Source organism: Mauremys mutica, chromosome 1, assembly GCF_020497125.1.
Source record: "Mauremys mutica isolate MM-2020 ecotype Southern chromosome 1, ASM2049712v1, whole genome shotgun sequence".
NCBI lineage: Eukaryota > Metazoa > Chordata > Testudines > Geoemydidae > Mauremys > Mauremys mutica.
Window position 1 is genome coordinate 76,576,572 of NC_059072.1, and position 72,089 is coordinate 76,648,660.

The window sequence follows — 72,089 nt, forward strand, 5'->3', positions numbered from 1 at the left end:
GAACTTATGATGGGAAAATAATATTCATGTCCATTTCAGCAACACATTCACCAACCATGACTTTCATAGGTTAGTGTATGTGAAGCTGCGGTTGTCTTTAATGTCCCCCAGGGTGGAGTGGTGGGGTAGTGAAGCACCCCGTGATGCTATATGGAATGTTGAGGAGGAGGAGGTATCATTTGAATGGTCACTGACATTGTTCACTTACAAGATTGGACGTCTCCCAAGGTCTGTGGATCTCTTGTGTGGACTGGTCCAGGCTTAGGTTGATAGTGTGGTGGAAACCATTGAACTTCTTAGACACTACAGTACTAATAAGCGATGGTCACATAAACAACACCCTATACCAGAAACCTTCTGACCACTATACTTACCTACTTGCCTCCAGCTTTCATCCAGACCACATCACATGATCCATTATCTACAGCCAAGCTCTAAGATACAACCACATTTGCTCCAATCCCTCAGACAGAGACAAACACAAACACCTACAGGATCTCTATCAAGTGGTCTTAAAACTACAGTACCCACCTGATGAAGTTAAGAAACAGATTGACAGAGCCAGAAGGGTACCCGGAAGTCACCCACTGCAAGACAGGCCCAACAAAGAAAGTAACAGAACGCCACTAACCATCACCTACAGCCCCCAATTAAAACCTCTCCAGTGCATCATCAGGAATCTACAACCTATCCTGAAGGACGACCCCTTATTCTCACAGACCTTGGGAGACAGGCCAGTCCTTGCTTACAGACAGCCCCCCAACCTGAAGCAAATACTCACCAGCAACTACACACCACACAACAAAAACACTAACCCGGGAACCAAACCCTGCAACAAACCCCGGTGCCAACTCTGTCCTCATATCTATTCAAGAAACACCATCATAGGACTTAACCACATCAACCACACCATCAGGGGCTCATTCATCTGCACATCTACCAAGGTGATATATGCCATCATGTGCCAGCAATGCCCCTCTGCCATGTACATTGGCCAAACCGAAAAAATCTCTACACAAAAGAATAAATGGACACAAATCTGACATCAGGAATTACAACATTCAAAAACCAGTAGGAGAATACTTCAGCCTCCCTGGTCACTCAATAACAGACTTAAAAGTGGCAATTCTTCAACAAAAAAACTTCAAAAACAGACTCCAATGTGAAACTGCAGAACTGGAATTCATTTGCAAACTGGACACCATCAAATTAGGCCTGAATAAAGACTGGGAGTGGATGGGTCATCACAAAACCTAATTTCCCCATACTAATTTCCCCCTACTGTTACTCACACCTTCTTGTCAACTGTTTGAAATGGGCCACCCTCATTACCACTACAAAAGTGATTTTTCCTCCCTTGGTATTCTACTGTTAATTGAATTGTCTCATTAGACTGACCCTCCACTTGGTAAGACAATTCCCATTTTTCATGCACTATGTATATATACCTACTACTATATTTTCCACTCCATGCATTTCATGAAGTGGGTTCTAGCCCATGAAAGCTTATGCCCAAATAAATTTGTTAGTCTCTAAGGTGCCACAAGGACTCCTCGCTGTTTTTTCTCTCTGCACTGGCTTCCTATAATCTTTTGATTCAAGTTCAAGGCCTTGGTGCTTATGTTCAAGGCATTCTATGGCCTTTACCCAAAATAACTAAAAGATCACCTAATGCTCTGTGGTGGTTGACAGTTAGGCCTGGTCTACACTAGGGGGGTGGGGGGAGGGGTCAATGTAAGATATGCAACTTCAGCTACGGGAATAGCATAGCTGAAGTCAACATATCTTATTTCAACTTACCTCCCATACTCGTGGCGCGGGATCGATGGCCCCAGCTCCCCCGTCGACTCCACTTCCGCCTCTCACCCTGGTGGAGTTCCGGAGTTGACGGGAGTGTGTTCGGGGATCGATCGCTCCCCACCTATCCGTCAGGCAGTATGGACGTACCCTTACTCTCCTCTGACACAATAGAACTCTCCACAATAAGGATTAACCTCATCAGTCTAGGAGACAGAACTTTCTTGGGGGCTGGTCTGAAACTGTGGAATGAACTTCTCCAGGAACTAAAGACCACCACAAACTTCATACCACCTTCTGCTCCAAGTGCAAAGTGCATTTCTTTGACCTTGTCTTCTCTAATATAAATGTACAGCGACTTGTATATTAAAAAACAAAAACAAACAAAAGACTTTGCTAATCCAATACATAAATTAAATCTAAATCTAAAGATCCCATGGCATTTTTCCCAAGTGTAGCCTGGGTATCTTGACCTAACTCTTGTTTGGGGGTGGGGGGTTGGGTTGGTTTTTTTCTTTGGACAATTACTTTCTGCTACCTCATTTCCCCCTGAACTTTCAATAGGCTTCAATATTCTTTTCTATTTCATATTAGTGTTTTGAGTTCCCAGGTGGTATTCAGTAGTTGCCACAGATGGTCTGAGAGATAGCTGCACACAAGTGGTGAGTAAAGTGATTGCTAGGGTTTATAAAGGTTTACTCAGGGAAAAGACCTAGAATCAAGGAAGGAGAATGGTGCTATACAAATGAAAAATGATTATACTATGGTTAACCTAAGTAATATCATAAATAAGATACACAAATCTTTTCTCCCTCTTTTGCATAACCAGGAGTACTCCGAAAAAAGATTTGTTACAACTGTAATACAGACACAATGAAAAACTTCACTGGATGATAAATGAAGGTTTAAGTGGCATTCCATTTCTGATGTCTGTTTCTTATTACTATCCTCATTTCTTGTCAGGTTTTTATAGTTTTATCTATCCATGTCTTTGCAGTATCAAAAACATCTGTTTTATATATTTAAAGTAACACCAAAAATTGCTCTTAATTTTCTTTTATTGCAGATTCAGGTCAAGGCCATCATGCCTGGTCTACTATTTTCTGACATTTCAGTCTAATGTATTGCCATGTGGTTGTCTAGTCAAATTAATCATCATCATGTTTCATCTGAAAAGGGTATTTTATCAAACAACCTGTCTATTAATCCAGTGTCAACAAAAGAAACATCCAGATCAGAGAATTCAAATTGAGAATCTATTATAGATAGACACCTGCTGATAATCTTACATGATGTGATTTAAAATACACATGTTCCTATCCAGATTTGGAATGTATTTGATTCGTGATACCCAGAGATAAGATTTAATGTGTGGTGAAGACTGAAGATATGGCAAACTATATGTATAGTAGTGAACATCGTGGTCTGAAAAGATTGCAGTGAACTTGACCAAATACGCATATGACCTAACTTGAATTGGCTACCACACCATAAATTTACCATGAAAACATTTGAATTCATGCATGATTTATTTCTTGAAGTTTTTTCTTCTAAGTTCTGTTAAAGGTGTTGGTTATGATCTTTAAATCCTTGAAACTTCTAAGACCTAACATTGTTGGGAAACTGCTTAACAGCTAGTCTACATGATATAATTATACTGGAAAAAATTTCCATGACATTCCAGTATAAGAGTTATGTTTATATCACTTTTTAAGGATTTAAGCTAAATGGAAAAAAGTGATATGGAATAAGACTCCATATTGGGAGTTATACAGGCATCACCAATGAAACTTTCCCAAGAAGACAAACCTTAAGTCTCCCCCCGTGACTCATCATAATAATTGATTTTATCTAGAGTGTACTTGCCAAACATATCCTGTGCTGGCAGCAGAATATGCTCACTATAAGCAGTGAGGAGTATTTGTCATCTCTCCCCTTCTGACAATTCACCATAGTCTAGGTTTGGCATCCTTTGGAATATGGCATAGAAAGAACTTATTTAGGCAAACATTTTGATGACTATAGAGATGGACATGATAGTGATTAGTTAATCAATACCACTAGAGGTGGCTTTTATAGCTTCCAGATGGATAGTTTATGTATTTATTTAAAAGTGTCCAGAATCCTTGGTAGTGAGCAGAATTTGGGTTTCATTGAATACCATCAAGTATTCTGTGAAATTATGCTAAAATACAAAGGACATTAATATTCCTTTGAATGAATATAAGAATTTTTAAAATAGCACAAGAACTATTAAAAATGTGGTTTAGAATTTATTTGAAAATTGCATTTCCCAAGTTTTGGCAAATTGGAGACCTTAATGAGTTGTCTGACAGGGGTGTCCATATGAAAAAAAGGAAAATGTTAGAATACATCTCACGAAAACTGCAAGGTCAAATCCTGATATCCATACTGAGGCAAAATTCTTATTGACTGCAAGATTGACTTAAGTGTTGAATTTGTGCAACTCTTCAGAATAACTACAATTACTTTAATTCAGCCCTGCCTACTGTATATTAAGCACAAGAAACCATGTTTGTTTGTTTTTTTTCAGAACAAATAATGCTGATCTTACATTTTGCTTGCTAAAAGAAGAGGAGTTTATGTTTCTGGAAATAAAAAGTCCTAGCCTTCTGCTCTAGCACTGATAGTCATTGATATCTAAACTCCAGGGATATTATTTCCAATTTATCTCATATTTCTGCACTTTAGACTTTTCTGTAAATGCTCCACTATGAGGGATGTTAATTTGTAGAAAAGTTACAAAAATATTCTCTCAAAGAATTATCTTTGAAGGAAGCTATTCCCTGCCATCACTCTTGCTCTTTGCAGTATCCAGTGATTTTATTTTGGTATTAGTATTTTTAAAAAAATGACTAGCTCCACTATGAGGGATGTTAATTTGTAGAAAAGTTACAAAAATATTCTCTCAAAGAATTATCTTTGAAGGAAGCTATTCCCTGCCATCACTCTTGCCCTTTGCAGTATCCAGTGATTTTATTTTGGTATTAGTATTTTTAAAAAAATGACTACATGAAAGTGACTTTAATTCACTAAAATATCTTTACTCTCTGATTGTATTTATCCTTTCACAAATGAGATGGAATGTGCCAAAGTAATACTCAGTTTTGCTATTTTTAGAACCGATTCTTAAAGTATTTGTTCCACAAAAATGACTGAATTAGATTAGAGCAAGATTCAACACAGATGTGTTGATAGCTCCCTATTGTAAACATGTGTGGGGAATCTGCCCCTTGTCCTATTAGTGTCATTCTTACAATGGAGGACATAAATTAAGAGTCTCCTCTCTGAATATCATGTTTCATGGTAATACATCCACTGACTTCAGAAAGCTCTTGAAAACCAAACAGATAGTGAACTGAGAGAGATTTTTAATGGTGAAATTTGTTTCTATAATGTGCAGGTCTGTCACTGGAACCAACTTACTGTAACAAAAATAAAGCACAGGTCAATGGTATTTTCCTTTTTTATAATAAATCTTTTATAAAGGTTATGCCTTTCTTAATATGAAGTGCAGCCTACAAAATCTCCAAGTTAAGGTAATAACAAATATTAGAAGTTTTCTCAGACCTTGCTAAACTGTAATCCACTTAAACCGGGGTGTATTAAAGGAGTATCCATGCCAAGAGCATGTGTTAATATAAAAGCCAAAACTTTTGATTTTAGCATCATAGAAAGTCAATATACCTTTCAATGAGAACAGTAGCATAATATGGACAAAAAAATTGGCAAGCAATAAGAATTTGCATATAATAGAGAAGGTATGGATGTACTGTTAAGTGTTATATGCTGCATGTAATTTAAGTTTAGGGCTATGGTTTCACACAAGGTTAATGACTGGCCATTTTGCTAAAATACAATGACCATATTTCCTTTGAGGTATTAATCACAACTTGGATATAGCTCAGGTAGAATTTCTGTTTTCCCTCTCAATGTTTTTCAAGTCTTCCATTATTTATGTTTCCTTTGTTTTTGCTTTACTTTGAGTATGACATGCTTCCAAATATACAATGAGCCAAAATGCCCAGGATTCTTAAATACCATAATTGCAATAGTAGCTTTTTCACATTAAAGGTGTAACTTTTTCAATTGAGTACTAAAGCATAAATGAAAATTTGAAGAAAACCTATATTTATTATAAATTGGTTGACAAATAACTGAAGAAAATCCAAAGAAATAGCTATATGAACCTGGTCTTTGCTATCAATAAGAGCAGAATGATGGGAAGTTGCTGTTCAGAAGTTAAACTTTATAAATTGTAAGAATTATCATGTTTGATGGATTGTTTCTCTTAAATCTGCATAATTTAAATGTCATCTGCCATCTACTGGATTTATTTTATCTCCAAGAAAAAAATGGCTATAGCATATACAACACACACAGCCTCACATTATAAAAGACTGGGATGAAATTTGTACTGAATTCAATAGTTTAAGTAGCTGATGCTCAATGGATTGCAAAAATGACTATGGCAAGATGGATGTCACCAAGAAGTGTAAATATTCTGCAGTGACTTTATCATCTTGGAGTAAATGTACCAGATGAGTTTTCAAAAAAGGCTGGACATGCATAACAAGATAGTTAAGAAAGGGCTTATTTTCATAATCTCATCCAAAGAGAAAACAGCCAGTTGAACATGCATGCAACTTTATAGTAAGCAATTGAGGATAGTGCATGCATACTTTTGTGTGTGGCCTATAGTAGGTATGGAGGATAAAGCCTTGTAAACCATTGGCCTACCTATGAAATTGTCTTCTGTAACAACTAAGAATTATGACATCATCACTTGCAGGAGGAATTATGATGCCACTGGTTCAACATACTCTTTCCAGGATAACTTTGTACCTGAGAGGGAGGGAGAACTTTTGGAGACAATGTAAGACCATATTGGCTTTGTATAGTTTGCTTGATAAGGAACTGACTGACAATAGAAAACTGTATGCATACTCCTCAGACTTGTGCAGAATCCAGCCACAAAACCTCACATTGCTAGACAATACCTGAAATGAGGATAAAGTTCAGCTTCTCCTGGGGAAACTTTTACCTAGTCTCCTAGTCAATGTTACATATGAGCACCAAGTTTTATTCTTCTTGTAGGAGAAACAGCCTGTATTCCATCTCGAGGAAGCTGTGGAAAGAGAAAAAAACAGAAAAAAAGATTAGTGCTAAGGCCTCCCATTTCTGAGAGATGGAGATCCTTAACCATAGTTCGTCAGAACTAACGTGTGGGCGAGTACAATTGCTGGAAGAGCTCAGGGAAAGGTTCCAGCAAGTAAGTCCAGATAGGTCTTTCCTTAAATGCTCAGGTCAAAGACCATAATGAGAACATTAACCCAGAAATCTTCCAACAAATTCAGGGCAATAATCATGTGCACTATACAGGAGAGTAGATTGTGACGAGGAATCAAACAGGCAAGATGAGTGTGTGTATAATGAAGCACAAGTACTAACTACAGTGGTATCAAACCAGGAAAGATCAAATAAGGGGCATAATTTCACAAAGCAAGGTGATGCAAATAATAGCATAAACACTCTCGCTGTAATAGCATTTGACAGAACTTATAACCTATCAGTTAAGAGACCAAATCATGCAATACAGTACAGTGGAGGAGGTCAGGCTAGATGATCATAATGGTCCCCTTCTGGCCTTGAAATCCATGAATCTATGAAAAAAAATGTTAGTTTTTTTTTTTCAAATGGGAACAATAGAAATGAATACTTTAAAGTTGACGAGAAGAGAAATTATATAGAAAACAAAAACTGAAGAATATTTCTGGAAGGACTCCTGTAAAGTATGTAACAAAGGAAGATACATAAATAGTAGTTAATGATATTTGGTTTCTAAATGGCCTTAGGGATTTTCACAATGCTGCTGAGACCATTATCTGACAAAAAATTGTACTCTATCTTTTGAAATGCATTATGTACCTATAGTATTTTTAGCCTTGGGACCTGTCATACATTTTGAAATGATACTTTGTAGTCCTATCCAGTGCGTGAGAGCTGTGTGTGGGAATGACACCTTTAAAAGCTATACATTATATGCCTTTAACAAAAGCCTTTCTTTGTTTAAAACTAAAATTTTATTTTAAACTATCAGAACTAGTACAAAAGGGAATTAATGAACATTATAAGACATGGGAGAAAATATGAGTCTATTTAACTTTCATAGCTCCAAAATTTAATTATGTAATAATATAATTCTGGATGTTTTAAGACCTGGGAGGAATGTACTTTATATTTACCGCAGGACCAAATTGGCAGGATAATACTACCCCCCAAAAAATAAACCAAATGTATGGCCTTCATTCTGGTGCCACTTGTAAATCAGAGTACTTACAATAATACTGGTGTAAAAATTAGAATTAGAATCTAGCCAGAATCAGCATTTCTAAAGTGCCTGTCACCATAGTAGCTCTGAAGACCAGTGCAATTAACCCAAAATTTAGAATTTTGTTGTAACAATTTAACATTTGAACATTATCTGTCATTACACTTTATATATCCAAGGAGTATATATTTTTTAAGCAAACTGTATTCCTAATAGGAAGAACTACTCTTTATATTTTGCAGATTTCAGTCCAGGAAACACACCATCACTAACAATCACTTTATTCTCAAATATTATATATGCTCACCATGCTGCTGTTGTGATGAAGATAGCACGGGAGGTATCAGTTTGAAAACCACACTAGCAATGTGTCTGGAATTGGTAGGAAAAGAACTTGATCAGAAAGGGAACCTGGCAACAAGAAATAGATTGCCTGAGGTTAAGAAATTAAACAGATCACAAGAGAGGAAATGTTGTGAAGTAGGAAAAAAGGAAGAAAGAGAAGGGAAGAACAATCATAGAAATGAGCGATGGAAATTATTTAATCATCTAGACTACTTCCCCACTACTACAAGTTTATTCCATACAGCATATGTGGTCCCAATATTAAAATGGCCCAAGTGGTTGGACTTCTGCAACTTCCCTTAGGAAGTTGTCACATGGACTGACATATCTCAGTCAGGAAGTTTTCAGGAAGTTATTCAACCTAAATTTCCTCTCAGTTATTTCCCATTTCTCCTAGTTATGGCTTCTTGTGCCATCCTAAACAATTCCTCTCCATGTTTGTTGTTCAGAGCCTTAGAAATATGTATACACTTCTGTTCTCTAACTAATTGATTATCCTCCATAAAGCACTCTAGGACCTGGTTACCTCAGAGAGTGCCTCTACTCCTGAATCCTGTCATAGTATCTGGAAGCAATGGAGCACTTCAGATGTTGGACTTCAGAATGGTGGACCGTGTGGGGGCAGTTTGCAAATCCTTAGCTCCTATGTGTAGTCACTTTGAGCTGGTGGCTAACCAAGTTAAGACATGATGAAGGTACTTCTCCTGGGTCAGACTATGGATGTTAATATCCCCTTTATGAGTGATGTCTTGAAGTGACATTCCTGTTTTAATTGGCTTCCCCCCCGCCCTTTTATTAGTCACAGTTTATTGGAAGATGCAGGTGAAGCTGAGTGTGTATCTCAAGGTTTGCACGAAATATGGTGTTTTAAATATGCAGCTACTGCCCAGACATTGCAATGATGGCTGGCTGATAAATTCATAATTAGCTCATTTTAGTATTTTAAAAGAGACACTCATATCCAAATTGATCTAATGTTTCAGTCCAGTGATGTTGGATTTCCCTTAGTAGGATATGTGTCATGCTTGATTTCCCATAGCTTATAGCTGAAACTTACCAGCTGGAGAGTCCATGTAGATACTGAACACACACAAGATATTACAAGAGTAAGATGTACATGGCAAGAAATAACATCTGTGGTTTTTTTTTCCAGTCTTTGATATTTCAGCCTCCAAAGATGTCCTGGAGATATTTTTTTGGTTTCTTTTTTACCTATACCAAATTCAGATCTGATCTGAATTTGCATAAAAAAAGATTTTCTAATTGTTTTCCAAACCTAGGTAGAATCAGTTGCCCAAACTTGTCCTTTGTTTAACTCCTGTGTTTATACTATTAGATGGAGGGCAGTTAGAAATTCGAAATGTTCTAATTCTAATTGGATGAGACATGAAATACACGTTAACAGTATTGGAGTGTGTGTCTACCCCATTGGATAGAAAATTGAAAATGTTCTCATTATATATAACTAATAACTGTGAAAATATGGTAAAGAAATATTGTCATGTGACACAAAAACAGATGAACAATCAATGCAGTGAGTGAAAAAATCAGTACGCAGAGGAAAGAACCGGAGCAAAGAATATATCAAATATAACTATAGCAAATTCAGAAAAGAGTTAAATGAGGTCCCTAGCATAAATATCTGTCTAATTTTATCTGCATAGTAAGGATAGTTTCTTTAATGATGAGAATGAGGCAATAAATCCAATCTGATTAGTATATGTAGTACAGGATTTCCAATATAAGGCAGACAATATCTGGGTTGGATGCATATGGCCAGGACCTAGTTCCGTTCAACAAATCCAAGCATACTTGGGAATATTAATAAAGTAATTGGTGCTTAAAGTGATCTGAAAAAAATGGGGGAGTCAATCATAATCTGGAAGTAGTAGCTTAAAGTGTGCCCTTCAGCGACTCAGCTTGATTTTAAAAAATTATCTGGTCTGTGACCTGTTGCATCACCCCCACCCACACCACCCCCTTAAACCTTGAGAGTAATGTTGTTTAAGAGAATACAGTTACTGATTCTTTGGATGGATTGCTCCGCAGCACAGTAAAGTAATACACAGTCTCTAGGGCCCAGATCTACAGACACAAGCTTCTTCCAGGGGTCCTCAACCCCACCCTCTGCCCCAGGCCCTGCCACCACCCAACACCTTCCCCCAATCCCCCACCCATGCCCTGCCACTTCCCATCCCCACTCTGCCCCAGTCCCCACCCCAATCCCTTCTCCCAAGCCCCCATTCCCACCTCTTCCCTCCCCTGCTCCCTCCCACCCCATCTCTTCCCTCCCAGTAACTCCCTCTGCCCTGGGCGTGCTATATTCCTGCTTCTCCATCTCCCCCTCAACACCAGCTGATCACAGTGGGAGGGAGGGGGAGGAGTTGATCAGTGGGGCCAGCAGCATATGGAAGGCACTGGGGCGGGGAGCTGGCTGCCAGTGGTTGCTGAGCATCCACTATTATTATGGAGCACCCAAAAAGTTAGTGCCTATGCCCAGATCCGCTAAGGGATGTAGGCATTTCAATGCTCGACCTAACATTTCATCATCTAGAACAGGGGTCGGCAACCGGTGGCTCGCGGCTCGCCAGGGTAAGCACCCTGGCGGGCCGGCCCAGTTTGTTTATCTGCCGCGTCGGCAAGTTCGTCCGATCGCGGCTCCCACTGGCCGCGGTTCGTGGTCCCAGGCCAATGCGGGAGGCAGGAAGCCGCGGCCAGAACATCCCTCGGCTCGCGCCGCTTCCTGCCTCCCGCATTGGCCTGGGACCGCGAACCGCGGCCAGTGGGAGCCACGATCAGCCGAACTTGCCGACGCGGCAGATAAACAAACCGGGCCGGCCCGCGAGGGTGCTTACCCTGGCGAGCCGCGAGCCACCGGTTGCCGACCCCTGATCTAGAAAATCAATGGATCAGCAATGGGAACCACAAAGCCAGAGTTAGGCACCTTAGCTGCCTGTACAATGCACAGGGAAAGATAGGTGCATAAGAATGGGATCCACAAAAGCCAATGTGCTATGCAGGGAGCCACCTAAGGCCTGGTCTACACTGCGAGGGGATCAATCTAAGATACACAACTTCAGCTACGAGAATAGCGTAGCTGAAGTCAATGTACCTTAGATCAAATTAAAATTACTTACTTTGCATCCTCGCACCACTGGATTGATGGCTGTGGCTCCCCCGTCGACTTTGCTTCCACCTCTCGCACTGCTGGAGTTCAGCAGTCGACGGGTGAGAGATTGGGGATCGATTTATCCTGTCTAAACTATGCGCGATAAATCGATCCCTGATAGATTGATTGCTACCCACCAATCCAGTGGGTAGTGTAGACGTACCCTTAGATAGCTAATGGGGGATGCCAATAAGAAGAATGTAGCCTATGTCCTGTCCCTTCTTACAGTTAGGCACCTAAATGCACACTGCAGGGAGGATCCTATATCTGCTTGTGTTCTACAAGAAGGAACGCCTCTCTTAGGGTACGTCTACACTACGGGACTATTCCGAATTTGCATAAACCGGTTTTGTAAAACAGATTGTATAAAATCGAGTGCGCGCGGCCACACTAAACACATTAAATCGGTGGTGTGCGTCCACGGTCCGAGGCTAGCATCGACTTCTGGAGCGTTGCACTGTGGGTAGCTATTCCGTAGCTATCCCATAGTTCCCGCAGCCTCCCCTGCCCCTTGGAATTTCCGGGTTGAGATCCCAGTGCCTGATCGGGCAAAAATCATTGTCGCGGGTGGTTCCGAATTTCGCGCCTTTTTTCCCTGGATTGCCCTGGCAGATGCCATAGCATGGCAATCATGGAGCCTGTTTTGCCTTTTGTGACTGTCACCGTATGTGTACTAGATGCCGCTGACAGAGGCGATTCAGCAGCGCTACACAGCAGCATGCTTTTGCTTTTGCATGACAGCAGAGATGGTTACCAGCCATACTGCACCATCTACCAATCCATAAATTGGTAAAAAGATGATCATGGCTACCAGTCGTTTTGCACCATTTGCTGCTGTCATAAGTGCCCCTGGCTGCTCTTAGCCAGGGGCGCAAAAGCCAAAATTGGGAATGACTCCCTGAGTCAATCCCTCCTTTTTGGTATCTAAAAATAGAATCAGTCCTCCCTAGAATATGGGCAAGTGTATTAGAGAACCGCTGTATCAGAGAGCACAGCTGCTCTGTGTCAGATCCTGCAGAAATTATGAGCTGTATGCTATTCACAGGAGATGCTCCTGCAACAACCCCACCTGTTGATTCCGTTCTTCCCCAGCCTTCCTGGGCTACCGTAGCATTGTCCCCCCACTTGTGTGATGAAGTAATAAAGAATGCAGGAATAAGACACACTGACTTGTTAGTGAGAAATGAGTGGAAGGCAGCCTCCAGCTGCTATGATAGTCCAGACAGGACAGTAAGGAGTGTGGAGGAGAGGAGCCCAGCATCCCTCTGCTAGTCCAGGGGCAATTGAATCTTTTTTTTACACATGAAGGGTGGGGGCTGACGGAGCTCAGCCCCCTGTTGCTATGATGACGATGGTTATCAGCCATACTGTACCATCTACCAGGAAAAATTAGGGCCAGGCGCCCTTGATCGACCTGACGGATGCTAGTCAGCATGGTTACCAGCACTTTTGCACTGCCCCATGTGCCAATAGTCTGATGATGAGGACGGGTACCAGTCGTTTTGTACCATCAGCCACCCATGGCGGGGGGGGGGGAGCAAGGATGTTGGTGTTCAGTGCTGCAGCATCGTGTCTATCTGCAGCATTCAGTAAAGATAGGGTGACATGTAAAAGAGTCAAGAGAGGATTGTTTTCCCTTTCACTTCCGGGGGTGGGTGGGGGGGGTGCGTAAATTACCGAGCTATGCCCTGACCCACTGCGGACACTGTGTTTGACCCTAGAAGCATTTGGAGCTCAGCCAAGAATGCAAATGCTTTTCAGAGAGACTGCAGGAACTGTGGGATAGCTTGAGTCCTCCAGTCCATGAGCGTCCATTTGATTCCTTGGCTTTCCGTTATGCTTGTCATGCAGCAGTGCGCTGAGTCCCTGCTATGGCGTCTGTCTGGAGATTTTTTAAAAATGTTTTTTAATTCGTCTTCTGTAACGGAGCGCTGATAGAACAGATTTGCCTGCCCTTACAGCGATCACGTCCGCATGGTCCATGCGGGAGCTCTTTCTTTCTTTTGATTTTTAACTGCATCGCCACACGTGCTGATCGGAGCTCCACGCTGGGCAAACAGGAAATATTCAAAAGTTCGCGGGGCTTTTCCTGTCTACCTGGCCACTGCATCCGAGTTCAGATTGCTGTCCAGAGCGGTCAGTGGTGCACTGTGGGATACCGCCCGGAGGCCAATACCGTCGATCTGCGGCCACTCTAACCCTAATCCGATATGATAATACCGATATTAGCGCTACTCCTCTCGTTAGGGAGGAGTACAGAAACCGGTTTAAAGAGCCCTTTATACCGATATAAAGGGCCTCTTAGTGTGGACGGGTGTGGCGTTAAATCGGTTTAATGCTCCTAAAACCGGTTTAAACGCGTAGTGTAGACCAGGCCTCAGAGGCTGTCAGCTTTGGTATCTATGTCATTTCTTGCAAAAATAAGTTAGGTCAGTGGTTCTTAACCTTTATTGCAGCCTGCAACCCTTTGGTTCTCAAAATATGTTCTCGCACTCCTTAAGCCTAGATATATTTTTGTTTGTATATTACAGTAATCATTAAAAATATTTAATGTTAATAAATACATAGGTTTGATGAAAGAAAGTAGTTGTACTTATGTGCCTGTGCTTAATTTGTGTTTTCAATGATTTACCTTAAAAAAAAAACGGGCATGTCTTGCACCCCCAGAAAGGGCATCTCGCACCTCCAGGAGGTGTGTGCACCCCAGGTTAACAACCACTGAGTTAGGTGCTTGCCTCACTCCACATAAAATGGCTGGAGGAGGAGGAGCCTACCTGATAACTTTTACCCAGTGGTTAGAGCACTCCCCCAGGAGGTCACTTGCTGGAGGATTCTCTGCAGCTTGAGGTCTTCAAACCACAATTTGAGTATTTCAATAATTCAGACATAGGTTAGGGGTTTGTTATAGAAGTGGATGGGTGAGATTGTGTGGCCTGCATTGTGCAGGTGGTCAAACTACTAGATTATCATAATGGTCCCTTCTGACCTTAAAGTCTATGAGTCTATGAGGTGCAGAATTGAGGTTTGTTTCCCATCTTGGCCTGATGGTGAGCAAGTATTTCAATGGGGACCTCTGACACCTATCCAGGACAGTGCCCCAACCAATGAGTTATGGGATATTCTGACGTAGGAGTCCCTCAATCTCTCCTGTTGAAGCTGTTCCACTTTGGCTAAATCCATTTGGCCAGAGAGAGAAAAAGAGAGAATGACTGTGTAGCCTGATAGTTAGAAATCCCATCTGGCAGGAGGGAGACCCAGTGCCCAATCCCCTGGATCCAGTGTTTATTAATTAATCATACAAAGTATAATGGCTTCAACAAGAGAGATTGAGGAAGCTCATATCAGAATATTGCATGGTCCAGTGGTTAGAGGTGTCTTGTGACGTGTGGGAGACCTCTGTTCAAATCAGGGGATTTGAACCTGGGTTTTCCACATCCCAGGAAATTGCTTTAAACAGCGGGCTAAAAATTATAAGGTATGCACATATCTTCCTCCTCTAGCCAGATTTTGCATAGGTGCTCTCAGAACATGCATAGTGGATGGGTATCACAAACAAATTAGTTCTTCTCTGCCCATCTTCCCCTGGTTTATGTATTCCACTGGAGCTAAGGTGGGAGGTAGGTGCCTGAATGTCTACAGTGAGGCAGCAGTGAGTGTGCCCCCTAGCAGAAACTTAGGCAGGTAGGGAACTTTTATTCTAAAAATTTAGGGGCCAAGTGAATTTAAGCACCTACAGTGTTAGTCAGCAGCCAAGTGGGAGTTTTGTGGGTTGCAGGGGAGCTTAAAACTGGGACACAGGAACCTAAATCTGAGGTTTAAGTGTCTTTGTGGATCTGGGCCTACATGACTAGTTGAAAGCAAGATAAAAGCATTACCACATAAAGGAAATCTGGGAGCTTATGAAAGAGGAAATTGTGGTTGGTCCTAGTTTTGGTACATCAGTGTCCACATAATAAAAAAACAAAACAAAACACCACCTCCAAAGATGGTACTAATTTGAGAATAAAATAATTGGCCCATGATCGTAGTTCTGGAAGAGACGCTAAGGACAGGAAAAGGAACTATGACTCAAATGCTGCATCATACACATGTAGGTGGACTTCTATGCCCAGTAGAATTCATTACATTTAGTTGGGCTCTGCTAAAGCATAGGTCCAAACCATGCATTGCACTGGTTAGTGTATATTACAGTCCACGCGGAGGATCTGAGTATGTCCTAGATCTTGACTGGAGCGTCTGGCTCAAGCTTTTAGCAGTGGAGATCCCTGGTTAAGTCTTAAGAGTTGGCAAAGATGGTGGTAGTAAAACAAAATCCAGACCATGAACTAACTACTAGTATAGAAGAATAGAAAAGCTTATAATACTGCTGTTTTGCTTTCCTATTCTGTGGCTAATCAGGGCCAGATTCTCAGATGGAGTTGAAGGCAAGGAAGTTACACTGCTTTACATCTGCTGAGAATCTGGACCTCAGTGTCTTGGCCTGTCACTCTGATATCATTCACAAACATTACATTTGTTTACAAAAAATCATTGCAGCAGAATTATTCTATTTTAGTAATTTAAGAAAGAGATTTAATTTGTACTAAGTATTTTACCTTAGATTTGCCTCAAGACTAGAACTGATTCACTAGGGCCTTGTTACCGCTGTTATAGGCTGCACCTGTGGGGACAGGTGTCCACCCTGATTGGCATGAGACTATAAAAATGAGTCACAAGCCCTTATTCAGGGAACCTCATACTGACAAAGGGAATCTTAGATAGCCTGATAGAAAAAGTACTGAATAGAGCAGTAGTTATCAGGGAGCCTTAAAAGCCCAAACAGAGAACCCTCTGCATTGAAGAAGGAGCTAGGTGGGAACTCAGGTTGCAAAATCCTTGTATTGAGAGAGAACAATTAGGGTAGTTGAAGCAGAAAGAGCTGTGCGCACAAAGGAATGTTAATGGAGTCCTGGCCTTAAAAGCTGTTAGAGTTCTTAGCATAATATCAAGCTTGGGAAAGATATATAGGAATATCTTCACTTGCTTCAGAGGCAATTTATATTCTTGCTAAGATTATTTAAGATTTGGATGATACTGTTTGTAGGATCCTCTTCTAACCACCACCTTCCCAAGTGGAAATATTCAAACTCTTCTTATGTCTTAAGCTCTCTGTTGGCAAGTGTCATTAGCGAGGCTCAGACTAACAAGTTACAGAAAACACTACCTCCCCCAAACAATATGACCATTATATTTCTTAGGTTTTGAATCAGTCAATTAAATAGAATTTCTGTTGGCATATCAGCTCACTGTCCAACTGACAATGATTCCTTGATGAAATTTAAAATAAAGGAAAAACTAATTTCAAACTAATATGCTAATTTAATAATTGTATTATTAACAATGTACAGTGGGATTTTCAAAAGCATTTACAATATAGAGCCTTTCAAAAGCTCCTAAGTGACTTTTAAGGGACTTGCAATCCTAAATCACTTAGGTGTTTTGGAATATCTCATCTATAATCCTTTTCATTATCCAGTTTGTATTGCTTTTTCACTTTTGAAACTAGTTACAGGTTTCACAAGTTGCATTTTGATTTGATTTCACATAGATTAAAATTTAACATAATAGTAATTGCATTAATAGACCAAGATTCTGCCCTCGAGAATAATCTTCCGCTTCTAAAAACACTCTTTTCCTCTATGCATTTATTTAATGGATTCCATTAGAATAATTGATTAAAGAAAATTACTGCAACTGCAATTGTTGTAAGAAAAAACACATAAGAGTGTACTTCTCTTGTAATCTTTTCCAGAAAGCAAAGTAAGTAGAAGAAAAATGAGCTTTATGCATATTTACTTGATTATCATGGGCTGATGACCCAAAAATGTGTTAATTTCAATAGCATAGATTTGGTTGTAGAATATTCGATGAGCTCCTATCTTACCCTTATGTCCTTCAGTTGTATTTGTCAATTTGATTTTGTCATTTTTTATGGGAAACCTCTCATGTAAATGGAACATTGCACTCTACTAAAGCCAGAACAAGTGCTTAACTCATATGATGAAAATAATTAACTCAGAATGCTTATTTCTTGAGCATTCCCAGATACTTTTAAGCCTCCACTGGGACATCACTTGAAAATTATATATATATATATATATATATATATATATAAAACATTCTAATTCTTGGTGATGAATGAACAGAAGTCACATAGTCATACCAGTTTATTCACAATTACCTGTAATCCATATTAACACATTTATTGACACTTCATGATCTTTTTATTTAACTAATTTAGGGTTATCTATTGTAATTTTCAGCATCCAACAAATACATATCATAAGATTGGGGATTGCCCAAATTTATTTTAAGGACTACGTTTTCTACCTAAATGGCCCTAGTTGTTTTTTTTAACAGAAGAAATTACCCAAAGCTAACATCCTTCTAATAATACCAAATGGTTTTTGACTCAAGAGAATTTCTTTCTACACCTACTATTAACTTGTGCAAGGATATGACTCAGCAGCAAATGGGAGGACATGCATGTCCCTAGACCTTCAGATTGAATTTCTGTAGACTCTTCATACAAGATTAATGAAAAAATGGATGTATATGAGAAGAGAATAAACTCAAAAGATTAGACATCCTGGTCAGTTATAAAAGATATTGTATTACCCCTGTGCTGACCTTTATTACTCTTAGTTCTATATTAACATGTAAAAAATAGTAATGTGAGATCATTAGAAAACACATGGTCTTTATAAACCTTTATTGTGTCTTCAGCAATTATGATCAAAAGTACTTTACAATATGTTTAAGATTAGATGGCCTGCAACACATCTGGATAGATATGTTGATAACTGTTCTAATAAATATAAAAACTTAGGGAACAAGGAATCATCCTTTTGAGAAAGCACTTATCTCCAGATAATTTGGTTTCTTTAGTATTATTCTGATTTATAAATGAGTGTTTTCAATTGATGTGATTCTTTATTCTGTTTCAAAAAGAGTGATAGAAAAAGATGAATTCACAAATGGATGCCTACATTAGTAAGCTAGTCACAAGGTAATTAGGGCAGCCATTATAATATCAATATGCAAGTCTGCTGAGAGGAATATCTATTTGATTCATAAAGTGAGCTCCATGTAACATGTCTTAGGGTGTCCCTGAATATAACTAGTCTTGATTGTCTACAATGACTTTTGAGTAGTCAAAGCTCTTCAATAATCAAGTTTCATGTTGCTAGTTTACATTCAGTTTTATTATTGCAATAAAAGCCAGACTTTCCTACTTAGGATAGACTTCTTGGTAAATATAGAGACCCAACTCAACATTATTGCTAATGTCTGAGTTTACATAATGTGACAAAGTTCCTCCTCATCCTTGGTGGGTCCTGCGCTTATTTGGCAGATTTGCTCACCTCAGTGATCTTCCCCACAGTCTGGGTCAACTTCTCCTGTGTCTGATCAGGAGTTGGGAGGTTTGGGAGGAACCCAGGCCCACCCTCTACTCCGGGTTCCAGCCCAGGGCCCTGTGGATTGCAGCTGCCTATAGTGCCTCCTGTAACAGCTGCATGACAGCTACTTCCCCATGGCCTCCTCCAAACACCTTCTTTATCCTCACCACAGGACCTTCCTCCTGGTGTCTGATAACACTTGTACTCCTTAGTCCTCCAGCTGCTCCCTGCTCCTCACACACACACTTCCTCTCCTCTGGCTCCCCCTCCCTGACTGGAGTGAGCTCCTTTTTAAACCCAGGTGCCCTGATTAGCCTGCCTTGATTGGCTGCAGGTGTTCTAATCAGCCTGTCTGCCTTAATTGGTTCTAGCAGGTTCCTGATTACTCTAGTGCAGCCCCTGCTCTGGTCACTCAGGGAACAGAAAACTACTCCTCCAGTGACCAGTATATTTGCCCTCTACCAGACTCCTGTACCCCACTGGTCTGGGTCTGTCACAATAAGGATACATCCATGAGTACAGCTGATCAAAGATTACAAAAGCAGCTGTTGGTGAATAGTTAATCAAATGCCAAACACCAGTTTAATTTGACCATAATTATTTGCTGTTCAAGACAATTCACCTGTTTAAGAAATAGTGTTCTTCATCATTGCATGTAAACAAAGCTATTCATAGCTTATTTGTTAATCATTATTTGTTGTTATCCTGTTTTTCCAGTTTAAGGCATCCAATCAGGAAGCAGAAACAATTCCATGTGACATAGGTGACCTACCACACACCCTGAATAATAGATAATGAACAGCCAAAATAAGCAATTTGCAAACATTCTCATATGTAGGCTGATTTTTTTTCACAAACAATTCAGAGGATATTTAAAGTAAATGAATATAACAGCAGAAAACAGGGCTATTTTTGTGGGAGTACTGTTTCACAGTGAAAAATAATCAGCTCTGTTAATGAGCTAAAAAAGCTGAGTTTCTAAAACAATAAATAGAATTGTTGTTTCAGCTACATACTTCAGCCAATTTTGTGGACAATAGGAATTTAAAGAAATGTGTACATTGTCCAGTGCATTGGAAGAGTGACATCCCCCCCGATCCGTATGCAGAAACTGCTGCAAGCCAGGCTGTATATTTAGTGATTCAGTAGGTGTCATTCTTAGTTTGGTCAGTACTGAATCTTATTCTTTGGTATAGTTATAGGGGCAACATGCCATCTTTCAGATGAAGAGTAAAATAAGAGTCCTGATCACTTGTGGTTATTAAAGTTCCAATGGCACTTTTCACAAATGCATAGTTGGTAGCACCGGTGTCACTGCCAGATCCCAGTTTCAGTGATATTATTTTCTGCTTCCCTAAAATTTCCTCTGTGGTTTCAACTGGATATAGTATTCTCTTACCTCTGATCTGAAATGGTGGTGTAATGTTGCTTTGTATGCAGTTGAACAGCTCCTCCATTCTAACCTTGAGGTAAGTGTATTTCCTTGGTGCAAGAAATAATCCTCAGATATATGTTTGAGAAGAACATTGAAGTCCTTCAGAATGAAGTGTACTTTATAAATTTAAATTATGGTATTATTTTCTCAGCGTGTCAGGATTAGTTTCTGTTAATCCCTTCAACAACTTCAGAAAACTTTGCTTGTTAGTAGTGATTGAGAATTGGTCTTAGAGGGGATGGAGATGCTGCTGCATTGGCTGTGCCAAGTCCCCTGTGGACTGACTATTCATACACACTGAGCTAGATGTGCATTTGGGGATTTCATTTTCCAGTGAACTGCTCACTCAGAGAAGGAATGAGCCCTGATCAGTCTATATATTGCAATGGAGGTAGCAACACTCATGGATTCAATTAAACTCACTCGATCACTCAGCAGTTCCTGTTTGTTAGCAAAGTTCTGCAATAGAAAAGGTTCAGTCGCTGACTCTCGCTTAATGATTTCCCACTCAACAACTTTCCCCTTCCTTCCAGAGGACATCTGAGCTTTCCAGTCTGTCCTGTACCTGAACAACTAAAGCAGATTATTAATCCCTAGGAGATGCCTTGCACGTTTGCACCATTCTCGTAATTACTTAGATCTCGGTCTGTTGATACAACTGTGAACTAAATACAAAATTCTAGCAATTAATAAAAGTTTATAAGAGGCTCTACGGCTTTCAAAACATGGAATTTTGGATTCAAGGAGGAGAAAAGCCGCTTTGTAAAGGTGGTTAAACGCTAGCCCCATAAGGTGAAGACTACAAATATTCCAGTGGTTTCCAGGAATTGAATAATGAATAATCTGGAAAACCACATTTAGACCATAATAGTCTCATAGTTGGCTTCCTGAGGTGATGCAGGCTAGAGATTTTGGGTTGATGGATGTCAGTGTCAAAGAGTGAACAGGTTTGATCATCATGCAGTTGGTATGACAAATCCTGGCGTGTATAATTAATAGTTTTAAAACAGCAGAAAAAGACAATAGTGCCTAGAGACTGGATGGACAAACAAGAAAGGAATCTTGTCAAAAGTTCAGTTAACAAAGGAGATTGTTTTCAAAGTTACATTGGTTACATCTTTTCAGACAAATTTCCATGTGACTTTGCAATTGCTATTGCTTTTATGTGTAAAATGCTTTGATACTTGGATAATGGGCAGCAGCTTAAGACTCCAAAATAAATAAAACAGACAGACAGAATTAAGGCTGCATGCAAGTTCCAAAAGAGCAGGCATGCCAATTTTATAATGCATTGCATTTGAAGGAGGCAGACAGAGCTGTTTTGCTATTAATGACTTTAAAAGTAGAGTTGGTCAGAAAAGGATAATCTTTCCTGTGAAAAAATTCTTTTGTTTTTCATCCTGAATCAGGAGCTGGCTCCTGGTGACCCACAGAGCAGAGTAGCAAGGGAAGGAACTGTCCAGCTCCCTGAGTAGCCAGTAGAGCCAGAAAGCCAGCTAGCTGGCTACCTGGTTACTCTGCTGCCTGCCAGTCAAACTGCCAAGGAGCCAGGTAGCCCGAGGAGGCGGGTGGGTGAACTAGCAGGAAACCTGCCTGGTTTCCATCAAAAGTTTTGACAGAACTGAAACTTTTCCATGGAACACTGTTCTGTCTGAAAATTTCCCACCTGATTTAAAAGCTAACAAGAAAAGTAAATATATGGGGTTTTTTTAAGCCTAAACAATTTGGGCTTTATGAACACTGTGGACCAGATCCCCATCTGGTGTAAACTGGCATAGCTCCATTGACTTTAGTAAGTTAACATAATATATATGTTGCTTCGCTCCCCTCCTTCTGCCCCAATCTAGCTCAATAGTTTTTACACTAAAAATGTTATACCCATATAATGGGGGGACAGTACTACCATACTACTGTACTACAGTACTTCTCCAAAACACTACATGTGCCAAGAAAGACTAAAAGATTAACATCCACTAAGTTTCTTAATTTGTTAATATGCACCTTGGATCAAGACAATGTCTGTCTGAACAAGACTGGTACATATAGGTAGTTGGTTATTCCCATTCCTAAATGCTTCTCCGGGGGTATTTTATTATCCATGTCTGTCAGCTCAGGCTGCACATATTATGTCTAAGGTCATATCTATGCTACAGAGACTATATTAGCATAGCTATGTTGCTATAGCTATGGCAGTGTAACTAAAATGGTTAGGGGTATGGATTTTTCACACTCTTCAGCCTGTAGCTATGTCAGCCTAAATTTTATGCATACACAAGCCTAGGCAAATCTTTGTAGAGTTTAGCTCTATTCATATATTTAACACTAGTTCACTTTGGAAATCTGGCCATTGGATGTCATTTGGTTACAAAAATCTTTTACATGTCCAAGCTGTGAACATTTTAACATGTAGGGGCTGATTCTGACCTCTGAATAGTGTAAATCAGCAGTAAACTCACTTAAATCAATGAGTTTATAACAGTGTAAAAGTGGCATAAGTGAGAGCAAAATCAATCCATATTTTTTACGGGTAGCAAACGTTAATATTTTCTCTCACTTATTGATTCTGGTAGCCAACATCCTATACTGAAAGAAGAGATGCACAATAAAGCTGGTTGGAAAAACTTCAACAGAACCATTTTCCACTGGAGAATGCAGTTCTGACAAAATTGAAATTCTTCACAAAATCATGTTGATTTGTCCAAAAATTCATTTTGGAGAAAAACTAAGGAAAAAATTCCTACAATTACAAAATAGCTTGTTTTGGAATGAAAATGTTTTGGTTTTTCACTTTGAAATGAATGTTTTTTTAAAATTTATTTTGTAACATATATTATAATAAAAAAAAGTTAAAATCAAAACAAAATGTTTGTTTTGTCAAAACATTTCCATTGACCTGAAACTTTTTTTAACAGAGAATGTAGAAATTTGGGGGTTTCTTTCCAATTTGGAAATCTCAAAATCGTTTGCAAATTGGAATTTCCATCCTTCATTCAACTCTAATGCAGAAAAAAGGATATCAGAGTCTGGGACCTCTAATATTTTAACTATTTAATAGAAAGATGTTCATTTATAACTGGGTACTGGAGCAAAGTTCTCAATGATTAATAGAATTCAATAGAACATTTAACCAACATTCAGTCTGATTAAAATAATCAGACCCCATGTGCCTTAGAGGAAGGTGGATCAGGCCTAAGTTTAAAAGCCTTATTTTGATTGAGTGAAGACCTAAACAAAACCTGAGAAAAATACATTAGGATGAAGTTTTTCAGTGACATTAAGACCTATAAGTACATAAACACCAGATTAATTTAATAATTATGTAGTATTGAACAAATGTTACCTATATTACACAATATAGAGTCCAGAAATTGAGATTAGGTTCACAAATCCTAGATTTTATGCAATAGTATTGACATTCATATGGTTCACATTTTCATTTTGGGGTTATTCTGCATATGTTTTGTTGGGCCCTTGAAGTATTTCAGAATATTAAAGATGATTCAGAACCACAAAAACATCATGAATTCCAGTCTGCATTTTTAATCCAACCTTTGAGTTGGGGGAAAGGAGCTGAGGTTTCAGTAATGTCAACAAAGAATGTAATTAGTATTAATTTATGGTGTGAACCATAGTAATATTATTGCCAGTTTCGAGTCCTTTGCAGTACTCCTTACTCTTCCAGAATTCTCACTAATGTCACTAGGAGATCTCTCAGAATGAGGGGAGCTGCACACGATCCTAATACAGTATATGTGACGTGATGGGGGAGATTTCTCAAAAGTTACAGTGACTTTTGCTTCTACAACACCCAGGTCTTCTTGAAATTCCCATGCATTTTCTTCTAACAACTGCACTTAAAGTGTTTTGTCTTGATTTTGCTTAGTTGCGGGGGACATAGCCTGGGTGCATCTTGCCACAAAATAATTTGTTTCAGGGTTTGCAAGTGCTATAGTTTCGCAGCATAACGTCAGTGACCAATAGGAGCAGATATTTTACCACAATGAATTCAAATAATATAACACAATTTGATCCAGCAGTTTTGACTCAGTCGGAACCACCTTTGAAATACTGACTTACTGTACTATTGAGACTACAGACATATAGATTAGAAAATGAGTCTAGTGAAAAATAGACGTAGTTGTATGAGGCAGATGCTGATCTTTGTTACATTAATATAATATAGATAATATACAATGGAAATAATATAAATCTGTAGTAATGTCATTGGCTTCAAGAGAATTATTTTGGATTTACATTGGTGTAGCTGAGGTAAGAATCAAGTCCCCTATTTCCTTGTGACTCTGAACCAGTTTTCATGCTGTCAAAATAATATTAATTGGTGGAAAAGGAAATGGAGAGATAACACAGGGGGAAAACTGAAGGATGGAAATGTGGGGAAAGCTAAGGTATAATCAAAGTTTATGAAAAGGTCACTGTCCATGCAGAGCAGCCACAGAGGATAACAGGGGAAAGCAGTCAGTGTCTAAAGAGGTGATAATGACATAAGTTGTGGAATAGAGACTGCAGAAAACTTAATGGAAAAAGTGGGTAATGTGGAAAATTGCAACAGAATATGAATAGAAGCTTTTAAGAAATCCTAGACATCTTCACGAAAGGCAGCAAATCAAGAAATAATAGTTGTTGTATTTAAAGGAAGATTTTAGACAGATAAGAATTTGAAGTAAAAAATGACAGTGGATTCTGCAAATGTATTTATCTATAAGTAGGTATTTCCAAAGTAGTTAAAAGCCTTGTCACCCAAGGTAGTGGAATGAACACTAGGGACAGGAGAACAAACTGAAAATCAAAAGCAGAATGAAAGACAAGATATACAAAGTGCACTGAATTAGGTAAAATAAGTTGTGGTAGGGGCAGATAGTAACTAAACAATGTTATAAAATACATGGAAGTGGTTCTATTGACTTTGGTCTGAGAAAAATATGAAGAGACATGTTACTCTAAATTAGAGATTCTTCTATCAGTTATAATAACTAATGTATGTACAGTCATGGATGAATAACATCCGAGGATTCTGATAGGTCACGTAAGGTGGTACAGAGGCAAGCAGAAACATGCAATTTTTGGAGAAATAGCAGTGCAACTTTGCCTTGTGCTGAGAATGAATCGAAGAACAGCTGTTGTGAACACCAACTCAGAAATCCGCACAGGGCCGCCCAGAGGATTCAGGGGGCCTGCGGCAAAGCAATTTTGGGGGCCTCTTCAATAAAAAAAAGTCACAATACTATATAATACTATATTCTCGTGGGGGCCCCTGTGGGGCCCGGGGCCTGGGGCAAATTGCCCCACTTGCCCCCCTCCCCCCCTCTGGGCAGCCCTGAATCTGCAAAGATGAGAGTTGGCTCCTTTCCGTGATACCAGGTGGCCATTAGGGAGCTGCTTTCAGACCCGAGGTTGTTGCATTCCCATTCCCTCCATGTCATTGAGTTCAGCCACCACCATCAACAGTCTGTTAGGGTTCAGGATAACATAAAACTCAGGAAAACAAAAATTTCTGTAACTTGCGTAATGGATCCTTTGGATTATGAATATGAAGATTTTTATTTTATTTTATATTGCTTTCTATCTTAGAATTTATAACAATGACCCATCCAACTCTCTAGGCCAGGGGCTCCCAAACTTGGTTTGTGGCTTGTTCAGGATAAGCCCCTGGTGGACCACGAGGCACTTTGTTTACCTGAGTGTCCACAGGTACGGCTGCTCGCAGCTCCAAGTGGCCGCAGTTTGCCGTTCCTGGACAATGGGAGCTGTGGGAAGTGGTCGCCCAGCCTGCAGCTTCCTGCAGCTCCTGTTGGCCAGGAATGGAGAGCTACGGCCACTGGGAGCTACAAGCATCTGTACCTGTGAACGCTCAGGTAAATAAAGTGTCTCACAGCCCGCCAAGACTTACCCTGAACAAGCACTTTACAGAGCTGAAAAAATTATTTCTAATGAATATTTTTCTAACTGACCCAGGACATCACTGTGTAGTCACTAATCTGTTGTGAGTGGACTCAATCACTGGATCCCATGTGCTTCCAAGCCAACTGGACCCAGGTAGAGTGATTTAGTATTTAATTGTAATTGTTATTGTAATTGGTACTTGGTTTGTTCATTGCCGATAATTGGTCACTGTTATTCTAACTGGTCATTTGTAATTGGTTTTCTACTTAATATAATATAATATAATATAATATGAAACAAAAAAGTCATTTTGAAATGAAAATACTTTATTTTGATTTTTTTTCAAAACAAATTTTCATTTAAATTAACATGTTCCTATAGAACATTTTGATACCAGAAAATTTTGACCATCAATGCTGAGAATGCCTGGCCTCTAACCTCTTCATAATTAAATTAAGGTACTGTCAGCTAATATGCTTTATTACCTCAACAGCCATCTTATCAAACAAGGATAAAAAATGACCTCTAACCAGATCCAAACCACATAGGCATTTATAGGTCCAGAACAAACGTTTATATTGCAACTGGAAACTAGAGCACAAGTGTATATTTCTTCCTCTGAGAAACACTCCACTAAAAATATCCTTAAACAAACAACACTTCTGCACCATTCAAAGTTTCCAAATGATCTTAAAGTGTAGCCCAATTTACAATTACAGTAACCTAATATTGAGGTGACATTGGTGAATATCAGTGAGTCAAAGTAAACATGCAAAAGGCAAGATTTAAAAAAAAAAAGATTAAAAGAGAAACCACATTATTGACCACTGTTGCTACCAGAACATAAAGAAACATCTGGGTAGACAGCATAACTCCTAAATTGTGAGCCTGAGTAACAAAAGCCAGGCTAGCTCTCTCAACTGAAGGAGCTGATAACTCTTGCCATTTTTTCCAGCTTCACCCCTCAACCCCCAGCATAATCTCAGTCTTCTCCAGATTGAGTCACAGATTTACAGCCAACTAACTCTCTTTCATTCAACACTTGAGCTAACAGGAAATTGCGTAAGCTGATCAACTGCACCAGCTGTTTCCAATGAAATAGAGATATAGGGCTGAGTGTTATCCCCTCTTGGATATATTGAAGTTCACACTGTTTCACCGATATGTTAAACATGAGGAGTGATATGATAGAACCCGTAGTCCACACAAAAGAAATCTCTGGACACATGAGTAATTGCTCAACATTACCCTCTGGGTCCTGTCTCCATAGGGACAATTTATACTATTTTAAAAGATGTACCTACCTGCAGATTCCCTGCGGACAATTATCCCATTCATACATTTACTTAATAGGAGTTACAAATGCAATACGGTGGGATAATGGACCTTACTATGTTCGAAAACATCTGTAGGGCCAGATGCACACTTGCTGGTTCAGGAAATGATAAACTACATAACAGGTAATAGCCTGGATCTGTGGACTAGATGGTATTCACTATGAGGCAGGATAGTGTTCTCAACAATAGCATAGCGTTCTACTCTATTTATGAGACGTATCAGTTGAAGGCATATCTTAATGGGATCCATATATTATACTTAGATCGTTACAAGAACATAGGAATTGCCATACCAGAACAGAACAGTCTGCCATCTAATCAAGTATCCCACCTCTGCAGGTGGCAAGTACCAGCTACTTTCAAGGAAGAAACTCTGCAGTAAGCAGTTGTGCTTAGGTTTTCCCAAAAGGAAAATTTCTTTCTAACCCTCATTAGTTAGAGGTTTGCTTATTCCCTGAAGCATAAGGATTATTTCATATAATTCTTGTTTAGTTTATAAAATATTTTCTATTTATATCTCTATTTATATTTCTATTTATTATCTATTTATATCTGCTATTGTTATCCATAAAATGTCTATTATTATTATATTTATTATTATTTTTGCTGGCTGAGCTCTTGGCATGAATGATAACTTGTGGCAATGAGTTCCACCATCTAATTGTAGAATAGTGTAAAAAAGCATTTCCTTTTTATCACTTTTGAATTTGTCAACTTTTAATTTCCTTTGAAGTCTCCTTAACTACTATGTGGGTGAAGAGAGGTTCCATATCATTCATTATTTGTATACTTTTATCAGTGGATTTTCTTTGAGTCCCATCTTCAAGTTATCTCTTCCATTAGAAAAAAAAACAAAAACTCTTTAATCCAATTTTAAGTTTTGTTTACAGCAGCAGATAATCTTCAGTATTGTCAAATATAGTTTCCTCTTTCATTTATCTTTTGTTGCCAAAGTCTGGTGAGAGATGGTCTTAAATGTTGAAATAGGGTTTTATTTAATATCAGTTATGCTGCCTTATGTCTGGGCATATTAAAGTTGTAATCATAATGAACTAAACTGTGATATCTCTTTTAGTTGTTTTAGGATTTGTATATCTCATATTATATTTGTCAGGCAGAAACACAAAGTTAATAAGGGGTAAGATACTACAGTAGTAAGCGTAGCTTTATAATTAACACACACCTTTTTCAATAACATATTTTTTCTGTTAACTTCTGTAGCCTCGGGTGGAAGGGGAATCAAATAAAATCCTAGACTAAAACTCCAGGAAGTTGTTGATCATGTTAAATGGTGCAACAATATCAGTTTATATATATTCTGTAAACCTGAGCCAAACTGACTTTCCATACAGGTTCGCATAAAAATGAATAGTTTGGGCTTCATGTGGAACAAAAGATTGCTTCCTGAGAAACAGCTTATTACAGACTCCGAACACCTTCAGAGAATTCTCTGGTCTTCTGCTCTCAATCAGCTCCTCATAAACTTTTGGAAATGAATATATGGGTCTCTAATCGTGAGGGGGAAAAAGCCATGGCAGAAATGACCAATGAATTGTATGGTTAGAATACAAACACAGCAAAACAACAGCTTTTAAACAAAGCAATGAGAGACAGAAATTTATTTGGAATAGACTAAAATAAATATTTTTGTAACCTCTTTGGTAATAGTGAAAGGGTTTTATTTCTAATAGGGTGTGACAGATTTTTATACAAAGGCCAAAATTTTCCAAACTACTTAAATTGACCTGAAATATTGTTCTTGTGAAAATGATGGAAATACAACCTGTTCGCTCCAGGAGAAATTTCCAATAGCACTCCAATAAACAGTAATTTTTTTTACTAAAGGATCCCTTGTTGACAGAGAGACAGATGGCAGGAAATTCATAATCATATGATAAAAAAGCATCTTTATAGCTCATTATCAAGATTTTTGTTTCCCATTTCCCCCCCCCTTGTGTAATTCTGTATGATTTAAGCAATAAGATAATAAGAAGATAGCAATATGATAGAATAAAACATCAGTTCAGTCCCTCTTTAACCATGTAGTAGAATCTCTGAAGGGGCATGAAGTGCATCTCTGAAACTTATTTTAACTAGGGATGGGCAAAGTGATTTTGATAAAGTGCGGATCTCATCCTCACTCTTCAGTAGTAACACTAAATCAGAGCCAAAGCTTTTTGAATTATAATAGGCTAGAATAGTTCCAGCCAATTGTTAATTCCACTGTAGAAGTAGATGTATATGTGTGTAGTTGGTTCAAGATCCCTGGCTCATTCTGACAAGCAGGTTTTGCTCCTTAATTCCTCCACCTAAATCTATGTAAATTATCATCCAATATCTTATTATGTGATGTACATTCAAGGTTTGTATTAAAATCTCTGGACCACAACAGATAATCCAAAATATTCTGACAAAATGAACTTTTCCAGGCAATGTTTTCAAAACTATTAAATATCACAACAAAAACCAGATCATTTAACTCATGTGCTGGACCCTCCTTCCAGTCATGTTTATATTTAGCAAGGAGTTAAGTTCCAAAAGAACATAGTATGGACTGTATCATTTTCTGTCATATTGCATACATGTCTGTGAAATAATAAGAATGTGACACACCAGAGGTGTATTTGTGACATACCAGCCAGACTTAATCATGTTACAAGATTGCTCTGACATGGTGAAAGTAACAACTAGATAGAACTGGTCCATGCTATCTTAGATATTTCCTGTTGTATGCATGCCAAATTACTTAATGATAGCAGGAAATTATCAAACTGTTGATGATATTTGTATAATGTGCAGTTCCCTCAGATATTGTTCACATACCATCATCCCCATTTGGCTCCTCACTGAGGTGTGACTATTTCAGTCGTGATGTATAGTTATTTTTCATCTAATGTTTTGAGTTGCTTCTTGCTGAAATGAGATGAGTGCATGGATATTTGAGTGGTGGTGTGAGGAACCATGGCTACAAGCCTCTAAGGTGTAGAATAAGATGCAGGGAAGCTGGGAAACCTCATTACCAAACTGCCAGCTGGATTTCAGGGTGTCTTTGGGAACATGTAATCTAGAAGTGATTGCATACAAACAGCTAAATATTCTTAATTGCCAGTGTTTACTTTGTGATTTTAAAATCGGCTGAGCTATATAGCAAATCTTAATGTAGAAATAGCAAAAACAATAGACTTCTGTGGCAGGTCCGAGGCAAATCAATTGCCAGCAAGAGGCATAAATGTATTTATAAATAAGTTGTCTTAAACCCTAACATTTTGTTACTAACTAATGAAATGCCATGCTGGGCAATAATAGCCTTGGCACTTTTTAGGCCATTAAAAAACCTGATCCACACACTGTGTGACAAACTGGGGAAAATGTTTATATTAGCTTATGCATAATTTGTCTAACTTGGTTTCCCTGTCATAGTGCTACCTTCCTGAATGCATATACTTAAACCAAAGGAGACTGTAAAGGGGGATTGTTAAGGAAGCCAGGAAAGGTAAAACAATGACACAGATATGACAGCCTCTCAAGTACTCAGCTTCAAAGGAATTAAGAGAACAATATCTGGGCAATCAATGGTAGGAAAATGTACCTAGCTGGCTCCTTCCAGGCTAAGCCTGGGATCAAAATGAGACCTCACCCCTAAAACACTGTTGTTTGTTGTTGGTTTTTTAAAAAAAAAAGAGAGAGAGAGAGGAGGAAGTGTCTTGTTTTTTGTGGGTTTTTTTGTTTGATTGTTTTGTTTTTTGGGGGTTTTCTTTTTTTTTGGGTGAGCTAAGGAAGGGCTGGCCATTAGGGTGTGGCAGTGACCATCTGACAGACAGAGGGACCAGGCTGTAAGCTGTGTTTCTGTCTGCTTCTGTCAACTTACAGACAGGGAATAAGCCAGACCTACCTGAGCTCTGGATAGAAAGGCGAAGCTTGGGTAAGGGAAAATGTGTGTTGGCCTTTTGGTGGTGTTCTCAGTTTATCTGCCTGACTTTTCGTACATACATTATGTAAATAATAAAGAAAATATTGAAAACTGAGCTGCTTGCTTGAAGCGTTTTATTTATGAGTTTTAAGAGACAACTGTACCATTTTGTGAAATTTAAGTACTGAATGCAACATTAGAGATTCACTGAGGACTGAAGGGCAAGGAATCTGGACAAAGTTATTTCATGATTAATTCAGCTATTGTGCCTGTTATTACTGTTTAATTTCTCATGCAAAGACTTTTTATGTTTGGTATAGCTGAAAGTTTGCAGTGCTCAGCTGGTGGAGAAAATGAAATATAACTTTGCTATTTATTCCCTAACTGTTAAGATGTTGCTTATGGAATTTCTAAATCAGCCTCTCCTTTTAGGATGATTAAATAATAACAACTGACTCAAAGCTTCCTTTACTTCTGAAGAGACCTGTATATTCTACAATGTAATATTGGTTTAGTTAAGATGCCTCTCCTATCTTCTCTTCTTTCTTCTATCTTCCCTGCTGACCACCTGTTCATATTCCTACTCTGCTTCCCTCCCCACTCTGGTTTACTTCCTACTTGTAAAAAATAAATGTGGGACCAGCTGAGTTTGTGTTAAACTCTAACACCTCTGTTTCGATTTGTTGGACTCTCATATAGTGTATTGCTGCCAAGAAAAAGTGAAAATATAATGTGAAGATGCTGGGGCCTAGGACAGATTGATTTGGGACCCACAGGCTAAAGGATAGCCAGGGAGGAGTCATGGACTAGAGAAGAGCAGCTCCCACCAATAGATTCCAAGGCCAGAAGGGACCATTGTAACATACGCGGTAGAGCTTCCCTAAAATAATTCCTTGGCCATGTCTTTTAGACAAACTTCTTATCTTGATTTAAAAATTGTCAGTGATAGAGAATTCACCACAACCCTTGGTAAATTGTTCCAATGGTTAATTGCCCTCCCTGTTAAAAATGTATGGTTTATTTCCAGTCTGAATTTGTCTAGCTTCATGTTCTAGCTATTGGGTTGGGTTATACCTTTCTCTGCTAGATTGAAGATTTGTTCCCCAGGCACATATTTAGAATGTAAACAACTCACCTCTTAACCTTCTTTTTGTTAGCTAAATAGATTGAGCTTCTTGATTCTATCACAATGAGGAATGTTTTCTAATCCTTTCATATTTCTTGTGGTTCTTCTCTGAACCCTCTCCAGTTAATTGACATCTTTCTTGAAATGTGGACACTAGAACTGGACATACTATCTTAACTCCAGTGCCAAATACATAGGTAAAATAACCTTTCTATGCCTACTCGATCATCCCCTATTTATGCATCTAAGGCTTGCATTAGCCATTTTTGGCCACAGCGTCACACTGAGAGCTCATGTTCAGCTGATTGACGTAGATTTGGGAGTCATTTTGGATAAAGTCACTGCTTCCCAAGATAGATTCCTGAATCCTGTAAGTATGGTCTACATTTTCTGTTCCTAGATGCATTTTACATGCATTTATATTTAGCCATATTCAAACACACATTGTTTGCTTGCAACCAGTTTACCAACCAATCCAGATTGCTCTGTATTGGTGACTATTCTCTTAATTATTCCCAATCTTTGAGTCACCTGCAAACTTTATCAGTAATAATGTTATGTTTTTTCCAGGTCATTAATAAAAATGTTATGTAGCATAGGGGCCAAGAACTGATCTCTATGGAACCCCACTAGAAACATATCCATTCAATGACAATTTCTAATGTTTGGGAAAGATTTCTGTAGCCTTCCCCCAAACTCCTGCTACCACCAAGAGATGAATGGAAGGAGGGCATGTTCTCTCCTTCAAACCATTCTTGCTAGACGAGGAAAGGTATTTAATCCACTCCCTGGAAGTGCTACTGCACATGGAAGTGTCTGTCCCCTGAGAACACAAGAAGGGTTCAAGGAGATGAGATTCATAACAGGAAGGCTATCAAAACGTTTTGCTAATCTGAATAAACTTTGCATAAATATCCAAATTAACCTAAACTTTAACTGTTCAATAGCTACTGGCTGAAGGAATTTCTCTTGATATGGAAGCTGACTAACAAGTTCTTGCTCCCGACAGAGTTGGATTTTGGTACAATTTGTTTCTCAAATAAAAATCCCTTTGCCTGTTTTATAAAAGAGCTTTGACATGGGAATTAGATTAAAATTACAGATATGGCTTAAAAGTTGCTTTTATATAGTTGGTCTTAGTTTCATAATTTTCTTGATGTATTCAAAGCCAACTGGCATAACATTAGCGGGTGGGGGAATAGATACAGGCTCCCAACATTGCATTCTTCTGTGTATGCTGCATAAAGCAAACTTCTGCATAGGCAATAATTTTTCTGTTATCAAAACAGCAGATGGAGAGAGTAGGCCTTAAGTTTTACTTTCCTTCCTTTCATCAGTTTGTGTCAAAACTCCATTGTGGACTAGAATAGTTTACGATACTAAATTTATGATGGTGGCATCAGATATCAGGACTATAATTAAAATCTTTTTGGCATTCCCATTTTTAGGAGCTAGTAACTCAATGAAAATAATTCAATTAAAGGTGAAACTTGACACTCAATGTGGCAGTCCAAGAACAATTTTTAAGCCTAAATTTCATTATCTATTTCCATGTTAAAGCAGTGTACAGAAAAGTTTGCTTCTGTATTTAGAGATCAAAGCCTGCAGTCCTACAACGCAATTATTTTAGTTTTTAAAAATAAAATTTGGCAGCTCATTAATGTGGACTGGTGCAACTGGCTTTGGTTGGTTTAAAATAGAGATAAAAGGTAAATTGCAAAGCTTATAACTTGCCAAGACCTGAATGTAGGATTCTGTGCTTATCCTTTGATAGCTGAGATCACATCGCTAACTCCTAAAACAGTTTAAGAAGCTGCACAGTTTACATTAACATAAGTGTTAGTAATATCAACAAGTGTTGCAGGAGAAACGCAGGACTGCTTTCTTTCATCTTGGCAGAAATGGGTCACAGAGAAAATGAGTTTCAGTTCTCATTTTTGAAATAGTATTAATTTGTGTCTCTTAAAAAACAAAAACTGGTCAGGATGATAGTTTTTGTTTTTGTTTTTAATTATCTTTTTATTTCCAGCATTATCAACAAGATGGTAAAAATCACCAAAGTCCTGGAATGAATAAAAGCTATTGCAACTCCTCCAAGCATCTTGAAAATATCAGCTGTTGGTTAAAAGTTCTGATCCCTTCTGAATGCTAAGCTGAAATACTTCACATACTATGGGCACAGGGTATCAGCTAATGGGCCCAAGCTCTGCCTACATTTGCTTTAATCTAATAATCCTCCCCCCACCTTTTCAATCTTTATTTCTTGGGGTCTTAAAAAACAAAAAAAATATTAAATATGTTATGCTTCCTTAACCTCCTCTCTCCAGAAGGAATTTAAGGAAATACAAAAACAAAGGCGAAGAAAACAGAGAAGAAGCCAGAGGCAAGGGCTGCCTCTTTGGCTGCTGTTGTAATGTAAAGAGTATGCTAGTCAGGCTAAATGTACATTTTTATTTAGTACAATATAGTTAATTAACCCCAGATCATACTGAGGGGATGGGTCTGGGAACCACATGCATGGGGGGAAAGGCAGAGTGGGGGAGACAGGGAACTGCACATATTCTCTGGTAGACAGTAAAAAAATATTACAATACCTCTGTTTTATGATGAGAGGGACATTCTAAAGTAATGGCCAATAGAATAAACTCTGGCAATATGACCTCATTTGAGCATGCTGAGGGTGGTAGGGCCAGGAAGAAGAGGACCTGGGATCAGTCCAGAGGAAGAGGGCTTTTGTGTGGATTGCTTTGTCCTCAACCAATATCCAATAGAAAGTGCATGTCCTCTACTTAGCTGGGAGGAGGTGCTAGTAACATCAAGAAGTCTGAGGTGTTTAATGCTTATTTTGCATCTGTCTTCACTTAAAAGGTTAATTGTGACCAGATACTCAATACAATTAATATTAACAACAAGGGGGAAGGAAAACATGACCAAAAAAATGAAAAGAATACATTAAAGAATAAATGAGGTGTATTCAAGTTGACAGGGCCTGATTACATTCATCCCAGGGTACATATGGAACTAACTGAAGCAATCTCAGAACCATTAGCAATTATCTTTAAGAACTCACAGAGGATGAGTGAGGTCCCAGAGGACGAGAGAAGGGCAAACATTTTACCCATCTTTAAAAAAGAGAACAAACAGACTCAAACTATAGACCAGTAATTCTAACTTCAATACCAGGAAAAATATTGGAACAAATTAGTAAACAGTCAATTTGTAAGCACCAGGAGGATAATAGGGTTATAAGGAATAGACATGATGGATTTGGAAGACTAAATCAGATCAAACCAACTTAATTTCATTCTTTGACAGGGTTACTGGTCTAGTGGATGAGGAGAAAGTATAGATGTGATACATCTTGATTTTAGTAATGCTTTTGATATAGTTCCACCTGAAATTTTCATAAGCAAAATAGGGAAATGTGGTCTAGATGACATTACAATAAGGTGAGGTCCAAAAAGGGTCAGTCCTGCATTCAGGACTATTCAATATTTTCCTTAATGACTTGGATAATGGAGTGGAGCGTATGCTGATACAATTTGGCAGGGATTGCAAGCACTTTGGAGGACAGGATTAGAATTCAAAATATCTTGATAAATTCGAAAATTGGTCTGAAATCAACAGATTAAATTTGATAAAGACAAATGCAACGTACTACACTTAGGAAAGAAAAATCTAATGCACAACTACAAAATGGGAAATAACTGGCTAGGCATTAGTACTGCTGGAAAAGAACTGGGTGTTATAGTGGATCACAAATTGAAAATATGAGTCAACAATGTGATGCAGCTGCGAAAAAGGCCAATATCATTCTGAAATGTATTAACAGGAGTGTTGTAGGTGAAACATGAGAGGCAATTTTGGCACTTTACTTAACAAAGTAAAGATAAGGTGTCAGCTGAAGTACTCTGTCGAGTTCTGAGCAACATACTTTAAGAAAGATTGGGACAGATTGGAGAGATTTCAGAGGTGAGCAACAAAAACGATAAAGGTTTAGAAAACCTGACCTAGGTAAGGTTAAGATTTTGTCATGGTTATTTTTACTAAAAATAAATTACAAGTCATGGGCAATAAACAAAAATTAATGGAACACTATGACCTTTCTGTGACTTTTATTAAAAACAATGCGGGGGAGGGAGGGAGATTGAAGCCTAAGTGGGGGGGGAAGCCCAAACCCTGATGTGGCAAAGGGCAGCACCTGCCACTGCGGCAGATGACAGCTCTGGGGACCCCGCCACAGCCCCAGCAATTCAGAGCTCCAGGTGCCCCCACCACCCGCGGTGGCTGAGAGCTCTGGGTGTCCTTGCCACACTCAGAGGCTGATGGCTCCAGGTGCCCCTGTTGCCCATGGGGCAGCTGCTCCGGGTTCCTTGCTGGCTGAAGCCCTGGGGAAGAAGCAGAAAATGTTATGGAGGACTCTGAAAGTCAAAGAATCCATGACTTCTGTGATCTCTGTGACATAGTCTTATCCTTACCTATGAGGTAAGGTTAAAAAAACTGGGTATGTTTAGTTTTGAGATTAGAAGATGGTGGGGGGGGAGATGAGGGCTGATAGTCTTAATATATATTAACGGTTTCTACAAAGAAGGCTGTGATCAATTGTTTTCCACATCCACTGAAGGAAGTACCAAAAGTAATAGGCTTAATCTGCATCAAGGGAGATTTCGGTTATATATTAGGAAAAAATAAAGGTAGTTTATGTCTGGAATAGTCTTCCAAGGGAACTTGTGGAATCCCCGTCAGTGGAAGCTGTTAAGAACAGGTTGCACAAACACCTGCCAGGGACGGTCTTTGTTTACTTCATCTTGCCTCAAAGTAGGAGCGTGGACTTAATGACCTTTCTGGGTCCCTTCCCCTGGCAGCTCCAGGCACCAGCACGCCAAGCACGTGCCTGGGGTGGCAAGCCACGGGGGGCGCTCTGCCGGTTGCCACGAGGGTGGCAGGCAGGTTGCCTTCAGCAGCATGCCTGCGGAAGGTCCACTGGTCCTGCGGCTTCGGCGGACCTCCCGCAGGTGTGCCACCGAAGGCAACCTGCCTGCCATGCTTGGGGCGGCAAAATACCTAGAGCCACCCCTGCTTCCTGCCTATATCACAATGATTCTCTCCCAAAATATGTTTGGATCTCAGGTGCAAGGAATTAACCCCATTGCCTGTTTCATGGGTCAGCAAACTTCCCTTCTTCTAATGGATATGAGGGAAGCTCCACAAGGGAAACCTCAGAGTGATTTTATTCATCAAAATCCACCCTGTGGCTCTTCCACCGGAGGGGACAATCTGACACCCAGTCTGATTTTGCACTTCTCCATTTCAAAGGAGACTGCAGTGTTGTTTCTTTGCCATTAAGTGATGCTTTTTACAAATGTTGGGCTTGATGCCCCACTAAGTTGCTCCAGTTGTGTGTTTCTGTAACTGCACTAAGGGTACGTCTACACTACAAGACTATTTTGAATCTACTTAACTCGAATTTGTGGAATCGACCTTATGAAGTCGAATTTGTGTATCCACACTAAGTACACTAATTCGACTGTCTGAGTCCACAGTAACGGGGCCAGCGTCGACTTTGGAAGAGGTGCACTGTGGGAAGCTATCCCACAGTTCCCGCAATCCCCGCTGCCCATTGGAATGCTGGGTAGAGCCCCCAATGCCTGCTGGGGGAAAAAATGTGTCGAGGGTGGTTTTGGGTAACTGTCATCATTGAACCGTCAATCACGCCCTCCCTCCCTGAAAGCGCCAGCGGGAAATCTGTTCGCGCCCTTCTCTGGTCGGTTACAGTGTGGACGCCACAGCACTGCGAGCATGGAGCCCGCTGCGATCATCGCTGCACTTATGGCCGTTGTCAACTCCTCGCACCTTATCGTCCACCTCTTCCACAGTCAGCTGCTGAGAAATCGGGCGAGGAGGCTCCGTCAGCGCGGTGAGGACAGGAAGTCACAGAGTGGCGCAGACCTCTCACAAAGCAGGGTACGCCGCGCAGTGGAGATCATGGTGGCAATGGGTCAAGTTCATGGTGTGGAACGGCGATTCTGGGCCCGGGAAACAAGCACGGACTGGTGGGACCGCATAGTGCTGCAGGTCTGGGATGAATCACAGTGGCTGCGAAACTTCAGGATGCGTAAGGGCACTTTCCTTGAACTCTGTGACTTGCTGGCCCCTGCCCTGAAGCGCCAGGACACCCGGATGCGAGCAGCCCTGACTGTGCAGAAGCGAGTGGCCATAGCCCTCTGGAAACTTGCAACACCAGACAGCTACCGGTCAGTAGCGAACCACTTTGGCGTGGGCAAATCTACCGTAGGGCTTGCTGTGATTCAAGTAGCCCACGCAATCGTTGAGCAACTGCTCTCAAAGGTAGTGACTCTAGGAAACGTCCAGGTCGTCATAGATGGCTTTGCCGCGATGGGATTCCCAAACTGCGGTGGGGCTATAGATGGGACTCACATCCCTATCCTGGGACCAGCCCATCAGGCCAGCCAGTACATTAACCGAAAGGGCTACTTTTCTATGGTGCTGCAAGCACTGGTGGACCATAGGGGATGTTTTACCAACATCTACGTCGGGTGGCCGGGCAAGGTTCATGACGCGCGTGTGTTCAGGAACTCTGGTCTGTTTAAACGCCTCCAGGCAGGTAGTTTCTTCCCGGACCACAAAATAACGGTTGGGGATGTGCAGATGCCTACAGTGATCCTCGGGGACCCAGCCTACCTGCTAATGCCCTGGCTCATGAAGCCCTATACTGGCGCCTTGGACAGTGAGAAGGAACTCTTCAACTACTGTCTGAGCAAGTGCAGAATGGTGGTGGAGTGTGCTTTCGGACGTCTCAAGGGGAGATGGCGGAGCTTACTGACTCGCTCGGACCTCAGCGAAAAAAATATCCCCGTTGTTATTGCTGCTTGCTGTGTGCTCCACAATCTCTGTGAGAGCAAGGGGGAGACCTTTATGGCGGGATGGGATGTTGAGGCAAATCGCCTGGCTGCTGATTACGCTCAGCCAGACAGCCGTGCCGATAGAAGATCCCAGCGGGAAGCGCTGTGCATCCGGGAGGCTTTGAAAGCTAGGTTCCTCGGAGAGCAGGGTAACCTATGACTCTCCAGTTGATTTACAGAGAAGCTGAACCTGAGCCTGTTTCAGTGACTGTTGACTTCGATCTGCGGTTACATACCCCGTTCTCCAGGTTTCCCCCCTTCCAACACACGTTTTAAAATAAATTTAATGGAACACTGATTATTAACAAAGTTTTCTTTAATTATGAATTCCTGTTCAAGGGTTGAAACATGGACGCAGACTGTGGTGGGTATGGTGTGCACTGATGTACAGACCGCTTCTACACTAGAGGAATGACAGGCTCCTGCTCCTACAACGGTCTCTGGGGTGGGGGACGGTTGCAAGTGGGTGTGCAGGAAGGGGTGGGTTTGCAGGAAGGGGTGAGGGGTGCCGTCTTTGGGACGGAGTTTGGATGCAGGCTCTGGGCTGGGGGTTGGGGCGTAGGAAGGGGTGAGGGGTGTGTGGGAAGGGTGAGTATGTGTCCGTGGATGAGGGCTCTTGCTGGGGCTCAGGGCTTCGGAGAGGCTCATGGCTAGGGTGGAAGGGCATGGTAAGGGCAGCCTGCCTTGCCATTTGTGGATGGCAGGCGCTAGGACCCTGGGGCAGCATACACCTCACAGACTGACCCGGGGCAGCATACACCTCCCATACTGACCCTGGTGCCTAGTGACTGCAGTCTGTGTGTGTCCTGCTGTTGATCCTGCCCCCAAGTCTGTACCCTGGTAATGGAGGCTGTCCTATGCAATTAAAAAACCCCTCCCCCCCTTCACACAAAGTCTTCTGACAAGGAAAACGTGACGGAAACAGTGAATAACAACAAACTTCTCTTAATACTCAACTACACAGTGGGGGGATGAAACTTGGATTTGGGACTGGGTGATCCAGGAAGGGAAGCACGTCTCAAAATTTATGGCATGAGAGCTGTTTGGTACATGAGCGCTCTGCTGGGGTGGAGTGACAGTTTTCACGGCCCCTAGCGCCCCTCCTTCTTGTGATTTTGGGTGAGGGGGGGACAGGACTTTGTGGCGGGGGAGGGCGGTTTCAGATACAGTTCAGGGGGGATCTCTGCTCCTGCCTGCGGTCCTGCAGAACATCTACAAGGCGCCGGAGTGTGTCCGTTTGCTCCCTCATTAGCCCAAGCAGCGTTTGAGTCGCCTGCTGGTCTTCCTGGCGCCACCCGTCCTCCCGTTCGCTGTGTGAGCGCTGGTGCTGACATAGGGTCTCCCTCCACTGCCTCTGCTCGGCCGCCTCGGCTCTGGAGCAGGCCATCAGTTCCGAGAACATGTCGTCCCTAGTCTTTTTCTTTCGCTGCCTAATCTGCGGCAGCCTCTGTGAGGGGGATGCCGGGGCAGTTCGGGAAACAGCCGCAGCTGTGTGATGGGAAAAAGGAAGTGATTTCCTTGAAAAGATACATGTTTGCGAACACTGAACACAGTCTACTCAGTTTCTGTGAACAAGACCATACAGGGCACCTAGTCTCACGAGCTCTCGGGACAAGTTCGAGATTTCGGAATACGCTTTCATTGGCTGCGGTCTTGCACAGGAGATCGGACAAGCGGGGTGGTACAGCTGAATCCGTGTAGCGCCAGGCCTGGTAAGCACTACACTATAGGCTGCTTAACAGTTAATGGATAGCTGTGCCCTCCCGCTGAAGGCAATCTGGAAACCATAAAGTCTGACTCTGTTCCAGCCCCTCGCGGCTGTGCCCAGGAAAGATCACTGTATGCTTTTCCTCTGCGGCCTCCAACACGTGGCTGTTAAACGAAGGTCATTGCTATGCAAAGTAAAAGTCAAGCATTCACAATAGTAACAGTACACTAATTGCCCTAATTAGATGCAGCAGTCGCCGGACGAGATTACCCTGAGGCGGGTCACTCGGAGAGAGAGAGAGAGGATGCTGCGAGAATCCCTGCACAGACCAGGACCGTATGCTGCCATGCTGGTCGAGGCAATGATTCCGCTGTACGTTAGGATGGCCTGGCACGGAAGAGTGTGCTTCCACGGAGCACCAAATAAGGCACCTCTCCCCAGGAACCTCCTGCGGAGACTTTTCGAGCTCCTCTACGAGAGCTTCGTGGAAGTGTCCCAGGAGGATTTCTGTTCCATCCCTATATGTGTGGACCTTCTTTTTATATAGTTTTATAGGGAAAAGTTTTTATATAGTTTTTATATATTTTTTATTCCTGTTTTTTAAAAAATAAATGTTTCCATGTTTATAGCACTTACCGACTGATCCTTCCCCTGATTCTGAGTCCGGGTTAACGGCCGGGGAGGGTTGGTAGGGGATCTCTGTGAGGGTGATGAAGAGATCCTGGCTGTCAGGGAAAGCGGTATTGTAAGCGCTGTCGCCTGCGTCGTCCTCCACAAACCCTTCCTCATCTTCCCCATCGGCGAACATCGCCGAGGAACTGCCCGTCGACACTATGCCATCCTCAGAGTCCACGGTCACTGTTGGGGCAGTGGTGGCAGACCCACCTAGAATGGCATGCAGTGCCTCGTAGAAGCGGCATGTCTGGGGCTGGGCTCCGGAGCGTCCGTTTGCCGCTCTGACTTTTTGGTAGCCTTGTCTCAGGTCCTTGATTTTCACGCGGCACTGCGTTGTATCCCGGCTGTATCCTCTGAGTGCCATGGCTTTGGAGACCTTCTCATAGGTCTTTGCATTCCGTTTGTTGGAGCGCAGCTCCGAAAGCACAGACTCATCGCCCCACACAGCGATCAGATCCAGGACTTCCTGGTCTGTCCATGCTGGGGACCTCTTTCTATTCTGGGATTGCATGGACTTCTCTGCTGGAGAGCTCTGCATCGTTGCAGGTGCTGCTGAGCTCGCCCCGATGTCCAACCAGGACATCAGATTCAAAGTGCCCAGACAGGAAAAGGAATTCAAATTTTCCCGGGTCGTTTCCTGTGTGGCTGGTCAGAGAATCCAAGCTTGGACTGCTGTCCAGAGCGTCAACAGAGTGGTGCACTGTGGGATAGCTCCTGGAGCTACTAAGTTTGATTTGCATCCATACATAGCCTAATTCGAGATAGCCATGTCGAATTTAGCGCTACTCCCCTCGGCAGGGTGGAGTACCGAATTTGAACTAAAGAGCCCTCTAGGTCGAATTAAACGGCTTCCAGGTGTGGACGGTTGAGCGGTTAATTCGAATTAACGCTGCTAAATTCGATTTAAAGTCCTAGTGTAGACCAGGCCTCAGTTAAATGGAGTTATGCAACTCACATAGAAAAACACAGTGGTGAATTAGAACCATAAATTGGGGGAACTCTGAGACTCATAATTCAAAATGGTTCAACAGTGGTTTGACCAGTTTCTCTTGAACCTTGCTTCTTGGGTCCATGAGACTTAATCTTGGGAAAATGGGGTTTGTTTAAACATAAACTTTTCTGAATTCTAGGGTCTGTGTACTGGTTCTCAAGCAGAAATTCATGAATCACTTCTCAAACTGGATTTGGAAGAATTCACAGCAATCTATTCCTTCTCTTGTTTTGTTTAAGGATGGGAGAAAGAAAGGCAATGAGCATAATCAAAAGTTGTCTTTCAAAGGGGATGGAGTTTTTTTACAACACACATGTGAATACAATTGAAACCTTTATATAGACCAATTCTTAGAATCAAGGCTTATCACTGAAACTCATACCAATTGTATCCTGACTGCTGGAATGTCCTGTAGGAAAGCATCTCTGATTCAAGTGGTTAACTTTGCATAACAGCCTCTCAAAGGATCAAACCAGCTTGATTCAGATGATGTGCAGAGACAAAGGAAGGTTGGGGGGAATTTTAAGCTTTTTTATTTCCTTTTTTTAAATTACCCCTATTCCCACGAAATGGAGCAATAATTTAAAAAGGTTTACCAAGTGACTTGTTTGTTATCTACTTTGAGTTTAAAGTGGAAGCATCTGGAGCACATTATAAATGAAAATCTCAGCCTTATGTGCTGCTGTCTCTCCTCCTCTTATCTCCTGTTGCCTGTCATAATGTCACAACAATTTATATATCTATAACAGGTCAGAACACTCTGGACGTATATTACTGCCTGAATAAGATCCAAAATCTCTGAACACGACAGTGAAGTGGACTGGACCATTTCTATTAAACTGCATGCTCTTCTTACATGAAAACAAATCTTGAAAATAAAACATGAGTTGAGCAATTAAACTAAAGAAAATGCAAAAACACAAAGGAGTTTTTTGGAGATTTGGCTAGTGGGGGAAATTGTAAAACACATGGTTTCTTTATTATAAGTGTTTACAAACTCTGAGTTTGATTCTCATTTACATTGATTCTCATTTGCCGTGGCAGGGTAAATAGGGCTTACAGTGTATATTAAGGCACAGCAGGGTAAAAGGGCCTAATTGTAAATAAGAATCAGGCCCTCAGTGTGTTTCTAGGAGGAATTGTTTCCCCCTAGACACACACACTTTAAATAACATTGAACAGGTCAAGTGAAAGAATGAAGTGTTTGTTTCCTGTTCTACTATCTTTGGAACTTGTCTTAAGTTGCCAACAGAAAACATCACCATTAAATATCACCTTACATGCTGCAAGAGAAATGGTGTATATGAGAACAATGATTCCTCGTTATTCTAATGTGCAAAACTACTTATTCAGCTCCCATAGTCTGCTCCTCTTACACCAGCATAAATCAGTAATAACTCCACTGAAGCCACTGGAGTTGCTGTACATCAGTACTGTGGAGAATCAGGACCAATAATGTACAGTCAGAGTAAGGGTAATGATAGTCAGACCCATGCTTTTCATTATAAAATGATAACAAATTCTGCTGCTGGACACATGAGGCTACAAGAAATTGCAGACAACTTCTGACAAAATTTCTTGATTCAGGAATAAGGGTGTGAATCTGCTCTCATAATAGTATCAGTTGGGCATAACTCTATCAAAGCGAATGTAAAGCCAGAGTGAGGGGAGAATCAGGCCCTAAATTAATACTTTACATTACCATTAGAAAACAAGTAAAATGGAAATGAGTACATAAAGTAAAGAGAGTTTTTAATTTCTGAATGAATGAAAGTTTGAATGAAGTCTAGAGGAAAACAAAAGTCAAACTGGGGAAAAAATAAGAAGGTGGCACAGATAAGAACGTAAATGCAAAATCCCTTAGTACAATTTCAAAGCCAAAAGACTTATAATAGCAGAATAATGAAAAGGACATTTCTTTATATGCTTTTGTGCCCTCACTGGCTAGTGCCAATGACCTCTGAAGATATAAAACTGAAAAAAGATTTTTAGGGAGTTTGTATAATCACAAATAAGGGCATAATGGAAGAAAACTCATTGGATTCCCCTCATTCCACTTTCATGCAAATTGGGTTTGGATCAATGTAAATCCATTCATTAATTTCAGCAGAGTTTTTTCCTACTTTATACTGGTGTAGTGGAGGGACAATCTGGCCCACTGATTTCACTGAAGTTATAACTGACTCACACCTGCGTGAGAAAAGAATCAGGTCCATTGTTCCATTATTTATTTCAAGTTAATGGACCAAATTTTATTGCTGCTTTATGATGGAGTAAATAGTGGAGAAGGGTGTTTGTGGCATAAACTGCTCAGGAAAATAGGGCACAGGATGAAACAGCTAGAATTTCACTTGTGAGGAGGGATGGCTACCAAGAGCCAGCACAGACTTGAAAGTAGACCACACTGGCTGTCAAGGAGAGATGTTCAGGGCTTCTGTGAAGTTCAGTGATGCAGTCATGTCCTCAAAAGGTCCCAATAGTGGAGCACTCTAATGGGAGTTAAAGCAACTCCCCAGCAGGTCTTAGTTTGACTGACACCGGAAAATAGACTGTTCACCAATGTGCACTAGCTTTTTCTGGATTTGGTCCAACAGTTGTAAGTATATTTTATGTCTGGATTATTTGTTCATGCTTTGTTTTGAATAAATGTGTTAATTTTAAAATTACTAACATGCTATACCATATGAACCCTGAAAATATATTGAGATTTGACAGTCACAAAAATCAGGTAAAGTATTGCCAGCAGAAAGTGGATTAATACTCACTTGGACTATTGCTACCAAGGGGATTTTAGAACTGTATAAGAAAGAAGAGCTCAGTACTGATGTAAAATTGTTGAGATGCAAGTTTAGTGTATGTCTACACTGCAACTGTGATTTCAGCAAGTGTAGACATATGGAAGCTAGCTTTAATCTGGCTAGCTTGAGTACCAATAAGACTGATACAGTGAAATTGTGGCACCATGGGCTGAAGCATGGGCTAGCCATCTCAATAAAAAGCAGGCTCCCTGGCAGGCCTCTTCTAAGGCAACTAGCCTGTGCTGCAGCCCATATTGCTGTGGCTTCACTACTATTAGTACCTGAGCTAGCTATATAAAAGTTACCTCAGATATGTTTACACTTGTTGCAGTCACACCTCTGATTGCAGTATTGATGTACCTTTGGAAGTAACTTGTGGCCTGTGACTTTTTAGACTTGTGGGCAAATGGTCTTGCTTGTTTCATGACTTGCACGTTCCTGAAAAGATCTTTTATAAAACCTTGAAGAAAAAACATTCATTAAGAATTCTTTTTAATGCTAGAAAAGATCCAATTGCCAGCGAGCGCCTTTGTAACAAAGTTGATATGTACTATACCCATATATTATAAATGTAGATGGGCTAAGGTCTCAATGAAGTTAGTGAGGCTGATTTATCACTGCAATACTCCCAATTTTATTGAGATATAACTCCATTGAAATCTGTGATCGATAAAAAATGGAGCAATGAAGCAGTGAATCAGGTTCCATGAGAGCCATATTCTTGTTTACTGAGAGGAGAACTGGGCCCAGATAAGGGTAAGGTAAATCTGATTTGGAAGAGCTTGCTGATACCTGCCTGCCTATAAGGATACTAGATTTTGAAACCTTCCTCCTTTTCCTTCAAGGCTGAAAAATGTCCTGTTAATATTCAGCGCTTTTAATCTATGTGTTATCAACTCAATTCAATTATCTGCAGATATACATAGCTTAAACATGTAGGACTACTAGAAATTAGGTCATAAGCATGTTGTATATGGGAGGATAATGCAAGATGGGCAGTGAAAGGGCTCATCCTTTGGACGTTAGCAGGAGTTTTAATTATGAACATTATTCTCTATAATCTCAGACAAGTACAATTCACTTTCCACTCCCTTTCAGTATTTTGCTCCTCTTAAGCCAGGATTGCTAACTACTCTTGTAATGCAGGGACAAAGTTTGTTAGGGAATTTAGATCATTATATTGACAAGGATTAGAGTAACCCTAAAGCCTAATGATAATACATAACCGTGCACGAGGCAGCTGCTTCCCAAACTCTGATACGGTAAAAACCAACCCCACTTCACGGGAAATTAATAGGAAATTTGTCATTTTCACTAGGAGACAGACATTAGCCTGCTGTTCTTTATGTAAATGCAAAACTCACACAGACTTCAGTAGTGTCGGGATTAGGCTTTCAGTTCCCAAAGGCAAAAAAAGTCAATGTTGCCTTAGTGCAGATCAAAAAGACTTTTACAGGCAATCATTAATAGTTTACTGAGTTCTATGAGATTCATTGGGTAAATTGAAACCTATTGGGTAAGTGTATTCAAACCTGCCCTCGGAATTTGGATGCCTAACTCCCATTAAAATGAATGGGACATGGGTGTCCAAATCCCCTAGATGGCTTTGAAAATCTCATCCACTGTGCTCAAAGGAAATAGAATAAAATAGAATGTGTGGCTGACACATGCTGACTTTTTTTTTTCAATTCTTGAAAAAAAGTTTGTTGGGAGTGGTGTTCTTTGTTTTCTATCAAAATCTAAATTTGAGGTGTGTTTAAATGTGTAAAGGAATTTCTAGAAACAAAATGGCTAGCAGGTTCAGGTTTGGCAAAGAATAAATGCACATGAAAAGGGGAAAACTTACAAATGTTCATTGCAGCTATTGGTATGTCTACACAGCAGCTGGGAGGTGTAATTCCCAGCTTGGGAAGATGTACCCAAGCTAGCTCTGCTTGAGCTAGCACCTAAAAATAAGAGTGTGCCTGAAGCAGCATGGGTGACAGTTTGGACTTGCTGCCCAAATACATACCCAGAGGGCTGGCTCGATTGAACTTGTGCATGGCCACACTGCTTTTTTAGAGCACTAGCTCAAGCAGAATCAGCATGTATATGTCTGCCTGCATTGTGAATCACACCTCTCAACTGCTGTGTAGACACACTCTGAGTTTGCAACCTACAGTACTCCATTCCCCAAGTATTTCTCTTTCCTTCCCCTCCTCCTTTCTCCCCCCTCTCTCCCCAAGGAAACTCTATCTACAAATGTCTCATTAAAAAACAAAGAAGTCACATTGGTGTATGACACTGTTTGCATCTCTATCTGTTTTGAATTTCTCCATTTCCTTTTGTCTCTGACAGGAAAGTAGTGTAAGGACTGTGATATTGTATACCCTCTGGTACTAGGTGAAACACTGTGAAAAATCAAATCTTCACTTCTCTGGTTTGCTCAACCTGAACTGAACATGACCTTCACCAGTATTTCTGGCTTCCTGTTGAGGAATGAGAATCATTGATGATTTACAGGATAGAGTCATTTACGGCCAAGGTAACACGCCATAAATGATGTTCTATGTTGTTAAAACTCATAAAGTGCTGAAAACGTATTTTCCTTAAAAAAAAAAAAGTTTTGTTTCAGGAGGTATTGTTTGAATGTAGGGCTTATGTGAGCCACAGGATACCCATTCTGGCACCAAGCTTCATGAACTGAATACCTAATAGACTGCTTGGTTTGACATTTTTTGCCAGGTCTGACAGGTCCCCAAGCCAATCGGAAGAAGCTGCTGAAAGTTTTTATGGGCTGAGAGGCCCTGTAATGACAGCCCACCCAAAGCTTTTAAAAGCAATTGTCTGTAAGTCATACATGTACATATGATTGAAAACTGCAGTGCTGCAAAACTGCATTGTTTGAATAAATATTGATACACTAACACTTCAGCAATTATATAACAGTGCTTTATTTTTTCAAGTGTTTCACAAAAGGTTGACTATTCAGCCCCCATAACACTGAAGAGGTCAGTTAACGGTTGCTATTTGTTTAACAGATGCAGAAAGCAGAGGGTAAGTGACTTGCCCAAGGCCACAGAGAAACTCTGTGTCATGTCACAGTGGATGAGTAGAATTTACATAAAAGAACATGAAGGAAAAAGAAGCAGATGTGGAGCGGTCCAAAGGGTTTTCAAATGCTTGGGAGCTACAGTTTGAGATTGGAAAATTTACTGTACATCACAAGGATAAAGAAGACTCACTTCAGAGCAACTAATTGTGAGTAATCTCATTAAGCTCCAGTGCATGGACTGAAAACTGGCGTTAAACAAAGGATCATACATTCAATTAGATTTTTCTTCTTCATGTATGCCAATTTTTCCTTGACTTTTCTTTCAGCAGATATTTCTTCAGAAAAATACTTTTGATTCTAGATAAATCATACAGGCTTGTTAGGAGTCTATCACTTTTTCAGATTTTCACCTGATTTTGTGGGAAAGCTTCACTCCCATTGTACTTTATACAGGGTCAGATTAGAAAATGGATCAGCACGAAACAATGTGTGAGTATGGTAGACCACTAGCCATGCCATCTCTTTGACATGAATGTAGGAGCAACAGATGCTATTGAAAACACAGGGTTCTGGGAAATAGTGATGGCCTAAAGTGGGAAGAACTCCCCCGTCCCAACATAATGGAATCACCCAACATAAAGCCCAAGTCGGGTGCCTTTGGGAAAGGTTTTGTCCCTTATGCAGAATCAGTGCACATTTTGTCAGTACTGTACGTTCTCACTTAGACTTCTAGCAGGAAACAATGAACCCACGAAGTTAACTTATTTTTCCCTGTTTGGTCTAATTTTCCTTCTTTGGTCTTAATTATGACAAGCATAAGCCTTTAGATCTCTCAATAGCTCCACAAAACAATCAACTGAGGAAATAATTCACCTGTAGTTAAAGTGGGGGGAACACATGCTGAAACTACAAGATAAGTTTTAAATCCACTTTTATTATAATATCATTAAACTACCTAATGGTGCTAATAAATGTAACCCTGCTGTGAAAAATGCAATTTTCTGTATGCTTAAGCTTCAGGACTCCTCCTTAATCATATCTCTGCAAAGGTCTTCTGTCTCAGACAAAATATTTTCCTTTTCACCTAAGGATTTTAAATATTGCTATACTAGTTGTGTTGTTAGTAAAATAGAGTACTCAGTTTAAATGTTTTATGATTGCAGTGGTTGAGGGATATTAGAACAATGTCTACCGCTTAACATGAATACACATTTGGGTACAACTTGGTACCATAAATATTCTAATATTTCTTACAAGTTATCCATCACCTTGATGTTTTAAAAAGAAATGAAAAGCAAAAACAAGCCATGAAGAGGAGAGAGAAACATGGAGCGATTTTATTAATTTTTAGGCCGATTCTACAAGTGTACATCCAAACAAAAAACATCACAAGCAAAATTTTTACCCTGGAAAGAGAAGAAAGCCAGAGATTCTGCAAAGTGCAATATGGGTTTCACTATTGCTCTTGATTTTATGTGAAGATGCTCAAATACTATAATAAAATCCTGAGATAGTAACTTTATGCACTCCAATTGAACTTCATTTATAGTAAATTATTGATTATCTGAATGACAAGGGGAATATTGATTAAATCCAGACAATCAAGGGTTTGGATTTTAAACAGAAGTTTCCATGTAGTTAAATGGTAGGTGACATGATCCTCGTTGAGACAGCACTGATGTTTGGGTAATTAAAGTTTCGATTATTCAGGTTTTGTTGAACATACCTTCAGAAATGCTCACTTACTTATGGTTAAGTATTCCCTAATGATGCTCCCCATATCACCTTACCAGTTCTTCAGTTTCATAACCTTCACAACTGTTGACACTAAAAACTCAGCATTTACCATGCCACGTCATTTGACTTTACCTTGGTGTTTCACATCCTCCAAATATGCCACAAATGTACACAAGACTGAATGAATGTATGGGTACAGAACTAGCATTATAGCCCCCTTTTCTTCCATTTTCACCCACCCTACATTTTGTATCTATGTAATATGTTAGCAATATAGTTGGCAGCAGGAGACTGGATGACCAAGAAAGCCTTGTATCTTTTTTCTCTCATGCAAATGTTTTGAGTTCTTCTTCCCAATATTCTGCATGGTTTCCATGTGATCTGACTGTAATATCAGCAACATCTTTAAAATATATGTTGGCCAGTTTTAAATGCACTGAATATAAATGCATATGTAACCCAGTCCTGCTTCCATTGAAGTCATTGGGAGTTTTGCTATTCAGCAGGATTAGGAAAGGAGTACAATGCACTGATGCATATATAAAAAAAGGACAGATGTACCTGGCAGACTAGATAAAGGGCACTGAATCAGCCTTCTTTCATACTTTAGACTGCAGCTCAATGTCCAAAACACTAAACTGCCACAAGTAACAATCAAGAAATGTGTAGGGCTATTGATTATTGTGATGTTTCCCAGTGAACCAGTACAAAGTTATTTAGCACAACTGTTTTGTCATTGTATATTCATTGGGGGAAATTCTCAACATTAAATAGCTCTCAGATTCACAGTGCAATCTGTGTGGTGGCCCAGTGTTAATACTGCTGGACGCAGCAATTCTAGCTGACTAAAAATGCTTCCAGGTTTCCCATCCCCAGTTACATCTGTGCTGCTTTGTTTAGCTAATATGTTACATTTTTTTCTCCACTGATTAAGAGATTTTAAACGTACAAATAAAAAGCTTTCTCTGACCTTAGGAATCTCTTGCTGCCACAACCATCTCCATGCCAACATATCATAGGTGTACACAGAACAAAAACAGACAGTACAATGCGATTGAGAGATGTGGGAACTTTTTCATGAAGAATTCATCCCAACTTACTCTTCTACTTCTTATATATTTAACAATGGTTAAATATATACAATAAGTACAGGATACTTTAGTAGATCTACAATTTCTTCCCTTTTTCATAAAGACTATAGCAGGAGAAAAACGAATTAAGTACTGAAGTGATACAGATTCTGACACATTTATGTATTTTAAGCAGTATCTTACTCTCCAGGAAATTCCACTGAAACCAACGGTACTAATTGTAAAGTAATGTACTATTTAATGTGAATAACGGGATCAGCATTTGGCTCTCTTTTTATTAAATACTACATAGATACTTATTTATTAGACTATTTCCTTGAGTTAGAACATGCTTTCCTACCCAAACATTAAATCATGCAAACAACTCATTCTAATTCTTCTGGTAAATGGAAGGAGAAAGAACAGACTAAAGACATTTTAACCCTGTCCTTAGATAGACAAGGTATCTCGCAAAATGGTAGTGTGTTGCAATATAGGGCAAAAGATAATTTTTATGTTTGGGAGGATGTAACTGTATTTCTCATCTCCAGAGTTCATAACCTCATTTTTTTTCACTAAAAGACCATATTGGTAATTCATATGTAAAGGTTTTTCGATACCACCATGAAAAAAGAGAATACCTTAATTAAGAAGTTACGGGGAGGGAGAGGGAAATAGTTTTCTTTAGAATCCAGGGAAAGTATCTCACTAGCCAAAACAATAGCAGACTGGCTTTAAGAGAATAAAGCAATAAGATGTGGCAGACAATGCATTTGTAGGGGAAAATGTCTTTTATTGAATGGTAAAGTCTGAGTCTGAAGGCCAAGTGAACTTCAACTATCTTGGCTATTACATTTTTTTTCCTCCCAGAAATATACTGGTCACTGTCTCCTTGCAATTATGAACTGAAAATGTATAATAGATTAGGGGTGAAGGGACAGTCATTATGTGCATTAAGTGGATATCTAAAAATTTCCTATCCTTTTATCCTATACATTAAATAAGTCTTACAAAGTAGATGAAGAGTGAATTCTTCTCACTCCTTCTACCCATCCATATTAATAAATAACTCTTTCCACTCCATCACTCTAATTTATTTCACTTAAACCTTTCCTAACCCACCTTTCCTCAGAAACCTGGAAAAACTGATGATCAGTGTGTACTGACACTGAAAAAGAGTAGGACGTGAGACAGACCCTTGAGAGAAGTAAGGTTTAGAACCAAGGGTCATTTATTAAAAATCCCTCACCAGCCACCTACACCCGGTTAAACTAGAAGACTGCTGCCTCAAATAGTGCAAAGAGAGGAAGTGGTCTCTCAGGTAATCAAGACTCAAGCAATTTAGAGCTTTTACATAAACCCCATCACACAAATTACACTGAGAAATGAGCTGATACACAAGTGCAATACATTTCCTAAGAGTGCCTTCTCCAATAAGCTCCAAATTGTCTTAGGCACTGTCAGATAGAGCAGCACTAGAGTAACCTAGTCCTGAGGCGACAAAAGGCATGGATAATTGTAATGAGGCCTGCATCCAGAAGAGATGACTTTGTTGATGTGCATATGTCCAGTGTTCCAAAGACACTTACTGAAATAATTTGCATTAATTTTAATTTCATCAAAATAATTTACTTGTAATATTTGATTTTGATATTGGAAGATTGTTCATCATGGCTGAATAAGAAAAGATCTCTATTGTCTGGAGTGCAAAATCTATTTTAATTATTTATGTCCTATTCCCTTAAACAATTTTGCTTCAGAACTGAGCTGTTTCATAACATTTACACATGTACAAGGGATGTGAACCCTGCTATCCAGATGTGATTAGCCGTTCAATTTAGAGAGAATTCCAAAAGCCTGCACATGGCTTGCAAAGTTCACAAAATATAATTTACAAAAAGTGTTGGCTGGGGACATTCAATAGGTCTTAGAGTTTGTATTGTCATTCCCTTTGTAATGAAGCAAAAGAGCAGCAACAATGAAATCACCAGCACTTTTTGTGAATGTGATCTATGGTATCAGGAAGAGAAGCCAAATATCAATAAGGGATAAGTTAACTAGTTTGGCTTTAATAAAATACAAACCAGGCTTTAGTCCAAAGTTCTATTTTGGTCTCAACTTAAAAGTCTTTCAAGGTTCATAAAAGTATGGTTAATATTATTGTTATAAATGGACATAAGTCAGATATTAGGAATCGCAATATACAAAAACATGTAGGAGAACACTTCAACCTCCCTGGACACACAATAGCAGATTTAAAGGTAGCCATCCTGCAGCAAAAAACCTTCAGGACCAGACTTTAAAGACAAACTGCTGAGCTTCAGTTCACTTGCAAATTTGACACTATCAGCTCAGGATTAAACAAAGACTGAATGGCTAGCCAACTACAAAAGCAGTTTCTCCTCCCTTGGTGTTCACACCTCAACTGCTAGAAGAGGGCCTCATCCTCCCTGATTGAACTAACCTCGTTATCTGTAGCCTGATTCTTGCCTGCATATTTATACCTGCCTCTGGAAATTTCCACCACGTGCGTCTGACGAAGTGGGTATTCACCCACGAAAGCTTATGCTCCAATACGTCTGTTAGTCTATAAGGTGCCAGGACAAAGGACTCTTTGTCACTTTTTTCAGATCCAGACTAACACTGCTACCCCTCTGATATTATTGTTATTGTTCTACTATTCGTCCACTTCCACAATTCCTGGTTGCTGCAAGAAGCATAAATACCTAAATATCACAAAAAAAGATCATTTTGGTTGTATCTGTGGCATAGCCAAAACCAGAGAGCACTGCAAACCATGAAAGGAAGCCTGATCTTGTGAAAATTTCAGACTTATTTTAAGACCAAATTGGTTGTAATAAGCTCAGATGGATGTGATTTATGGTTATCTGAAAGGAATCTCTTGAATATTGCCTATGACTAGTGTATATACAACTTTATTTGATCATTACATCCCTGATCATCTTAGCTAATAGCCATTGATGAAATATCCTCCATAGACTTGTCTAAATCTTTTTTGAATCTAGTTATACTTTTGGCCTTCACAAAATATTTTGGCAATGAGTTCCACAGGTTAACTGTGCATTGTGTGAGGAAATACTTCCATATGTTTGTTTTAAACCTACTGCCTATTAATTTAACTGCGTGACCCCTGGTTTTTTTGTTATGTAAAGGGGTAAATAACACTTTTTCATTCAATTTCTCCATACCATTCATGATTTCATAGATCTCTGTCATAACCCCCCTCAGTTGTTTCTTGCCTAAGATGACCAGTCCAGGTCTTTTAAATATTTTCTCATATGGAAAATGTTCCATACCCCTAAGCATTTTTGTTGCCCTTTTCTGCACTTTTTCCAATTCTAATATATATTTTTTGAGATGAGGTAACGAGAAATGCACACAGTATTCAAGGTGTGGGCATACCATGGATTTATATAGTTTTCTGTCTTAATATTTATCCCTTTCCTGACGGTCCCTAACATTTTGTTTGCTTTTTTTTGACTGCTGCTGCTCATTGAGCATATGTTTTCAGAGAATTATACATGATGCGTTCAAGATCTTTTTTGAATGATAACAGCTAATTTAGAATCCATCATTTTGTATGTATAGCTGAGATTATGTTTTCCTATGTGCATTTCCTATGGGCAGCAAGGGAGGTTTAGGTTGGACACTAGGAAAACTTCCTGTCAGGATGATTAAGAATGGGAATAAATTACCTAGGAAGGTTCTGGAATCTCCATCTTTGAGATTTTTAAGAGCAGGTTAGACAAACACCTGTCAGGGATTGTCTAGATAATACTTAGCCCTGCCATGAGTGCAGGGGACTAAACTAGATGACCTATCAAGGTCCCTTCCAGTCCTATGATTCTATGATTACTTTGCATTTATAAACATTGATTTTGTCTGCCATTTTGTTGCACAGTCTGCCTTGGACTTAACTATCTTGAATAATTTTGTTTGTCTTCAAACTTTGGCACCTCACTGTTTACCCCTTTTTCCATATGATTTATGAACATGTTGAACAGCACAGATCCTAGTACAGATCTTGGAGGACCCCGCAATTTACCTCTCCCAGCTGTGAAAACTCATGATTTTGTCCTACACTTTGTATCCTATTTTTTTTTAGCCAGTTACTGATCCTAAGCCTCCTCTAATGGCACTTCAATTTGGGTCATTTCCTCAGATTTGTTACTTCCAAAAGAATGGCTGAGATGTAGGAATCTCCTGCACATCCTCTGCAGTGAAGACTAATGAAAAGAAAATAATTTAGTTAATCTCCAACAGCCTTGTCTTACTTGAATGCTACTTTAGCACTTCAGTCATCCACTGGCCCCACTGATATTTTGGTAGACTTCCACTTCTGGTGTACTTACAAAAAATTTTGCTTTTGGTCTTTTCCTAGTTGCTTTTTTTTTTTGGCCTGATAATTATACTTTTACATTTGACTTGCCAGAGTTTATGTTGTTTTCTATTTCCCTCAGTAGGATTTGACTTCCAGTTTTTAAAAAATGTCTTTTTGCCTTTAACCACCTTTTACTATGTTGTTTAGCCATGATGGCATTTTTTTTTGATACTCTGTATTATTTTTAATTTGGACTATACATTTAGTTTGAGATACTATTAGTGTTTTTATAAAAGTATCCATGCAGCTTACAGGCACTTCACTTCTATTACTGTTCTGTTCAATTTCTGTTTAATTAGCTTCCTCATTTTTGTGAAGTTCCCCTTTTTGCTATTGTGGTCAGTTTCTTTTCTCCCCTACAAGAATGTTATATTTAATTAACTGATGATTTCTGTTATTGAGAAGTTCAGCTATCTTCATTTCTTAGACCAGATCCTCTGCACCACTTAGGACTAAATCAAGAATTTCCTCTCCCCTTATGGAACTCCAAAAACCAGTCATTAGTGGTGTTCCCATTGCTAGAAATATCATTGTCAAAGGACAAAGATGCTGAAAACCATAGTCCTCTGATGGGACAAGAAATAATATTGTATTTGATTCTAGCACTTTTTGAAACCAAAAATAAGCCTATTTAAAGGAAATTCACAATAAAAAATTATCTGGTTTCTTTAAAAAAACACTTTTTATATGTCAAAAAGTTATAATAAAATCTTAACATCCTACATTGTATATTAGTTATTCACTGTCAGGTTAATATTCAAAAAGCCCGGCTAAAGATTCTGGCTTGCTAGCTAGGGAATCTTCCTCTTCTGAGTATGCTAGAAAGGGCTACCAACTTTCTAAGTGCCTATCCTCTTTTTGGCACTTTTCTTATGTATGTAAGTGGTGCAAAAGATTTTCCATTAAAAGGACAGTCCATATTTTATTATACCACAATTCCATAGGAGGAGAAGTCAAATTTTTCCAATAAAATGCAATACAAAGTCTTGCTGCTAACAATAAAAAAGAAATGATGTTGTCATTGTTTAAAATGAGGATCCTCTACTGGAGCATTAAATAAGCCGGTCAGGCAACCTCTAGGAAGCTCCCTTGTCATTTTGTCATAAGATGAATCTCTTTAATAATTTCCTCCTCCGACAGTCTAATTCCTGGGCACAATCACCACAAATGCAAGCCCCTTTTCCCTGCAATCTCTCCAACCTCCATAGTAGCAAAAATATAGATCTTTACTGGAGTCAGATTCCATCTATACAGTAATTTATTAAAAAAAAAATATTTGAGCTACAGAAATTGAAGATGTATTTCCCCTTTCCCACACAGAGACCTGCTCATCCAGATCAATTTCTTTGTCCAAGTCCCTCTCCCATCCTCTCATCTAGGTTGTTTTTTTAGCAACATTTTTTTTCTAAATCAAAACTGTATATGTATCTTACACATTAAACCTTTTGTTCCTGCTTTCTCCTGCGTCAACTCCTCAAATGTGGTTAAAGGTCTAAATAGAGCTGCCTTGTCTCCAGGTTTCTCAATTAAATGTTTGACTTGTATCAAAAATGTGGGATCTTTATATTATTTATGTTATTACATAGCTTTTGGTATGGTTTCAAATCAGGACATAGGAACAGCTGTCCAAATTGAATAGTCACTTAGATATTTCTTAGGGATAAATTCCTGATTATTAATGGAAGAAGCTAAGGAAGAAGGCCTCGGTAACAGGAACTAAAAAGAAAAAATGTCCAAAGATTCTGAAGTGTCTGGATGAAGGATGATTTTTTTTAATTTTTATTTTTGGTGACCTAAATTTCTTTTTAATCCATCAATTACTATAAATTTGGGCTCCAGTCTTATTAGAATTTTACTCAGTGTTTGTGTGGTCTATTGTTAACCCAACTGATCACATATTTAAATTGTGATGGATAATAATAAAACAGATTAGGCAAAGCTAATCCACTCCACTTTGTAGGTTTATATATAACTTTAGAACCCACTCTTTGTCTTATGTGTTTCCAATTTTAATAGCGCATCCCATCATGTTTTTAATGTGATATCAGGGATACCTACCAGGATGCACTGAAACAAAAATAATAACCCTGGGAGAACATTCTTCTTTACCAAGGCTACCCTACTAGTTAAGTAATAGAGGGGTAGCTGTGTTAGTCTGGATCTGTAAAAAGTGACAGAGTCCTGTGGCACCTTATAAGGTATGTCTACACTACGGGATTATTCCGATTTTACAGAAACCGTTTTTTTAAAAACAGATTGTATAAAGTCGAGTGCACACGCCCACACTAAGCACATTAATTTGGCGGTCTGCGTCCATGTACCGAGGCTAGTGTTGATTTCCGGAGCGTTGCACTGTGGGTAGCTATCCCATAGCTATCCCATAGTTCCCGCAGTCTCCCCCACCCATTGGAATTCTGGGTTGGGATCCCAGTGCTTGATGGGGCAAAAAAACATGGTTGCGGGTGGTTCTGGGTATAACCTCACCCCTCCCTCCATGCAAGTAGCAGACAACCGTTTCGCGCCTTTTTTCCTGGGTGAACTGTGCAGACACCATAGCACGGCAAGCATGGACCCTGCTCAGATCAAGACAGCAATCATGGACATTGAAAACACCTCGCGCATTCTCGTGCAGTCTATGCTGAACCAGGACCTGCAAAACCAGGGGAGGAGGAGGCGGCTACGGCAGTGCGGCGATGAGAGTGATGAGGACATGGACACAGAATTCTCTCAAACCATGGGCCTCTGTGCTTTGGAGATCATGCTGGTAATGGGGCAGGTTCTAGCCATTGAATGCTGATTTTGGGCCCAGGAAACAAGCACAGATTGATGGGACCGCATAGTGTTGCGGGTGTGGAACGATTCCCAGTGGCTGCGAAACTTTCGCATGCGTAAGGGCATTTTCATGGAACTTTGTGACTTGCTTTCCTCTACCCTGAAACGCCAGAATACCAAGATGAGAGCAGCCCTCACAGTTGAGAAGCGAGTGGCGATAGCCCTCTGGAAGCTTGCAACGCCAGACAGCTACCGGTCAGTTGGGAATCAATTTGGAGTGGGAAAATCTACTGTGGGGGCTGCAATCATTAAGCTGCTGCTACGAAAGGTTGTGACTCTGGGAAATGTGCAGGTCATAGTGGATGGCTTTGCTGCAATGGGATTCCCTAACTGTGGTGGGGCGGTAGATGGAACCCATATCCCTATTTTGGCACCGGAGCACCAGAGTACCCAGTACATAAACCGCAAGGGGTACTTTTCCATGGTGCCGCAAGCACTGGTCTATCACAAGGGACGTTTCACCAACATCCACGTGGGATGGCAGGGAAGGGTTCATGACGCTCGCATCTTCAGGAACACTACTCTGTTTAAATGGCTGCAGCAAGGGAATTACTTCCCAGACCAGAAAATAACAGTTGGGGACGTTGAAATGCCTGTAGTTATCCTGGGGGACCCAGCCTACCCCTTGATGCCATGGCTCATGAAGCCATACACAGGCAGCCTGGACAGTAGTCAGGAGCTGTTCAACTACAGGCTGAGCAAGTGCAGAATGGTGGTAGAATGTGCATTTGGCCGTTTAAAGGCGCGCTGGCGCACATTACTGACTCGCTCAGACCTCAGCCAAACCAATGTCCCCTTTGTTATTGCTGCTTGCTGTGTGCTCCACAATCTCTGTGAGAGTAAGGGGGAGACCTTTATGGCTGGGTGGGAGGCTGAGGCAAATCACCTGGCCACTGATTATGCGCAGCCAGACACCAGGGCAAGTAGAAGAGCACACAAGGAAGCGGTGCACATCAGAGAAGCTTTGAAAATGAGTTTCATCACGGGCCAGGGTATGGTGTGACTGTTGTGTTTGTTTCTCCTTGATGACCCCCCCCCCTTGATTGACTCATTCCCTGTAAGTCACCCACACTCCCCCTTCGATTACTGCTTGCTTCCTAAGGAAATAAAGTCACTCTCGTTTAAAAATCATGTATTCTTTATTAATTAATTATAAAAAGAGGGAGAGAACTGACAAGGTAGCCCAGGTAGGGTTTGGGAGGAGGATAGGAGGGAAGGAAATGGCCCCTAAAATTTTTTCAAAATAATGACAGCCTTTTGGTTGGGCTGTCCACTGGGGTGGAATGGGCGGGTGCACGGAGCCTCCCCCCACACATTCTTAGTCGTCTGGTGGGTGAGGAGGCTAAGGAACATGAGGAGGGGGGAGGGCAGTTATACAGGGGCTGCAGCGGCACTGTGTGATCCTGCTGCTGTTCCTGAAACTCCACCAGATGCCAGAGCATGTCAGTTTGATCACGCAGCAGCCCCAGAGTTGCATCCCGCCACTGCTGATCTTCCTGCCGACACCTCTGATCTTCCTGCCGGCACCTCTCATCTCAAGCGTCTCTCCTCTCCTCATGTTCGTCCCTCCTGTCCTCACGGTCACTGGCATCTTTCCTGTACTTTGATACCACGTCCTTCCACTCATTCAGATGAGCTCTTTCTTTGGGGATCACTTCCATGATTTCCGAGAACATTTAGTCTCACGTCTTTTTTTTCCGCCACCTTATCTGAGATAGCCTTCGGGATGGAGGAGGGAGACTTGAAAAATTTGCAGCTGCAGGAGCGAGGGAAAAAAGGGAGAGAAGTATTTAAAAAGATACATTTTACAGAACAATAGTTATACTCTTTCACGGTGAACACCACTATTCACCTTACATTGCACATGTGATCTCACTACAAGGTCGCATTTTGCATCTTAATATTGAGTGCCAGCGGCTTTGGTGTTAGAGATCACAGACGCAGGTCCGGGCCTCAGAATTCGGCTTGCATGCGGCCATGGTAAGCCATTGTCTTTCGGCTTCTGCAGCCTTCATATATCCAGCGCCTTCCTTTCCCAAATAGCAAGCAAAGCCCGTTGAGTGCTGCTTCTTTCCTGTTTACGTGCAGCACCAGAACCGCCCCCATCCAATTCTATGGGATGATCGCTTTACCCCTCCCCCCACCGCATGGCTGGTATCATGGAAGATCACTGCTAGCCACCCTCCCCCCCACCACGTGGTTGGTAGCAGGGAAGATCCTAGCCAAACGCGAAAAAGCTCAGCGCCAATTGCCCCCCCTTCCTCCCCCTGCTTGGCTAAATGCAGGGAAGGATTTCTTTTAAGCCACAGGCAAACAGCCCAACCATCTCTGTCCCCTTAATTAAATTCCTGTATTTCAACCAGGTTACCATGAATGATATCACTCTCCTGAGGATAACACAGCGAAATAAAGAACGGATGTTGCTTGAATGCCAGCAAACACCGGGACCATACGCAGCTAGGCTTTGTCATGCAATGATACCAGATTACTTGCTACATGCATGGCGTGGTCAAGTGTCCTACCATGGAGGATGGAATAAGGCTGCCCTGCCCAGAAACCTTCTGCAAAGGCTTTTGGAGTACCTCCAGAAGAGCTTCATGGAGATGTCCCTGGAGGATTTCTGCTCCATCCCCAGACATATTAACAGACTTTTCCAGTAACTGTACTGGCCGCGAATGCATCCCAAGTCCTCAGGGCAAATTAATCATTAAAAATACTTGCTTTTAAACCATGTTTTATATTTACAAAGGTACACTCACCAGAGGTCCCTTCCATGGCTTCATTGTCTGGGATAGTGGCTTGGGAAGGCTGGGAGGGTACTTCTGTCAGGCTGAGGAAAAGCTCCTGGCTGTTGGGGAGAACGGAGTGCAGTGTGCTCTCTGCAAGCTCGTCCTCCTCTTCCTCCTCCTCATCTTCTCTGTCCGCAGAATCCTCAAGGCTAAGATTACCCCCACCTCGGAATCCACGGACAGGGGTGGGGTACTGGTGGCGGACCCCCCTAGAATTGCATGCAGCTCAGCGTAGAAGCGGCATGTTTGCAGTCCTGTCCCGGACCTTCCGTTTGCTTCTTTGGTTTTCTGGTAGACTTGTCTGAGCTCCTTAACTTTCACATGGCACTGTACTGAGTCCCTGCTGTGGCTTCTCTCCATCATGGCCTTGGAAATTTTTTCAAATGGTTTTTCATTTCGTCTTTTGGAACGGAGTTCTGTTAGCACGGAATCCTCTCCCCATATAGCGATCAGATCCGGTACCTCCTGTGCGGTCCATGCTGGAGCTCTTTTTCGATTCTCAGGAGACTGCATAGTTACCTGTGCTGATGAGCTCTGCGTGGTCACCTGTGCTGATCAGCTCTCCAAGCTGGGGCAAACAGGAGATGAAATTCAAAAGTTCGCGGGGCTTTTCCTGTCTACCTGGCCAGTGCATCCGACTCCAGATTGCTGTCCAGAGCGGTCACAATGGTGCACTGGGATAGCTCCTGGAGGTCAATACCGTCGAATTGCGGTCACACTAACCCTATTCCGAAATGGCAATACCAATTTCAGCGCTGCTCTCCTTGTCAGGGTGGAGTACAGATATCGATATTAAGAACCCTTTATATCGATATAAAGAGCTTTGTTGTGTGGACGGGTGCAGGGTTAATTCGGTTTAACGCTGCTAAATTCAGTATAAACCCATAGTGTAGACCAGGCCATAGACTAACAGACATATTGGAGCATAAGCTTTCGTGGGTGAATACCCACTAGTCTATAATGTGCCACAGGACTCCTACTAGCTAAGAAATTTTATATTTGTTCTATTCCTCCAAGTCTATTACTATTTCATTCTACAATGAAAGGTAATTTCCCTTAAACACATTTTTGTATTTCTCCACAATATTTACTCCTAAATATGTCAAAGATTCCCATTTAAGTTTATGTAGCTGATAACAGTTTGTTTTGGCACTTTGGGGAATAGTCATTCCTAGAATTTCAGATATACCATAATTTATTTTTAAGCCTGAGACCTACCCAAATTCCAAAGTGTTCTATAACTTTTAGTTAGTCTTTTGGATCCTGCAAATATAACAAGAGATAGTCAGCATACAAAGCTGTCTTTTGTGTTCTAATCCAGAAAATGTTTGATGCCCTTTATCAAGAGGCTGTTTCTCACATTTATTGCAAGTGGCTTACTTGCTTAAGCAAACAGGAAATAAGGGGCAACCCTATCTCTAGACAAATTAAAAGAAGGGCTTGATGACCATTAATCAAAGGATATGCTCAAGGATGTGTATACTGGGCCAAGATGCCCATAGAAAACCGATTTCCAAAAATAAACCCATACTAAATCTGTCTGAGGTACTCCCACTCCAGCCAGTTGAAAGCTTTCTCAGTACCCAAAAAAAGCAGCGCACAGGAAGAACTGCTAGAAATAGCATTATAGATCTAGTTCAGAGTTCTTCTGATATTATCAGGTAAATGCCCATGAGCAATGAACCCAGACTGGTTAAGGTGAACTTATGTGGACAAGATGACACTCAGTCTGATAGCACTTGCCATATTTTTTGGCATCCAGATTAATTAAAGAAGGAGGTCGGTATGAAGCACAATTGTAAGATCTTTTCCTTCTTTAGGAATTACCACAATTTTTGCCTCTCTGTAAATTTGGAATCTTGTTCCCCTGCAATATACCATTAAACAATTCAGTTAAAATAGGGAATAACACTGCTTTAGCACTGTATAAATACCATCAGGACCTGGAGTTTTACTGGATTTTAAATTCACCGTCACAACTTCAACTTCTGCTACAGCACTTTGCCAATCAAGAGCTGCCACATCATCCTCTGAGGTCTGAGGAAGTTTCATCTCTCAAATATCTATTTATAAATTCAGGAGTGGGATGCCCTGATGTGCACAAAGTATGGAAAAAAGTTAGCAATCAGTTCGGAGATCTGTTTGATGCCAGTTATAAATCTCCCTTTTATTTCTAATCAGATGGATGGCTGATTTGTCCTGTTTCTTTCTTAACTTTCTGACTCAAAGCCTATCAGCTTTAGTACTCTTTTAATAATATTTTTGTTTAACATAGCTAACCTGTTTGTAACTGGTTAATCTTCACTCATCTCAATTGTTTTCTTATACACTTTTTTAGATTTCTCTACCTTTCAAAACAGAATTTGTTTTAATCAAACTTTCTTCTTCAACAGCTCTCATCTTTTTGAGGAATGATGCTTTATTTTTAAGGCTCTCCCTCATTACTACCTTTCTTGCATCTCAGTGAATACGTTTACTGGCCCCATCTATTTGGATAAAAATCCATGGCTAATATGCCGATCATATTTTCATTTAATATGCAGATGTCGAGATATTTGTTTACTGAACTTTTCTGTCATTTACAATTTTTCTTTAGTAGTAGGTTGTATACCCTCCTTTCTATTTGCCAACTTGCTTAGTGCATGGTTTCCACATAAAAAAGGGTGAAATCCTGGTACAATTGAAGTCAATGGGAGTTTTGCCATTAACTTCAGGGGAGCCATGATTTCATTCCAGATGTTTTATGAAAGGATTAAGAGATTATACCATATCAGATATTCAATGATAGCTTCTCTCGTCTGTAATCTAGTTTTCACTTGTTTACACCTTTTCTTCGCTTCCCTTGCCTTCTTCCCCCTTTCCCGGTGATCAGCTGCATGCTGTGCAGATGTTTCTCCAACATTTCCATGGATGTTTTTCAAGTGGTTTACTTAGCAGATGTTCTCAGTTGAGCTGCCCAACAATTTTTGCATGAAAAACAAAACCAACACACTTGGGCCATTTGCCAGCTTTGTGAAAGGAGAAACAATTTTCTTCAGCACAGTTTGAGTTTCTGTCATGAAGAAAAGAGAGAGAGAGAATAGTTTTGACTAGTGCAGGAGTTATTTTTGCTTTGTGGGGTGAAAATTTGCATGTCTTAGAGGAAGGAAAAGTGAAAATGAAAATGAAAATGGCATTTGCTTCAACATATATTTTAGCTGTAATTTAAACATATGATATCAAAAATCTCACTTATAAAGGGAGACATTTGTATTTTTCAAGCAAAAATGTCATATTAGTGAACTTATAACTAGAATGTATGGTATTTGCGGTTTTAATTTGCTCACTTCTCGCTGCATCAAAATGATCAACCTATTTGTTTGGAAGAGCTGGAAGCAGCACTCTGTGCAGCCCATCTGTGGTGCTGTTGCTAATTTGGACAAAGAGGACCAAAGAGGTGATTTGAAACTCACTTTCTTCCTAAGGGCTTGACCTAAAGCCGATTAAAGTCAACGGGACTCTTAGGGCATCCATGTTTTCCATATAACAAAATGTATTTTCTCTAGTGGTTATCTGTCTTCAGTGTTTTCCATAAAACAATAACAAAAAGGATAAAAATAAGTTCTTTTAAACTATTTGGTTGTGATTTTTTTAAGCATTTTCTTTTGTTCTCACAGCACTCTCTTCACCATTTATTTAACATTTTTCAAGGTTTTTTAGAAAAATTAGGTCATTATAGAATATATTGAGCAATTCACCATGACATTTTTCATGTCAAGATATGAGCTTAGTCATTTTTTCCCATAGACATATGATAATTCTAATTACATTGGCCTCCAAGGCTGAACTGTAGTTATCATTAGTCAATGTATTTCTTTAATTATTATTTTGATAATTAATCTTCCAAGTGAACATTTCTGTAAATGCTCAAGTCAGCATAAAGTTCTGACTTCTGTTTTACCCTCTGGAAAATATCCTCCTCTGTTGTATATGCAGTTCATTTTAGTTTCCCTCTAAAACGACAATATTCAGTGAATATAAACAATGATGCTTAATTAATTTGTATTATGCTTCACATCCTGAACAGGTCTACAAGTGCTTCAATATCACAGACTTGTTAAAAATAGGAGAACTAATTATTAGTATTGTTATTAATTTATTAATACTGTTTTTAACAGTAGTGCCTAGGGATCAGCTGAGATTGCGGCCCGCCATGCTAGGCACTGCACAAGCACAAAGTAGTATGCCTCGGGCCTATAATTTCTGGTCATCATATTCCTCTTTATAAGACAATTTTCAGTCTGATATATGTATACAGTGAGATTAATATAAAATTAGAGAGGAGAGAACTCATCAGCACCAAGGCAAATCCAAGCTTCCTTGCACTTCGAGCACCACCCACATTGATCTCTAGCTAGATCTTTAAGATGGTCTGGCTGTATGTTCTGGCTATGTCCATCATTGGTGCCCATGTGATTGTCAGCCATGTAGCATCATTCCTGGGTAAACAAGCTTCAGAATTTGTTAGTTTTTCATCCCAATAAAAATTCTGTGTCAAGAAGCTACCCAAACTCAGGCAGTGCTGATGGAGGTGGTCGCTGGGTTTGGTTACAAATATCCTCATTGCTGATCTTGGAGGAAGGGAGGAACAAAGTAGTATCAAAGAATTTCTAAGGAAAGCACATTTTGTAAATATATATAATTTATTTTGCACTTAAATTAGGATTACATTTGTTTGTGTAACATTAGCCACTAGGGTTAGTAGATACTGAACTCCTACCATTTAACCGTAGCCAGGAAATAAAGACCCCCAGGCTCTTACTAACATTCTTACTACAACATTAATTATTATTTATGTATTTATTTTATTTATGATGACCTAGTATCTCATCTAAATGAACTTCATTTGCCTTAATTCTTTAGCCATTTGGCTGTTATATGTAGATATTGGATTGGACTTAGTAACCTAAATTACTTTGAGGTGTAGATTTGTACTAAATGAATACGTTTTTGGACTCACATGTTGAAAACAAAGCACACCACATTTGTTATATCTATTCTTTTGCATTCAGAAACCATGCTTGTTAAATGAGATGCTGCTCAACTGTTGTCACATTGCCTTTGGAGTTTTATACTTCCTTTAGAACTGCACTTTTACTCAGTTACACAGATAATCAAGTACAGCTAAAATAACAAAATAGAGCAGATTAATTTATCATTACCACACAAGAACTGGAAATAGCCTTTGGGCAATACATTTTTGCTATCTCTTTTGGGTAATAAAACATTCATGTAATAACATGTACATTTAACCACACAGATGTCAATGAGCAAACTTGCTTTCAGGATTCAAGGCCCCTTTCATACACACGATGGAATACATTTTCACTGTGATGCATAGTGTTTTGGCCACGGGACTGTGCAGTTCAATGCCCATATGGGTCTTTGAAACTCTACCCCTATGTGGCTAGCTACTGTAGGAGACTAATAACTGAAGTAGCAATCCCAACAAAGCATTAGATTGTGACTTAATCTTGTTTAAACAATTAGGATCTGATTTATTGAGGTAAAATATATGCTAGAAAACTTTACTTGCAAATCCTTATACTAGGCTAAAATGGAAGAGCTGGAGAGTCAAAAAGTAAGTTTCTAACTTACTTTTTATTACTTCCTTCAGTGATCAACTACCTTTTTAGTTATAATACTTATATTGATAAAGAAATGGAATATAGGACTCTTTCTTCAATTTTGGATATGCCCTTTGCTTTTCAAACATACACTCAAGCAGATATCACTGTAACAATCCTGTCATGGATGACAAAAACATGACAAAACACTTGTAAAGTACAAGTATGAACCAAAAGCTTCCCCATTATGTACAATGGAAAAAACGCACTGTTGGTTCTTACAGATAAGGAACCCAGCAAGATCTCTAGATGCATGCACGTCTAAACAACAAAATGTGGACACACACACATTTGAAGGGACCTTATTACCTCTGCCACATCCAGTTGCTTTCTCCACGCCACCAACATCACCTCTTTTCTATCCCAGTTGAGCCTTTGTTGCCGTAGATTTGAGTGGTGTGATCAAGCTAATTGCAACCATATTATGTGTATTCAGCCACTACGAATTAATAAAATCGAATACTACATAGTATAGGGTTCATTTGAAAGCAAGCTTTTAGAGGCAAGGTCAAAACTATCTGGCAGTTTCTGCTAATCAGAATGGTAGGAGGGGAAAGAAAAGTCAACATTTTAGACTGAAATAAGTAAGTAGATGGAAAACCTTGAATTTGGGCACCCTTGATATAGAAGTATTATTATGATTAAGATTGTTAGGAATGTTTGTGGATAAGTAGTTTATTGAAAGTTAGGAAAAGTGCTGATTTAGTAGGGGTCACTATGACCTATGTGTTTTGTAGAAGTTAGTTATGAAGGATTAGCCAAGATAGTGTACTTTGGAGTAGTCCTCTGAAGCCATTTTCAGACATGTTTTTCCTGACACCTTTTCTCCCCAGTGGGTAAGCAACTGGCCACTGCAAACCTGCTGTTAATTACTCAGTACCATTCTAGATTTTAGGTAAACATTTGTGATGTTCTAAACCTATTGCTTATGGCTGGGTGTGCTTAAATCTAATAAACTGCCATTTTAGATAACCCATGCTTACTTGCATTAATCTTTTATCAGATGGAATTGCTGTGTTCCCATTAATTTATTCTTGACACCACCTGGAGTGAAATAGTTAAGTTATCACTCCTGTAGGTTCTGAAAACTCTGGGTAAACCTTAGCTGCGTAGCTCTTCATCCAGCCCCTGATCTCACTCAGACATTGAGAAAGCCAAGAGACTGCATTAAATCATAGAGAGGCATATGTGTCCGTGGGTATAGTCTTAGTCTTCAACGGTATGTCTACATTGCACACTAAGCCTTGGATCAGCTGTAGATTTGAGACCAAACCCTGTCCATGTCACACAAATAAGTTTGACTTGGGTCAGCAAGGACCCAGATTCAAGACCCTGCTATGAGTATGTGTCAGACCCCATGTTCTGCTGTGACTTGGGTCCAAGCCCTGTCATTTGGCAGTGTGGATGCAGGTCAAGTTGGAAGGTCTGCATAGTGCAATATGTACACGTTAGCATGGCTGTGAGACCCAGTCACACCAACTGTAAGCCCAGGCTTACAGGGCAGTGTAGATGCTCAAGCATGGGCTTGGAACCTTTGAGTCCACAAACCTGGCTCCCTCACACCCGGGCTCAGTGTGGCGCATAGACATACTCCAAGAGTTCCTAGAAATCTGTGTGGAGCTTAGAAAATTCAGAAGCTCTTGAGGATGAATTTGCTGCCTGTAAGGGTCTATAGTGGTGATCCTTCCCCATCAGCCTCAGCAGGGACACCATGCCCCCTCACTCCCCCATGGCTCGCCAACAAAACTTAAGGGGGATTTAGCACTTTCTGGGCCCTGACCCCCTGTGTGGGGCCAAACAACAAGAAGGTTTTGGGGCTCAGGCCCTCTGGGTGGGGCTGAGCAATAAGCAGTAGGGATCTGGCCTCCTCATAGGCGGCAGGTTTGTATAATTTTTGGTGGTGCCCAAAATGGTGGTGCCCCCCCGCTCCCGCCCTGTAAGCCGATATAAAATGAAGCTACAACGCATCAGTGCCACAAGATTACAAGGGTCAATTAAAAGTGGAAAGTCAGAAGCAGCACTTGCCTACTTCAATATACAGTATTATATTTTGTTGCACCTGTTGTGATGAAGTGGGAATGTCCTTAATATTTTCTCTGAATACTGTGTGGGTGCCTCAGTTTCCCCTGCAAGATGCCAACTGAAGGTGTTGGGGACAAAGATCAGGTGGCCTCCTTGTCTGGAAGAGACACAGAGGCCAGAGGAGGGAGTGTCAGTTTGGAGCTGGCTGGGGAAATGGGGAGAGACCCAGAACTTGGTTCTGGGCTCCCCACCCCCCAAGATGGACCTGACAGAGGGGTTCTGTTTTCTGTACCTACAAGCTCTGTTTAAACTGTGTTCCCGTCATCTAATAAACCTTCTGTTTTACTGTCTGGCTGAGAGTCACATCTGACTGCGGAGTTGGGGTGCAGGGACCTCTGGTTGCCCCAGGACCAGCCTGGGCAGACTCTCTGTGGAAAGTGCATGATGTGGAAGGGCATGCTGAATGCTCCAAGGTCAGCATTCAGGAAGGTGTAAGCTTCTTGCCCTGGAGACAGTCTGCTCCGAGAGAGGAGGCTCCCCCAGAGTCCTGACTGGCTTTGTATGGAGTTGTTCCAAAGCATCACAGCATCCCCTTCCACACCGTGCACTTCCCAGAAGTCCGCACAGGCACTGACACTCCCTCCTCCGGCCTTTGTCTCTTTTCCAGGCATTAGGAGGCCACCCGATCTCTCTGTTCTCCAACACCTTCAGTTGGCACCTTGCAGGGGAAACTGATTTGGGAGAAATGAAGTAAAAGCTGCCCAAACCGAGCTTGAGCACACCTGAATTTTGAGGTGTTCAAATCTGGAAGGCAGGTGCTGGGGGTGGGAGAGGGCTGTGGGCTCCATGGGGGAGCATGGCAGCAACTGTCTGGAGCTGCACGGAGCCAGACACGCTAGTCTGAGTGGCACAGTAAGCGGTTTGGGGGTTGGAGAAGGGGTAGGGAGTTCCGGGGGGCAGTCAAGGGACAAGGAGCAGGGGGGGTTGGATGGGGCAGAGGTTTGGAGGGGCAGTCAGGGGACAGGCAGCAATTGGATAGGCATGGGAGTCCAGGAGGTTTATCAGGGGACAGGTAGAGGGGTTCTGGGGGGAAGTTGGGTGGGGTCTCAGGAGGGGGCAGTTAGGGACAAGGAGAAGGGAGGCTTAGATAGGGGCTGGGGTCCCAAGGGGCAGTTAGGGGCAGGGGTCTCGGGAGGGGGTAATCGGGGGACAAGGACCAGGGGTGCTTAGATAGGGGGTGGGGGTCCTGGGGGGCAGTTGGGGCAAGGGTCTGGGGAGGGGACAAACAGCGGCCAGGGGCTGGGATTCAAAGGGCTCTGGGCTGCTGGCAGCTGCGGGGAGCCCTGAGCCCTTTAAATCCCAGCCGCCTCCCCAGCTGGGATTCAAAGGGCTCTGGGCTCCCTGCCCCTGGGGCAGTGCAGAGCCCTCTGACTCCCGGCCGCGGCTGAGATTTAAAGGGCGCTGGGCTCCCCGCGCTTGCAGGCAGCCCAGAGCCTCTGATTCCCGGCCGCGGCTGGGATTTAAAAGGCTCTGGGCTCCCCGCGGCTGCAGGCAGCCCAGAGCCTCTGACTCCCAGCCACGGCTGGGATTTAAAGGGCTCTGGGCTCCCCGCGCTTGCAGGCAGCCCAGAGCCCTCTGACTCCCGGCCGCGGCTGGGATTTAAAAGGCTCTGGGCTCCCCGCGGCTGCAGGCAGCCCAGAGCCTCTGACTCCCGGCCGCGGCTGGGATTTAAAGGGCTCTGGGCTCCCCGCGCTTGCAGGCAGCCCAGAGCCCTCTGACTCCCGGCCGCGGCTGGGATTTAAAAGGCTCTGGGCTCCCCGCGCTTGCAGGCAGCCCAGAGCCCTCTGACTCCCGGCCGCGGCTGGGATTTAAAAGGCTCTGGGCTCCCCGCGCTTGCAGGCAGCCCAGAGCCCTCTGATTCCCGGCCGCGGCTGGGATTTAAAAGGCTCTGGGCTCCCCGCGGCTGCGGGCAGCGCAGAGCCCTCTGACTCCCGGCCGCGGCTGGGATTTAAAAGGGGCGAAACCTAGCTCCAACTATTGGTGGAGCAGAGCCCCTGACTGTAAATATTCCTGGGGCTAAAGCCCCAGGAGCCCATATAAGTCGGCGCCCATGGGCCCACTGGCAGGGCAGAGCAATAAACAACCCAATGGGCTCTGGCCTCCTGACAGGGCAGGGCATCTATGAGGGTCTGGCATCCTGGTAGGACAGAGCAGTAAGCAATCTAGGGAGCTCGGGCCATCAGGCAGGGCAGAGCAACAAACAGTCTAAGGGGCTCAGACCCTCAGCAGGGCAGAGCAATAGGCCTTGGCTCAGATGGACATCAGACAAATGCAGGCCTCTTGGTCTAAGGTGGGTAGGCTACCACTCCCTGGGTGGGGCAGATGCAGGAGTCAGGGAAACCCATGCCTACTCTACTCCACTGGGACCCAGCACAGGGCCCTGAGAGTGGTGGAGGACTCTGCCATTGGGTCAGCAGGGATCTCACTGAACATGCTGACCAGTGTTTTGGTCACCCAGATGGACTATTATTTGGTGTCCCTGGGCAACTTCCTATGACCCCGTTGAAGTGTATCTCCCTGGGGTACATGGCCCATGGCCTATGGCAGTATCAGTACCTCCTCTGTGCTCCT

General features: G+C 40.9%; 1 long non-coding RNA gene across 1 annotated transcript; it reads left to right on the forward strand.

The window, feature by feature from the left end:
- The first annotated feature begins 6,619 nt into the window (after positions 1-6,619).
- LOC123365651 lies at positions 6,620-50,358 on the forward strand. Its single transcript, XR_006577679.1, has 4 exons — positions 6,620-6,694; positions 48,244-48,430; positions 48,927-49,146; positions 50,198-50,358. It is a non-coding gene; the product is annotated as an uncharacterized LOC123365651 (long non-coding RNA).
- The last annotated feature ends 21,731 nt before the right edge of the window (positions 50,359-72,089 follow it).